Source organism: Saccopteryx bilineata, chromosome 1 (assembly GCF_036850765.1).
Source record: "Saccopteryx bilineata isolate mSacBil1 chromosome 1, mSacBil1_pri_phased_curated, whole genome shotgun sequence".
NCBI classification, from domain to species: domain Eukaryota; kingdom Metazoa; phylum Chordata; class Mammalia; order Chiroptera; family Emballonuridae; genus Saccopteryx; species Saccopteryx bilineata.
In genome coordinates, this window is record NC_089490.1 from 308,812,467 (window position 1) to 308,884,555 (window position 72,089).

General features: G+C 40.1%; 1 protein-coding gene across 1 annotated transcript; it reads right to left on the minus strand.

Annotated features, from left to right (window-relative positions):
• Positions 1–2,518: 2,518 nt before the first annotated feature.
• On the minus strand, positions 2,519–39,548 carry POU2AF2 (POU class 2 homeobox associating factor 2). Its single transcript, XM_066253650.1, has 5 exons — positions 39,415–39,548; positions 31,165–31,268; positions 7,384–7,426; positions 4,668–4,966; positions 2,519–3,228 (listed from the first exon to the last, which is right to left on the minus strand). Exons 1-5 carry the CDS (start codon positions 39,422–39,424, stop codon positions 2,827–2,829), a joined length of 858 nt encoding a protein of 285 aa, XP_066109747.1. The 5' UTR covers positions 39,425–39,548; the 3' UTR covers positions 2,519–2,826.
• Between the last annotated feature and the right edge of the window lie 32,541 nt (positions 39,549–72,089).

The window sequence follows — 72,089 nt, forward strand, 5'->3', positions numbered from 1 at the left end:
TTAACAAAGTGTTCTAAATTCTTAGAACGGTAAAATAGAACCAAATTGAAGAATATGTAATATCAAAACACACTGTCAAGCTAAATATAATTCTTGAAAATTATTTTTCATGTGGAGTCGGGATGGCCGAATGGTCTAAGGACAAGACTCAAGCTCTTGCTTCCCAAGTGGAATTATTAGAACCACTCCCCACCTCCATTCTCGTTACTTTATAAATTAAGTGGATTTTAGATAGAGTATGGACCTGTATATGTCTCCCTTTTTATAAATATTTTTTTCAAGCACTGTGAAAGGGCTTGAATTGTTTGGGGAGAATGTAGACACTGCTGGTTGCTAAGCTACTCATCTGAGAGCCAGTGTGACCTCCAGTTGTGAGAAGGTAAGTAAGCGTGATGTGAGGTGACAGTGAAGAAAGAAGTGAGCATACCTGCCACGTGGCATTATAATCAAACAAAAGTTAAAGTAATGTGGAATCATACTTATGATCGACACAGCCGTTATTGTGTGTGCTGCTTAGTAACAGATGGTTAACAAATGACTTATTATAAATTTAATACAACCAATCTAGAAAAATGACTTTGAGACCCTGTAAAGATCCCTAAATCTCTAGAGAGAGCCAGAGCTCTTCCTTCTTCTCCTTTTGTGTGTGTGTGTGTGTGTGTGTGTGTGTGTGTGTGATAGAGACAGAGAGACTGAGAGAGGGACTGATAGGGAGAGGCAGACAGGAAGGGAGAGAGATGAGAAGCATCAATTTTTCGTTGAGGCTCCTTAGTTGTTCACTGATTGCTTTCTCATATGTGCCTTGACCAGGGGGCTACAGCAGAGCGAGTGACCCCTTGCTCAAGCCAGCAACCTTTGGGCTCAAGCCAGCGACCATGGAGTCATGTCTATGATCCCACGCTCAAGCTGGTGAGCTCGTGCTCTAGCTGGTGAGCTCGTGCTCTAGCCGGCAACCTCGGGGTTTCAAACCTGGGTCCTGTACATCCCAGTCTGGTGTTCTATCCACTGTGCCACCACCTGATCAAGCCAGAGCTCCTCTTTCTGATGCAGGGACCTGCTGTCCTAGTACAAATGCCTCTGGATGACAGGTGGCTCTGCCAAGGAGACTGGGAACCAGGACTGAGGCCTCGTCGCAGTGGACTTCAAGAGCAGCTACCACTCCCACAGAAGTTGCCTCTATTGAAGAGCGAATATTGAGAAAAGTAAAGATGAGGGGTTGGGAAGGAGGGAAGGGTAGGGCAGGGGACCCAGGAGTGTGCAGCCCAGGAGCCGAGGACCAGCAATGTTCCTAGATCTGCTCCTCGGGGACGCTGTCCCTGGAGGCTGCTGAGGAGTATGAGGTAAAGAAAGTGGCTCTAGCCAAGCATTTCAGCAGTACTCCACACATTAGGAGTGTGTTTACTTAACCAAAAAACACTCTCAAAGGAGGAAGATCAATTAGTCACTTCTAAGTGTTAATTAATGTCTTACGTAGTTTTTGGACTCTTACCAAGCTGAGGTAGAGCATGGGTCACTGTCTCAGGGATGTGATGAAGACTCTCAAGGGGCTTTGGGCAACCAGATGGACAATGAGAGCACTGGACCCCAGGAGATGGAGGGAAAGGACACTGGGTCAGCAGGGGCCAGAGGGGTCAGAAAAATATGTGAAAGGAATAAAGGAAAGTAGTAAGAAGATAAGAGGGAGAGTGTGGGCGTAGCCTGTGGGTCTTGATTCCTGCATTGCAAAGTCACAGTGTGTGTGAGGCATTTAGATGGCCTTGGCCTGCAGTCAGGCATTCTGCTTGGCAGAGATTACTCTGGGAACTTAATCAGCAAAGGAATCCATACCAATCAAACTTATATGAGGTAGGTGACTGCTTCAGATGTCAGTTTCTTCATTTATGCACAGTAAGAGCCTTACAATCCTGCCCAAAGAGCCATCAATAAGACCTTTATTTAAAAGGGAGATGCTGTGTGTAATGCTATTGGCCCACACCTTACATTAAGTCCTTCTTCAAAGTCACTTTGCTTCTTGTTGATCTGTGGTCTGTTGTTGTTTTTTCTGATAGCTCAGTGCTGCTTTCTGTACTTTCTTTACAATGCATTTGTTCTAATTTGATCACAAAATGCCCATTTTACTAATCACTCTGATAACTGTAGGTTTATTTTGTTAGACAATATCTAGCTAAATGTGGTCACCATTGATCAAAATAAGTTTTGGTCTTTATTGCTTTTTGGATTAGCATAATATTTGGACATCCAAGGCTTTAGGAAAGAGTAAAAACTCTATTTATGAAGCCAGAGTCTCCTGATCTCATCCTATCTTAATGAAAATAAAGCATTCATATGTGGTGATATATTTGTTACTGGGCCTTTATAAGCCACTGAAAGGTGAGAATGCTTAAAGTCATGTGGTATAAAATGCAGTTTGTTTTAGTGCCCTAATCTACAATCCTATGCATTACCTTTACTAAAGAATACATATAGTTCATAACTAAGAAGAATCGAACAGGAAAATCAATGTTGAATGGATCTGCATAAACTTTTTAATGTAATTTAAGGATAAAAATATCAGTGCCAAAAGGGATACTTCAAAGATAACAGAAGATTCAGAAAGCAATAGGTTACTAAAGTTCCAAAAAGACCTCACTGCCAGGTTGTCTCATTAGAACATGGTCCCTGATAAGTTGAAAGGTCCATACGTTGAAATATCATGGTCCATTAAACAAAAGGTGGCCTGATGGCTTAACTGGGAAATCCAACTCTGAGAGAAATGCCACACTGAAAACAATCTGTGGAATACACAACCCAAGTTAAAGAAAAGCACAGAAGTTCTTTGTTCTCCCCTCAGTAAGCTCTGCGGCATTCGTATGACCCCCACACCATGCTCCCATCTTCTTTGGTCCATAGAGAAGGGTCCTGAAGGGCAGAGGCATCTGCCCCCTCATCTGGGGAGAGGGGCACCACCTTGGGTGCTAGGTCGTTGGACATTGCAGGGAAAGGGGTGAAGGGGTACGGGGGAGGGGTGGGGTACCCTGGTGTGTGGTAGAGATCCTCCAGTGCATGCAGCGAGTAGGACTGAGCCCCAGCCAGGGGTGCTCCCCAGCTCAAGCTCCTGTGCTGGCTGGTGCTCCCTGACTCCAGCTGGGAGTGGCAAGTCGTGCTGGGTGGCAAGGTCTGCAGGGCATCGGTGGGCACAGGGTCCAGCTGGCTGAGACTGTCTGGCACTGTCTGCTCCCACGAGTCTCTCTGAGGAGAATGGAAAGGTCACTGGGGTTAGTCATTAGCTGATCCTCTGACGGGAACAGGTTTCCTCCCCATATGAGGCGCTGCTGGATCGCGGCCCACCGGGAGGCCTGGGTGACCCCTCTGCTGTCTGAAGCCTCCTTAGCCGGTGGCTTTTCCCTCTGATCGCTGACACCAACAGTGGAAGTTCTAATTCCCTTCTTACTCTAGAACTTGATTCCCCGTATGTATTAAGATTGTTTCCCTCAGAAAACGACATGAAATGAGTGCAGTGTGAGAATGAGGAAAAAAGCTTTAGAATGGCATTTTGACATTTAAAGTGCACTGCCTTGTGCTCCTTCTGAGCTGCACAATACTTGACGTCTTAGAATGCCGCCTTTTCCACAGTGGGGAAGTCAGGCCAGTGGTTCCCGGGCGGGGTGGGCCAGGAGGGCCAGCTGCCCTGGTGAGCAGAGGTAGGAATCTCATTGGCTTAGGGGCTGGAAAGACTTTGGGTTCAATTCAAGGCTGTGACACTCACTAGTTTTCTGATTGAGCACTTCACTTTATTTATCTGTAAAATGGGGCTGTAATAACTATATCCTGTGATGTTGCAAGTAGTAAATGTTAATTCCCACTCCACTCCCTTTTGTCTAAAATCCTGTTTTCAGAAAGATAAAGTCCTTTGTGATTGAAGGCTTTACATTTTTTTTCTTTTTTTTAAGTGAGAAGAGATAGTGAGGCAGACTCCCACATGTGCCCGACGGGGATCCACCCAGCAACCCTGTCTGGGGCTGATGCTCAGCGCCCAGGACCACAGCGGAGCAAACTGAGAGGGAGAGAACTAGGCGAGGGAGGAGGAGAGAAGCAGATGGGCGCTTCCCTGTGTGCTCTGACCAGGAATCAAACCCCGGACATTCATAGCCAGGCCGACTTTCCATCCACTGAGCAGCCAGCCAGGGCCTACAGTTTTCTATAAGGAGGGTATTAGTGTTCTTCAGATCTTTGTGAACTCTTCTATGGAAGGATTTAGAGAGAACAAGGTTCTAAAGGGTAACAATGCTGTGAGGAGGGGAAGGGATCACAGCCTGGATGTGCCCGCCCTGAAAGATTACAGCCTAGTCTATCTGAATATAACCTCAGAGTGGAGGTTATGGAGGAATGATGGGGGAATATCTGGCCAAACCAGTCGAGTATGAACACAATTGATATAAATCCTACCTGGTTAGTCATCCCCGCCCAAGCCCCCCGGATAGATCCCCCTCCTATGGTCTGGGTGGCACAGATCTTTAAGGAAGGCTCCTTCAGAGAGTGTCCTGGCAGACCCAGCTGCCCGGCATTCTAGGGGCAGGTGCAGAGCAGCCTGAGGGGGCTCCAGGCGAGCCAGATCTGGCTGAGGACTGACTGCCACGCGCTGGGCCTTGGCTCTCCGCTCACTCACCGTGAAATATCTGCCTACTCACCAGCACAAAGTGTGTGGGGTCGCTGGGGAAGGGCGGCGGCAGGAGCGGTGGCAGGGATGAGGCTCCAAACAGAGGGGCTGTGTTGGGGGTCAGGGCTGGCGGGTGGTGGTCCCCATAGGTCTCTGGGAAGTAGGAATCGAGTAGAGCAGGGTGGCTCTGCCCCGCGGAGGACTCGCAGGGAAAGGGCTTCGCCACGGTGGGGGTGCAGACTTCGTTTGCAAATTGTTTGGTGTTGTGGAAGTCAGAGTCAGAGAGGAACGATCTTCTGACACCATAGTAACTTGACGTGGCCGGTGAACCTGTCGCCAAATGAAAAGCAATGAAAAGCAAACTTTTCCTCTTGGGAAAGTCAAAGCATCTCTGTTGCGACTGAATCTCCTCATCTGTGAAATGGTGTTACTAACACGTGCATCACATCAAAACCAACAGTTAATCAGGTAAGTGACTTGAGAGCTAAGTGCCGCTGCATTACATCTTTGATCTGGTCCAGCCCAAATCACATGTTTAAAGGAACCCTGTCTTTGGGGGATGAGTTCACTTTAGGTGGTGCAATAACTGTTCAATCACTGACTCACTCGAGATACATTTATTGTGCACCTTCTATGTGTCAGGCCTGTGCTAGGGAGGGGTCGGGCTCACAGAGATAAAACTAATCGCCTGGCATTTATGTTTTACCGGATGAAGCATCTTCGCCACAGCTTCTGTGCTCTATTCTCATCAGGGCATATTATCTGAGATTCAGTATTTCTAGATAAGGGATCCCCCACTCCAAATTTGAGGCAGATTGTATTCTTCTAATCCTTTGTACACTGACTGCCTTTTAACACCTGGCAGGCATGGTTTACCTGCTTTGGAATAATAGGGCTTCTATGCAGCCAAATTAGGGGAAGGACCACAAAAAACAAAACAAAACAAACAAAAAAATTTCCTGGCTTTGAGGAGTCTGGTGTTATTTGCTGCTCTCTAGTGGTTATAATTGGGCACTGCAAGTTTAGGAAGAGTGCCTGGCACAGAAAGTTTTCCTTGGGGAAAACAGGGGAATAAGTTGAAACTGAGAAGACCAATGTTTAAGGTAAGGTGAAATAAAGGGACTGAGAAAGGAAGAAATGTGTTTGCTAAAGACTTCGTAAACTATAGCTCAGTTGTAGCAGGAAACACATTATCATTTGAAACATTATCAGGAGGAGCATAGATTCAAGGTCATTACAACTAATTGTATCCAGCTGGTGTGTATCCAGTGGGCGTGGTCTCTTTAAGCTAAATAAAATCTGCACCTTGATAAGACAAAGGGACTGAAATGCGAGGAAGACCAGATACCTGACTTTCTTACTTTCCCCAACCACAGTGGACCACTTCTGAGCTTTGTTCCTGCCCACCTGCCCAATCATCTGTAGGGAGAGAGTCAGATGCTTCAAGATCCTGTCCTTTGTATCATTGCTCAGTCATACATGACACATGCAGCACTTTGGCCCTTATCACATGATGTGTCATTTCATATTATGCTCACTACTCTCACCTGAGTTTCAACCCTCTATTTACAAGCTCCATAGAAGCGGAACGTGTCTTCTACATTTTCTATAAACCCAGTATGTTATTACTGTTTTCAACAATTACATGAAAATGTATTCATTCATCCAGAAGAAGTCAAAAGGCCTTGTAGAAAATTATAGCACAGTTCTACTTACTCCACTTTCATCTTAAAATTTATAGCCCCAAACTTCTAATCTGCTCATGAATTTGAAAGCTGCACTTAGAGGTTTTAGCATAGGCATATTCCCCTGGAAAAAACTGGAGCAAATGAAAATGAATATCAATGCAGAAGGCTCTGCCACACAGCACGAGTTTTTATCCATAGGGATGGTTAAGGCTGAGAAAAGAATTAAGACCATGTACAGGGCTCCTAGGGTCTTATGCTTATATTTCCAATTTCCAAATAAAGACAACCACAAAGAAAAAACCCTCTGCTTCTCTTAAGGATATATACAAATTTCTCCTTAAAAGGAGAAAGAATAACTGTAGAAGGTAAAAGAAGCAATGGATATATATATTTTTTTCTATAAAAAGGAGCAGAACCCAGTGACAATGTGATTGGAAAACAATGTAGAGCCATTCAGACATATGAGTCTTCTGCTGCTCTTTCCTTTCCCTCACCATCTCAGAGGGTTACGAAAATCATCGCGAAAGGCTGTGCCACCTCTGAGCTTGGCATTTGGAAGTGTGTGTGTGTGTGTGTGTATGAGAGTGCCCACTGCTATTATAAAGAGTGCCCCCTTTTTAAACCCCTATAGGAGTATTTAATGAGACATATGTATTGAAGCAAAACAAGATGCTTAACTCATTGCCTGACATATATAGAGAACACTCAGTAAATGGTGGTTGTGCTTGTGTGCTGAAGCAGGTGCCTAAGCCATATGATCATGGTGTTGGGATGTTAGATATTTTAAAATTGTATCAAGGGCCTAATTACTATTGCTTTTGTGCAATAAGTTTCTGCTAGGCAAGTGATCAAAAGGCTGCCCTCAAGACAGAACAAATTCTAAATTCAAGGTTGACTGAATTAGGTTTGTCTTTACTGATTTTATATTTTAAAAACAACTATCTTAAAGAGAAACAGTTTGAATGTTATGTAAGATAGGTATAAAAGAATGGAGGCCCAAATGCCCTATTTAAACTCAGAAGGGAATGAACGAGTTGCTTGTTGAATTGAAGTACTCACCTGGCATCTGGACAAACGGAGATGGACAGGAGCTGACACTGCTCTGGAAGGCAAAGACAGTGAGAATTTTCTTCGTTACTTGTATGCTTTAATTTAAAACATGTATATATATATAACAAGCTTTATTTTGTGATACTAAGAAATGATATTGGGGGGGAGGTTAGAGTGGTGGGAGTCAGTCGAGAGTAAGATGCCAGTACTGGAGAAGGTTTGATAAGGGACAAAGAAAAACCAAAGCTTTAGATTCTGGTAAACATGCCAACAAACACTGGCTGGATGAGAGAGAATAATTTATCCTTTTTTTTTTTTTTTTACTGTTTAGATTAATACCTTTCATCAAACATGTATTAAGTATAGTATCTATCTATCTATCTATCTATCTATCTATCATCTATCATCTGCATTGCTTGTGTTTTGGATTCAACACTGAATAACCACTTTTTTGCTAAGTGCCTCCATGTAGAATCGAAATGCCACCAATGGTCCGGACCTTAACTGTGACTCATCTTCAGTGCCCAGATCAGAGTATGCTTCATAGTCAACATAATAAAAATATGTGGTATAAACATACAGTCCTCAAAGCCACCATCTAATGCAAGGATCCCCAAAGTATAGCCCACAGGCCACATGTGGCTCCCTGAGACCATTTATCCGGCCCCCGCCGCACTTCCGGAAGGGGCACCTCTTTCACTGGTGGTCAGTGAGAGGAGCACATTGACCATCTCATTAGCCAAAAGCAGGCCCATAGTTCCCATTGAAATATTGGTCAGTTTGCTGATTTAAATTTACTTGTTCTTTATTTTAAATATTGTATCATATTCCCGTTTTATTTGTTTTTTTACTTTAAAATAAGATATATGCAGTGTGCATAGGGATTTGTTCATAGTTTGGTTTTTTTATAGTCCGGCCCTCCAGCAGTCTGAGGGACAGTGAACTGGCCCCCTGTGTAAAAAGTTTGGGGACCCCTGGTCTAATGAGTATGGAAGATGGGGGAGATGTTGTCAATTAAGTTATATCCCCTCCAAAAGACATATTGAAGTCCTAATCCTCAGTACCTGTGAACATGCCCTGATTTGGAAATAGAAACTTTGAAGATATACTAGTTAAATTAAGATGAGTCATACTTGATTAGGGTGAGCCCTAAACCCAACATGAATGGCATCCTTATAATAAGAGCAGAGAGACACAGACACAGAGGGGAAAAGGCCATGTGAAGACAGAAACAGAAATCTGAGTGATTCAATCTCAAGTATAGGAACAGCAATGACCGGAAACTAGGAAGAGGTGAGGAGGGAGGCATCCTTAGAGCCTTCAGAGGGAGCCTGGCGCTGCTGACACCCGAGTTTTCTATCTCTAGTCTCCAGAACTGCATGACGAGAAATTTCGGTTGTTTTAAGCCACCCCATTTGTGGATTTGTTACTTCAGCCCTAGGAAACTAACGCAGGTTGTGATCGACACTGAAATACACAATTCACTACAGTGTGAGAAGAGGTACGGTCTGGGGAAGATGCAGGGAGGAGGACACTTAAGCTGGTACATGGGATGGGGGGAGGGGAACCTGGAGAAGCGATGCCTAAGCTGACCTCTGAAGGGAAGCATATCCAGGTAAGTAGAATTTTGAAATATCTAAATATAAGTCTGGTTTCAAGATGCTCAGAAACAAAGTTAAGTGGGAAAATATAGCTGTTTTAAAAGTTAAGAGTCCTCAGTTCTATGGTCTGCACTCTTAGCCCTGACCTTCACAGTCCTATAAACTCTCAAGTGTGGAAGAGATTTTCATAGAGAATCTCATCCAACCACTCACTCTATGCTGAAATCCTCTCCATATTAACACTGGGTGCACTTAGCTTCTAATGATAAAGAAATCAGCACCCCCTGAGAAAGTCCATTTCTTCTTTGGAGACCTTTGACAGTTGCAAAGTAAGCTGAAAAGAGTCATTTTCTTTAATCTATTCTCTTTGGTTCATACAAAATACGTTTAACTCTGTTTCCATCATGGCCCTTCAAATATTTGAAGATAACCCATTATTTCCCAATGGTTTTAATCACTATGGGCTGTCATAACAAATACCATGGACTGGGTGGTGTAACAACATTTCTCAACACCACCAACATTTCTCCCAGTTCTGGCGGCTAGAATTAGTGACTGTCAGTGAGAGGCCTAAGATAATGTTTGTAGTCTTTGTTAAATATACAAGGTAAAGTTTTTAAGGAACCATAAAGAATGGAAATAGAGGTTGCAAGTTTGAGGTCTGGGTGCCAGCACGGTTGGGTTGTTGGTGAGGGCTCTCTTCCCGATTTGCAGGTGGCTGGCTTGTCACAGTGTCTTCATATGTTGGAAAGAGAGATCATCTTTCTCTTGTGTCTCTTCTTATAAGCACACTAATCCCATCCATGAGGGCTCTATCTTCATGATCAAATTATTAATACTTTCCATCCAAAAGGCCCATCTCCAAACACGATCACATTGAGGATAAGAGCTTTAACATACGAATCCCAGGGAAACACAAATATTCAGTTCACAGCACCAACCTGGAGTTCCATCTTCTCCAGGCAAAATATCCCCCAACCCCTCAGAAATAGCATAATAATTAAGAGTGAAGACTCTGGAACCAAAGAGTCTGTGTTGGAATGCCAGCTCTGCCTCTTATTAGCTGTGTGACCTTGAGCACATGAAGGCTAAATGAGATCATATATATCAAGCGCTCAGAATAGTGCATGGCACAGTGTAAGCAGGACATAATTATGAGTTACTATTATTACTCAAATGCATTCCTACATTCCTTCAAAGCTCTGGGATATTCCTCTAAACAAGTTCTGATTTATGTGTTTTCCTATTTAATAAGTTAACACCTTTTAGTGGCAGAAGGGAACTCGAGGTCACATGAGGTCAGAGGTAGGTGTAGATCAGTGGCTTGTATGGGAAGGAGCGGAGGTAGTGATTGATTATAGAAGCACATTTCCCCGTTGCCGGTGCCCATGTTGTCAAGCATCGCCGTCCAATTTCCAGGTTTCTCCTGTACCAGCACCTGCACCCTCTGACTTCTTCTGCCCCAGCCTCCATCCATGTGTAAGTAGCGTAAGGCCGGGTGGTAGATGTCCTGGGGAGACATCCTGTAGCCCTTCTTTCATCTTCCCCTCCTGCCTTCTCTCCTAAAGTTGTTCTGGCTGAGGTTGTGGCCAAGAGGAAAGCTTCTGTGAGACACAGAACACATGTCCAATGTGATGAACGGAAGTGCCTATTGTCCCCTCAGCATCTGTCAGTCATTCTTTCATTGGCTGGCACGGTTCTGCCTCTGGCCTCTACCCAGGGCATGGATACAGCTCAGCCTATGCAGCCCGGCCCCTTCAGTGTTCACCATCTCTGCTGTCAGATTTTCCAGCTTTCTCTTCCCTCCCCCACAGTGCCCAGAGTCTTCTGACTCTCTTCCTTCCTCTGCCCAGGCTTAATTATTACTGTGGAAATCCCAGCACTGTACCCTCCCCCAAGCCAGTTTTAATACCTGAAGACTCAACAGAGTTTTCACAATTAGTAGTGTAGTCGATTTTATTTCTTTTTACAATGAGAAGAGGCCTCTTGTATTCATTTCTCCAAAGTGATGTTGCCCTCTACCCACTGTAAAAATTAAACTCTTTATTTCCATTCTTTATGGTGACCCATAAAATTTATCTTGTATACAGTGTGTCCGTAAAGTCATGGTGCACTTTTGACCGGTCACAGGAAAGCAACAAAAGACGATAGAAATGTGAAATCTGCACCAAATAAAAGGAAAACACTCCCAGTTTCCGTAGGGTGATGTGGCAGTATGTGCACATGCGCAGATGATGATGTAACATCGTGTATACAGTGGAGCAGCCCACGGCCATGCCAGTCAAGATGTGGATGGTACAGAGGAAAGTTCAGTGTGTTCTGTGGCTCACTAAATTCAAATCCGTGACCAAAGTGCAATGTGAATATTGGCACGTTTATAACGAAGCGCCACCACATAGGAATAACATTACTTGGTGGGATAAGCAGTTGAAGGAAACCGGCAGTTTGGTGGAGAAACCCTGTTCTGGTAGGCCATCAGTTAGTGACGAGTCTGTAGAGGCTATACGGGATAGCTACCTAAGGAGCCCTAAAAAATCTGTGCGTGAGCCCACATCGAACTGCACTGAATAGGTATGAAACTGGGAGGGTTTTCCTTTTATTTGGTGCAGATTTCACATTTCTATCGTCTTTTTTGCTTTCATGTGACCGGTCAAAAGTGCACCATGACTTTACGGACACACTGTATTTAACAGAAACTACAAACATCATCTTAAATCTCTCCACGACAACAACATCCTTAGAACATTAACTCTTACTACTGCTCTCCTAATTTATATGTACATTTTTGTTCATTTTAGTTGGTTTCTTTTTATTAAAGTTTCACATATTAGACATTATAAATATCATTATTTTATTCACCATTTTCTTTGCTTGCTCTTCTCCTAGACTTTTCCCCTAGATTAATTTTTCCTTTTTCTATAGTAGCAGCAGTTTTCAACCTTGTTCATCTCATGGTACACATAAAACTACTAAGATTCTGCAGTACATCAAAAAATATATTACATTTTTCACCAATCCCCCAAAAGTATAATTTTGATTCAGTCACACCAGATGACTATTGTTGTGTTGGCTGCTGTCATTTTTTTATTTGACAATCTAAGGGAAAAAAGGTCAGTGGTCCCTGACTAGACAGTCAGGTATTACATGTTTCAAAAAAAATTTTGTAGCACACCAGTTAAAAATCATTTTTCTAAAGTAAAACTTTAGAATATCCTTTTTGTGGAGGTGGTGTTGGTGGTCAAGTGTTTTAGTTTTGTTATCTGAAAAATTATTTGCTTTGGTCCCTGTATTTCAAACATGTGCTGGGTTCCCGATTGTAACTTTATAGTCATTCTTCCACAGGCACTTTCAAAACCTTCCACAATTGCTATGGAGAAGTTTGTTACCAACCTCACAGTTACTCTTTGTGACAATGTTTCTTTTCTTTCTGAGTGCTTTTTAACATTTAATTTATCCTGCTTGCTATAGGATGTGCTTCATGTGTCTTGAGGATTTCTTTTTTTAGATTCTGGAAAAGTTCCATCCATCCTCTCTAAAGATTGCCCTGTCTGTATTATTCCTATTCTCTCCATCCAGAACTCTGTGCAGATGAAAGTTAAACCTTTTCCTTTTAATCTCTATGTCCCTTCACCTTCCCTTACTTTCTTCTAAATCCATTATTCTCTTCTATATTTTGGTATAAATTAATATCGATTTCTTCAAATTTATATTCAATTCACTGATTCTTTCTATAACTGTAGTTAATTTGCTGTTTAACTCATATAATGAGGTTTAAAAAATTATTACTGATTATATTTTTCTTTTTTTTTAAATTTTATTTAGAAAATTGAATTTAACAGGGTGACATTGATCAATAAGAGTACACAGGTGTCAGGTAAATGTTTTTATAGCATTTGAACTGTTGATTACATTGTATATCCATCACCCAAAGTTACATCATTTTCTGTCACCATATATCTGCCTCTCTTTATTCCCTTCCCCTCCCCTCTCACCCACACCTCCCTCCCACTGGTAACCACTTCATTTTTTTTCATTACTATCAAGTTCATTTGATTTTTGAAAAATATGTTTGATAAGTTTTGAATCTTCTGTTGAATGTTTATTGTTTATTAAGTTATTGTATGTTTTGTATCTGGTAATTCTAATATCTGAAAGCTCTGGGAATTTTTTTTTTTTTTTTGTATTTTTCTGAAGCTGGAAACCGGGAGAGACAGACAGACTCCCGCATGCGCTCGACCGGGATCCACCCGGCACGCCCACCTGGGGCGACGCTCTGCCCACCAGGGGGCGATGCTCTGCCCCTCCGGGGCATCGCTCTGCGGCTACCAGAGCCACTCCAGTGCCTGGGGCAGAGGCCAAGGAGCCATCCCCAGCGCCCGGGCCATCTTTGCTCCAATGGAGCCTTGGCTGGGGGAGGGGAAGAGAGAGACAGAGAGGAAGGGGGGGGTGGAGAAGCAAATGGGCGCTTCTCCTATGTGCCCTGGCCGGGAATCGAACCCGGGTCCCCCGCATGCCAGACCGACGCTCTACCGCTGAGCCAACTCTGGGACTTTGAATTTATTGTTTTTTATTTATGCTGTTATTCTTAGTGGTATGTTTCCTTATGCAGTTGGTGATCTTTGATTGAAATTCATATCTGGTTAACCTTAATCTGTGAAAATCTGCGGTCCTACATTGAGGTTGCTTTTCTCCAAAAGCTTTATGTTGACATTGCTTGGGGGCCAGCTCCCTCTCAGGCTTCCCAAATTAATCGTGGGGTCCTAGGTTCAGCCCTTCAAACCTGGCAACAGCTTAAGGAGCAGTCTTTACACAGAAAGCTAATTTGGACATCTGTCCTCAAGGGAACCTGTCTTTTGGTGTGAAGACTTCCTCATTATTCAATGTCTTAATTTCTGCTCCCACGTCAACCGTCCCTATCCCAGACCCACTTTGGAGATTTTCCTACTTCCTGCCAGCTTGACAACTCAGCAAAATGCATTTCGTGAAGAATCAAGTTTTGTGTGGGTGAGATCTCCCCACCCATAGACCATCTAGTCTGCTGAAAACAGAATGAAATCCTTAAATATTGAAACTAGATGTAGGTACTTTCTTGATTTTTACCCAGCACAACAGCTTTTATTTTTTCCATAATTTCCAACATTTTCCACCAGAGATTTAAAGTATAATAGAACTAATTCATAAACGTATACTTGTAGTAATTTCATAAACACACTGTTAAGCATGTGGCCAAATGTGTTATATGCATTGTTTTATTTAATTATCACAATCACCCAGAGGAGAATAGCCCAAGCTCTCCTGGAGGCAGTGGTGGTAGGTGGGTGAAGTCAAGTAAAGACCCTTTGCCTTCCTGGCATTTTAATAACTCATAAGTCAAAATAGGAAACTATCAGTTATATTTCTTTTTTAGTATAAAGGACTTAGAGACATCTAAGAGGGTTCATATAATTTTTTTAAAATCTCACAAAAATGACCAGGTAGGACTTATACTTCCCTGTCTGGTATCTATCAATCATTTCCTTAGTCTTTCAATGAATATTCTATTTTTGGGGGGGGACATCTTTATGGAGGTATAATTTGCATATAATCAAATTCACAAATTTTAAGTATACAATTTGGTGAATGAGAAATCTCACAAACTCCGGACTCACCACCAAAATCATGGTATCAAACATTTCCATAGAATTATTTTATAGCTATGATTAATACTGCACTCTCTACTGATAACCTGGGAAATATTTAGAGGAGATGTATAGAGCGTGTTATATTCAGTGGGACACTTGAAACTATGTCAACATGATAAATTAAAAATAAAAATTTTAAATTAAAAAAAAACACAATGATAATGCATCACTTCAGTTCATCTCACAGAACACAGAAGAGACCTAAAGGGTTGCATTGGGATTAGGAAGAATTTCACTGGACAGATCTCAGAGCCGGCACTTACTCCCCCGTCCCATTCCTGGAGTTTATAGGTTGAGAGAGAAGAGCCTAAAACATGAGCCTTCAGCATGAGCCCTGGCTGTCATTGCTCGTGTGACGAGAAACTCACACTCTTTTTTTCCTTATTAAAGATATCATACACAGTTGCCTCTCACTAAGTCAATCATTCCTCCAGAAATAATATCAAAGAGCCCATAACTTTTGACCAAGTGAGATGATATATAAATTTTATTTTGCATACTGCAAACAACAGGATCCTGCAATGCCAGGTGCCCAAATTTAGAGGTTTCTATTTGAATGAAATTTGCCAGTCTGCAACTTCCTGTAGCTAACACAGCAGCCTCACAGCTGCCCCCAAAGCCCTTTCATGAAAATGAGTTAATTTGAACTAATAGGTCACCAAGGTAGTAAAGAGATAAGAGTTTCCCTTGAGAACATTTATAGTCATTTTTATGACCCTATCATATTTTTAGGTGCCAATCTAGATGAAGAAACATATTGAAATGTACCAAGGAAGAGATCTCTGACTAGCATAGGACTTTTCACACTGCTATATATTTTTAAAATTCTGATTATACAGTTTAGAAATTATCTCTTTAAACTTAAAAACACTGCTATTGATGCTTAAATAACAATAATCGTAGCCACTTGTGAATTGCTGGGATCCCTTATCAAGGAATTTACAGTATTTTATATATTTAATTTCTCATTGTCATTATATCTATTGAGAGAAAGAATGAACTGATATTATACTGAACATTCTAAAACTATATTTTTAATATCTGAATTTAAACCCATCATAGATCACATGATTCTTCTTCAACTTTGAAATGAGTAGAAAGTTAAGGCTGGATGTAAGACAGTTAACCTTTACATGAGTACCTATGTGAGGTTGAAAGACTGTCTTCCTCCAGAAGAAAAGGGAAGAGAGAATTAGATGCTTTAGTTATTGTGACAAGTATGTAGTAGAACCAGGGTCATTCTGATTGGTGTAATATCTTATGTAGTGACTACACAATACCAAACCTGTTCTAATAAATCTTACTGTTTTGCAAAGTGTGAAACAAGTTTTGACTTTTGGACCATTTACCTAAATTATATAGTAATTTAATCATAAATTTAAAAATTACTCCAGAATGAATAAAAACTACAGTTAAAAACAACTATTGTGTGCCAAGTGTTTTACATAATATTCTCTCATTACAAAGTAGTTATTATCATCTCAGGTTTACAAAAGAGGAAAGCACAGAGAAGTTAAGTAATTGTGTCTCAAATCATTCATCTAATAAATTACAAAAACTAGGATTGATCTAAACCCAACTTCTCTGACTGCTCCCTCTCAATGACATAACAAGCAGGTTCTCTGCCCTTCCATCAAGCCACAGATGTTTACTGGGCACCTCTGATGTACAAAGCATAGTGCTGAATGTTGCAGGTGCTAGAAAGAAAATGCAACCAAACAATTTAGATTAGGATCTACTCAGGGACACAGCCATGTGGTAGATTAAATATGGCCACAATTTCTTTGCAGCTCCTCCCATCAAGAAATGGAGTCTATCTCTCTACTCCTTTGAATCTGGGTTGGTTTTGTGGCTTGCTTTGACTAACAGACTATGACAGAAGTGATGTTGGGTGAGTTTTAGAGTCTAGGCGTCAAGAGGGTTTGCAGTTTTTACCTTTGCTTGCTTTAAATGCTGCCTTACAACTTCCTCTTAAGAAAGTCACATTAGCCTCCTGGATGATGAGAGTGTGAAAGTGAATCCAGGCGCTCCTGCTGACAGCTAGCCCCAAGTGCCAGGCATGTGGAGGAGCTATCTTGGACTTTAGCTAAATGCAACTGCATGAATAAGCCCTGGGGAGACCTGCAGAGAAATTTCTAGCCAACCCAAAGAATTGTGAGAAATCATAATCATTGCTATCCATTACTAAGGTAACAGTGGGTTTTAAGTAACTGATACTGACAAGCCCAGGAAAAAGTAGATCATGGTACAGAACAGCATGTACTTAGTTTCCAAATGCATGGTTCGTGCTCTACATACCTTAGAAATCAGAAAAAGGAGAAATCAATTTGCTGAGGATTTGGACACTGAAGGATGACAGGATGCAGAAAGGCGAAAGAAAGTTCCCAGGTGCAAGGAATTTTGTGAACCAAACACAGATGTGAAAAAGCACACCCACCTCTTTTCTTTATGGAATAATAAGCAAGTTGGTTTGTCAGGAGCAGATGTTTCACTTAATTTATTAAATATAAATGAATGGTATGCTTAATATGTGTCAGGATTGTGGTAATTTCCAAAAATACAAAGAGGAGTAAGGCATAGATTCTGTTCTTAGGGAGCACACAATTTCATAAGGAACACAGTTGCATAAATATGTATGTAATTTGTGCAATAATAAAAATAAGGGTGGAAGGAAAGGGGTTTGGGAGGAAATAGAAGAAGATATGAGATATAGGTGGTGATGGAGGAAGACTTGACTTGGGGGAGTGAACACACAATGCAGTATACAGGTGAGGTAGTATAGAATTGTATACCTGAAACCTGTATGCTTGTATTAACCAATGTCACCTCAATAAATTCAATAAAATTAAAAAAAAATAAAAATAAGCATAGGCCCTGGTTGGTAGGGTCAGTTGTAGAGCATTGGCCCAGCGTGTGGAAGTCCTGGGTTCGATTTCTAGCCAGGGCACACAGGAGAAGCACCCATTTGCTTCTCCACCCTTCCCACTCTCCTTTCTCTCTATCTCTCTCTTCCCCTCCTACAGCCAAGGCTCCATTGGAGCAAAGTTGGCCCGGGCGCTGAGGATGGCTCCATGGCCTCCACCTCAGGCATTAGAATGGATCCGGTTACAATGGAGCAATGCTCCGGATGGGCAGAGCATCGCTCCTAGTGGGCTTGCTGGGTGGATCCCAGTTGGGAGCATGCAAGAAGGAGTCTGTCTCTTTACCTCCCTGCTTCTCACTTCAGAAAAATACTTAAAAAAATAAAAGAATAAAAATAAAATAAAAAAATAAAAATAAAAAAGTGTAGAAAAGACTAGCATTTCATGAATACTTACTTCATGCCAGACTCTGTCAAGCACTTTACATATATCAGTGTGTATTTCATCATTTTTAATAACAACTAACATTTGTGTACTTCATGTATTTTGCATTATGCTAGATTATTTACATGCAATATCTCATTAAATTTTTTTACCATTAACCAATGAAATATATTGTTATGTTATCTCTAAATTATATTTTGGAAAACTAATAAGCAGTAAAGGTCATGTCTTAGGTCACAAAGCTAGTAAATGGCATAGGCTGGATTCCAATATACAGTCCATTACTACTCTGATTTAGTGTAGGTAGGAGGTGATGAGCTGGGATGGAGGTAAGAATGAGGGTAGGGAGGGAAGTGGGTTGTTGTCTTGGCAGAAGGTGGCTAAACACATAAAAATGTAGGTGATATTTAAGTCCAGTTTTGAAGGATGAGAGGAAATGAGTAAGCAGAGAGGATAAGGGGCATTATACTGGAGACCAAAGCAAGGCTCAAACATGTGGTTAGCATTCCACAGATATGGAATGTGTACGAGAAGTGTGCAGACAGAGAAGTGAAAAGAAGCCGGAGAAACCAGGTCATAAAGAACTTCCTTGATCCATGGTAAGGAGCTTGGTTTTTCTCCAGTAGCAGGTTATGGTCCTTTAGAAGTTTTTCAGCAATGGTGAGAGTAGCATTCTATGAAATTTAATCCCGTGCTGAAAACGATAGGTCCGGAATGGTTGGTGCTGTGTTAAGTGATTTGCTTAAAGCCTTCAAATGTAGAGGTAAAATGAAGACTAAAAAACATATTTAAAGTCTCTTGGGGAAAGGAATTTACTGCGAAAACATTAATTTATGCATTTTGTAGTAGTGCATGTAAATATCTAACATTTGATTGTGATATTCATTAACGTGGTACAGCAAGTTAATTTCTTTGTAATAAAATAACATCACACAATTTTGGAAGGTTGCATGTGAAACTTGATTTGGTGAACCTGGGAAGTAGAAGGGGTGGGTAGGAACGGGGGGATAAGTAGACTTCAATTTTTACCTTATAGTCTTTAGTTCTGTTTGAAATTTTTACTTTTATAATGAAAACAACTAGCTAATAAAAACTAAAAAAATACAATTTAGGTAATATCTTTACTATAAATCTCAAATTCTTAATAAAACTATGATTCCAGTTATCTTAAATTTCTGGCATATCAACTATTTTATATCCTTTGAAAAGGTAACACAGATACAGGATTCCAACCCTCTGACATTTTCATGAAATTTTACTGCTACAACACTCCTGCCTGGCATAAAATTATGTCCAAGCTAACTCTGTGAGAAAGTGATTTCTGTTGCCTAAGTTACAAAATGAAATATATATATATATTTTTTTCCTGGACATTTGTGTGCCTTTGGAATGCTATTTGTGTTTATGTAGCTTAGTTAGAACACAAGAGCCAGCCCTGGTTGGTTGGCTCAGTGGTAGAGTGTTGGCCCAATGTGTGGATGTTCTAGGTTTGATTACCGGTCAGGGCACACAGGAGAAGCTCCCATCTACTTCTCTACCCCACTCCCTCTCATTTCTCTTTCTCTCTCTATTCCTCCCTCTCCTGCAGCCATGGCTCAATTGGAGCGAGTTGGGCCTGGGGGCTGAAGATGGCTCTATGGCCTCCACCTCAGGTGCTAAAAAGAGCTTGGCTGCTGAGCAATGGAGCAATGCCCTGGATGGGCAGAACATCGCCCCCTAGTGGGCTTGCTGGGTGTAACCCAGTTGGGGCACATGCAGGAGTCTGTTTCTGCCTCCCTTCCTCTCACGGAATTAAAAAAAAAGAACACAAGAGCCATAGGGATGCACGTTGATATATGGCCCTGTACACTTGGACCAGAACAGAATCTGCAGAACCTCAGCCATGGATTTGCCACAGCGATTTTGCTGAGAAACCCAATTATTTCTGTAAACTCTGCAAAAGAATTCACCACTAGGACATATTTTTAATTTCATTTCATGACATGAAAAAAAAAACAACCCCCAAAACCAATAGAACCAATAGAATGGCTAAAAATAAAATAAGTTGCTTGTAAAAGGTTCGCTTTTATTATTATTATTTTTAAACATTTCTGCAATTGTTAGGAGCAGATGGTTGGTTGGAGAACACAGAAAGCACTGGAAATGTGGTTCAGTTCTCTAAACAGGGCAGGGCAGTGGGCTAATTAAAGTCAGACAATGGGCCATTTTGAAAGCCTTAGATAAAACATTCATTCAAATGAATGCCAAGAATATAATGTATACCTCTGTATTCAAACATGGGTGTTTCGAGTTTACAAGGCACTGCCTGCTCAGAAAATGTTTTTGGCTCTTTTTGTTTTAATAGATCTTTTTTAAGCTCATGAAGGGAGTTAGTTGGTCATGTTAACAAGCAACAGGCAAAGCGCTGTGCTATGCGAGTGAGCAACAATGTGGACCAGGGCAGACACTGACTCCTTCTATCAATAGCCTTGCGTACTCTACACACGCAGGGGTCCTTCTGCTGGCAGCTCAGAGAAAAGCAGAAAGAGCAGGTGAGATGTACTTGCAGTTTTCCTAAGAAAGAAAAGGTACTGCTAAAAAATAAGAAAAAAGAAAACTAGTAAACGAGACCTAACACAGCAGCAAAGCAGGACACCGGGCCGTCTGAGGACCATTGGCCGCCCCCAGGCAAGCGTGACAATTTTACTGCAGCTGGAACACATTGCAGGATGGGTTCAATTTATGAGTTGAGGATAAGAAAAATAATTTTTGTGTTTAATTTTAATAAATCAGAGGAGAGCATGAAGATTTTATGTGATAGTGGTGGTACAGACCTTTTTGCACTCACATGTCTTCAGAGCTTGGGATGCATGCTAACCATGACTTCCATGTAACATACATGTGATCTGCGCTTTGATTGGATCATATAATGATGTTTGCAATGGCTGTGATTTCTTCCTTGAATCTATGTACTGCCAACTCCCTAAATTTAAAGCATGGATAATCAGTTCTTTATTTACATCAGTTTGTTTACATTCTGCTTCTTTATTCCTTTGGGCTTTTTATTGTTGTTTAGCACCACCATTAAAATAACACAATATATAAGCTGTTCAAGTTTTAGCATGTTTGGAGGGTATGTCTTGATCAAAATTACATTTTGATATTAGTGAAGGCTTTCATATGTCTTTTACATGGAACACTAAAGATCAACTTCATACTAAAGAATTGAGTCCACTGGTGGTCTCCATCTCCCCACCTTTCCTCAGACTTTCATAGGAAGGAAAAGCATATGGGAATTCCCCTACCCTTTCCTTAGTGGCTATTGTACTTATTAAAAATATGCATGTAATCTTTAGTGTGTACAATTATGAGAGAATGCTGCACACCATGGGGTTGAGAGAGCATGTAAGAAGTGGGTCACCAGAGACAGCAGATAAAAGCTGGTGAGCTCTGTGCTTCCCTGGGTTCAGGGGTCTCCTCCAGCCATCAAAGGGAGCTGACATGGTTGCTGCCCTCTGAAGTGGGAGCAGTGGCATTGTACCTCCAGTCCCAGGAGTGAGCCGTGGGATATCAGCTTCTCAGGTCAGGCCAGCAACATTCAGGAAAGAAATCACACTTCATTAAAAGGCAAAGCAGGAGTGTAAACTTCACACAAGAGGGAGAGATCGGCACCAAACGGGTTGGGTGAGGTAGGCCCTAGAGATCGCTCAGGGGGCAGCAAAGAAGCTTCTACAAGGCCAGTGTTGCATGCTCTTATCTTACAGAGAAGGCCAGGTGCCACAGAGAACCTAAGAGAGCCGGTATCCGGGGGTGGGAGAATGACAGAGAGGAGCTATATTCTGGAAGCAGGCTCTTGGATGGAACTCAATGTAGGTTCTAGAAAGAAATTAAGAACTCCTTGCATCTAGATGTCTGAGTATCTCAGGAAAGAAAGCCTTTGGTTCTCGTTTGAGCTGAGTGTGGCATCATCTGGGCAGTCTGCAGAATGACCGCAGGGAGGGGCAGGGAGGCAGATGTGAGGGAGAGAGAGCAAGAGTCATGACTGGGGTCCAGCATGACATACAGAACATGAAGGCTGAGATGAGCACTGGGCAGAGGAGCTGAGCGAAACAGGTGTTCCAAAGCCCGTCCTTCCTGGGACCGGAGAAGTACATTTGAGAAGGCAGTGCAGTAGGTAAAATACAGACCCTAGGTCCAAAACACCTGGCTCCAAATATAAGCTTCACTGCTTTCTGTGCATCTTAGTTTCCACATTAGAAAAATAGACAAGTGCCACCTTTTTAAGACTGTTGTGCTTCTTGTTCATAAATTAGACATATTTAGAAGCGGATAAGTGAAAATATTTGTAAACTCCTTCTTTAGGAGCTGAGCAGTAAATGATAGCTATTAGAGTTCTTACTTATCCCAGAGAGAACTGACGTGATGGAAGGGGACCCGGGCCTAGAAGTCATTCAGCTGTGCCATCCATGCCAATCTTTGACCAGATGCTAAACTTAGTGTCACAGCATTTGTACGCCACATAATTGCTCTTGTGCTTTATGTGATTTTCCTGTCCTCTATTTTCCTTGCAAACTCAATCTGCAAAACTCTAGTTGGACTAGCAGAAAGGGGATTTATCTATCTCAGGGGAATGATGGGTTCTGCTTGGCCTTGGAGGTTGGTGGTAGAGATGCCAGTGGACGGAACATGGTCTGAGATTGGGAAAAGTTATCAAGTGAGGATGAGAAAGCTGTGCCCAGTGGGGAGAAAGGGCAACATTACAAATGCCGTGAGTAGCACTCTCCTCCCATCTGTACCACTCTTACGATTATGGAAATAAAAACACTGTAACCTGTCCAAGCCTAAAAAAATAAAATAAAAAAATAAAAAAGATTATATGACCCTTTTGAGGAAATGTAGGCTTAAAAAAGTAACATTACTTGTTAAGTCAGCAATCTCGTAGCAAATCCTGATCAAAATGTTCAGACTTTTATTTCTTTCTTCCTGCTATTTGAAGTTGGAGTTTTCATAAAACAGTATCCCATGATTGGAAAGTATAATACTTTGTTTTGTTGTCCAAGACTGGTTAAGTCTTTGGCTGTTTATGACTGCAGAATGAGAGCAGTTGAATTTATATTAATGAAATGCACCGAGTTGGAACTTCAACTCTAGTCATTTTGTCCTCCAGAATAGAGCAGAGTGACATTGTTGAGTCAGAATAAAAAATAAGGTGGCTAAGTGTGGCTTCTCCTGTTTTTATTGATTCGTTCCTCACAGTGAACCAATATTTCCAACCACAAAAGCCATCCAGTGGCCTTTTAATGGTTTAATTTATTTACATCATGTTAGAATCTATAGTAATGAAAACAGGAATATCTAACTGGCCAGGCTTCTATTCGGAGCTCGCCTCAATCCTGAGGGGATCTGCCCTTGTGCAGCATACTGTCGCGGTAATGTTATTAAGTGTTACCATGTTCCAGGTACTATAAACACGATACAAGCTGCCACTTACTGAGCACTTGCAACACACCATTAACCAGCTGTACCAGGGGCTTTATATACACTATTTAATTTCACTTCCATCACAACTTTATGGTGGTGTCACTATCCCCATTTACACAGGAGAAAACTGAGGCCCAGAGAAGTCCGACCACTTTCACACATTAGGGTCAGATCCTCCGTCTGTTTGACTCCTAAAGGCAAACTCATCATCATCCTATCACATTGCCATGCTCCCTGGGCTGGAGACTCCACAGGGAACAAATGGAAATAGAAGAACATTAGCTAGTTGGGGGAGAGATTTAGGAAAACATACATAATGTGATGTAGGAGGTATTTAGCAGATCAATAAGCAGGAGTCTCTGGGAGTAGAGAAGAGTGTCTGGAATACCTTACCAGACAAGACTAACAGTGAATTTTGAAGGTCAGGCCTTTCAACCCTCTCTTCCACTTCACCCTGCAGACCAGCTGGTCTACCCACTGCATTTCACAGGCCACTCTGTGTATTCTCTTTGAACTTCATCTCTCCTTGCTGCTCATTTGAGTTATCTTCTTCTCTCAAAACTTCACTCAAAGCTCATCTGCCTCCAGGAAGTCTTTTTTCACCTACCCTGTCCATGCTTTGCTCACTCTCCCCTTAACCTCCACAGTGCACACTTATTTTATGTACAATTCCTTCTCTCACAGATGGACTGTATATCGCCTTGCATTCTACCATTCCTTGTATGTAGCCAGAATTTAATAGCAGTAGCACAGATGGAACACATGCCATGTGCCAACCCCTTAACCAGTATTAAATCTAACTCTTATCATGACCTTGCAAAGTGGATATTATCATCTTCTTTTGACAGCAAGATGAAGTCATTGTACAATTAGCACATGGCAGAGCTGGGGTTGGAATTCAGGTTGTTTGGAACCGGAGCCCAAACTCTTCACCATGTTATGCTGTGTCGTATATGATGAACTTTAGGTAACCTAAGTGCTGTACGTCCCCAGATGACAGAGTGCTCTCAAACATCAGCTCAAGGATGCTTCAGCTTGACTATTAGCTAGTTCTCAGAGATTCAAATCTATTTAAAATCCCAAACAGTGAAATGGGAACATTTGAAACATGTATAACAATAACAAAGAAGATAAATAAATGGGATAAAGTATTAAAAGTTTGAGTTTTAAAACTGAATACTAAAATGGGAGGGACCCAACTCTCTACTTTTAGAGAGGTGCAGAGAGAAGGAAGGAATTGTTCGAGACCACTGATAGCCAGAAGAGGAGTTCAGACAGACCAAGGAAGGGGCATTTTCTCTCTTGGTGTGGAAGAGCTGTCTTGGATGCATTTTTCTAAAGCTTAAGGGAAATCAAGTAACTGTTGAGATTCTATAATATACAGTTCCCAACTGTGTATGTTTTCTTTTAATATTCACAAGAAATCCAAATGCAAATCACAGATATGAACATTGTAACCTTTATACTCGGTGGTAACTGAAACGTGCCTGTGATTGGTGCCACAAAAACAGCAGCTGGGGATATTAAACTAAACAAACCCCTACCCAGCAGTCCTGACAGAAGGACAGGCAGTCACTAGGCAGGGAGCTAGGCAATGCACATCTGCTCCACAGCCAGAGTTTGCCCGCTTCTCAACAAAGATCAAAGGCTCTCAATCACGCTATGCCATAAATGCAGATATGGCACTCATTTACCGTCTGTTCCTCCAAATTCCCCCATCAATATGTGTTATTGTTGTACTTCTTTCTGTGCATACAATGGCATCCTTCCAAAAATAGTTAGGAAACTTTTTCATCAAGACCCCCAACTGACAACATGATTTTATCTCTTGTGTCCTTGATGTGAAGATTTTAGCAGCTAATTTAAATGTAAGGATTTAAAAAAGTACAGAAGAAGAAAATAATTGTTAGTAATTGTTATTTGAAAAGCAAGCACTTGAGATTGATAGAAAAGAATAACGCCAAATGGGAACAGTTCAGTTTTGTTCTGTGTACCATCTGTATAATGCAGAGCCGATAGAATCCAAATATATTTTCAGCTTGGGATACACCTCTTCAATATTTCCCTCAGTTCAGACCTAGGAAGGCAACCTGAAATCCTCACTTATTTTTCCTCATGTTTATGTCAAATATTAACTTAAAAAACTTTCATAGCTATTTCCATATTGTTGTTCACTATAGTGTTTTGTGAATACACAGATCAGGATAGCTATTAGTGTGTTCATAACCTCCCCCCCCCCAAGAAAAAATATTGAACATCAGAGACTGATTCCCAAGCCCGTTTTAATCTCCTCCAAACTGCATTGTAGTCCCCTTTCCAAGACGCAATTCTAATTCCAAATTAATTTTTACTACCTACTCAGCAAGTTAAAGATTTTCTCCTTGATGCCAGCTGTTGTATATTCCATGATTTTAAATGAATCTTTATGATGGCTTAAGAAAAACTTGATTAGAAAGCTCAATAGCCTGCAAATTGTTTATTGAATCTCAAACCAAACATTTGAAAAATTGTGGCTCAGTCTTCGTGCTTCTTTTTCTTGTAAGTCTTTCCCCCTACTTTACTACACATATCAACAATAATTGTGTGAAACCACAGGATTACGCCTACAATGTACAGAAGTGGTTTTCAGTTCAGTGTTCCGTGAAAATCTTTTTTTGATGGGTGGGATTTTATTCTCCTTTGATTCCTACTGCAAAGATGTGAAAAATATAACATGGTATCAAAAACAGATGCTTTTAGGGAAATTGTGGTAAAGATGGATCAACACAATCTATGCAAACTTATCAAAGTGTGGCCAAGAGCAGAGCAGCAGGACGTGAAATAGGAACTTCCTAAAGAAGACTCACTTAGGGGCACGTGATTTCTAAAATGTATGTGCATTAGCTTCCTTGGGCTGCTGTGAAAAATTACCACAAACTTAGTGGTTTAAAAAGACCAAAATGAATTCCTTTACAGGTCTGGAGGCCAGAAGTCCAAATCAAGGTATAGACAGGGCTGTTTCCTATAGGACTCTAGGGAAGAAGTCATTCTTTGCCACTTTCAGCTTTTGATAGCTATCTGCATCCCTGGACTTGTGGCCATGACTCCGACCTCTGCCTCCATTGCCACATTGTCTCTTCCTCTTTTTAAAAAATTTTATTTAGACAATTAAGTTTAACGGGGTGACATTAGGCAACTAGAGTACACAGATTTAGAGAAAACATCTCCATATCATTTGGACAGTTGATTATGTTGTATACTCGTCTCTTTCTCTTCTGTGTGTCTCCCCTTCTTTCTGTGTGTCTCTCCAAAATTCATTCCTACTAGGATATGTGTGATTGCTTTTAGGGCCCACCTGATAATCCAGGGTCTTTCCTTTCAAGATCCTTAAAATAATTATTTTGCCACCTAAGGAGACATTCACAGGTTCCAGGGATTTGATACTGGATATTTTGTGTCCATTTTTTTGGCCTAGCACAATATGTATGAGGGAACTGCATGGTAGAATCTCCCATCTCCTCAAGTGATCCTTTGACTGCGTGTAATCTATCTTGTCAATGGCACATTTTGAACATGTGTAAAGATGGATATCCTATCTGAAATGATCTAAGATATCTGATTTATTTCACCTAATGCACCTGTATGAAAAATAGAAGATAATCTTACTCATGCAATTAGAGCCCCCAAATGCCTGCCAGCAATGTGATTCTTTTTAATTTTAATTTTATTTTTTTTAAAGTGAGAGGAAGGGAGATAGAGACAGACTCCTGCATGCATCCCAACCAGAATTAACCTGGCAACCCCTGTCTGGGGCTGATGCTCAGAACAACGGAGCTATCCTCAGTGTCTGAGGCCAACACTGAGACCAACCAAGCTATCCTCAATGCCTGGGGTGGATGCTCGAACCAATTGAGCAGCTGGTTGCGAGAGGGGGTAAGGCAGAGAAGGGGGAGAGGGAGAGAAGGGAAGATAAGCAGATGGTCGCTTCTCTTCTGTTCCTTGACTGGGAATTGAACCTGGGATGTCCTCATGCCAGGCTGATGCTCCATCCACTGAGCCAACTGGCCAGGGATGTTGTGATTCTATATGATCCCTGCTCTTAGGTTGCATTTGCAGCAGAGGCAGAAATAGGTCATTGAGAGTAGATGATTAATGGGTACAATATTCTTGGGATATACAGATAATCTAGACTAGTAGTTGAGAAATAAAGCATGAGCAGGTAGACAGTAAAGTCAGTTCATGGTGATACCTGATGTTCAAATAACTACATCTCAAGCTTATATGCATTTAATTACCCAAATTTAAAAGGTCATTTAAGTAGGGGTATGAGTAGGATATTAGCATTGTGACTTTGAGTAATGGATATAAGTCAGATTAAGGTTGAGTTCATAGAGCCTATGCACTTGATGCCTAAGAATAAGTGCCATAGCTAGAGCTAGTTTGCACTTTTCTTGTCCTAGAAATTCTTTCTACCTATTTTCTTATGTTTTGATTTTCTTTGTTTGCACGGTCTGAACGTTTGTGTCCAAATTCATATGTTGAAATCCTAATACCCAATGAGATAGTACTAGGATGGGGGCGATTGGGGGGTGATTAGGCTTTGAAGGCAGAACCCTCATGCATGGGAGGAGTACCCAGAGAGCTCACAGGCCCCATGTGAGAATATGAGAAGTCTGCAGCCCAGAAGAGGGACTCACCAAAATGAGACCATGCTGGAACCCTGACCTTAGACTCCAGCCTCCAAAGCTGTGAGAAGTGTTGACTGTTTATAAGTTAGCCAGTTTATGGAATATTGGTATAGCAGCTCAAATTGACAATGATAGCATGTATCAGAGATTTTTCTATCCTAGTTCACTCTGATCTTTCCTTTTTTTTTTTTCTTTCTGAAGCTGGAAACGGGGAGAGACAGTCAGAGAGACTCCCGCATGTGCCCGACCGGGATCCACCCGGCACGCCCACCAGGGGGTGATGCTCTGCCCATCCGGGGCTTCGCTCTGCCGCGACCAGAGCCACTCTAGCGCCTGGGGCAGAGGCCAAGGAGCCATCCCCAGCGCCCGGGCCATCTTTGCTCCAATGGAGCCTGGGCTGTGGGAGGGGAAGAGAGAGACAGAGAGGAAGGGGGGGGGGGTGGAGAAGCAAATGGGCGCTTCTCCTATGTGCCCTGGCCGGGAATCAAACCCGGGTCCCCCGCACGCCAGGCCGATGCTCTACCGCTGAGCCAACCGGCCAGGGCCTAATCTTTCTTTTTAAAAGGGATATGGAATTAGGAGTCAGAAAACCTGCCACTTGCTAACTGCAGCTTGAAAACACTCAATTCCCATCTCTTGCTCTCAATTTTTTAATGGGAAACCATGTAAATATCAATCTCACAGAATTAGTGTGTCTGTCAAATGAGATAACACATAAGGAAGTGCATTTTAAACTGTTCTTATGTAAATAGTGTTCCAGTCTTCGTATGACATGGCCACACTGCCTGTTCTTTTGTTTTTAGCATTCCATCTAGTGGTTGGTGGTATTGTCTCATAGTTGTTTAAATATAGAAGTATTTTTCCTTTCCATTAGGATATCTGGTGTTTAATGGCACAGCCTGTGTACTGTGCATTTCTTATAGCCACTTTCACTATAACAGTTTTGATGTCACTGGGCCAAAAGCAATAGCTCACCAAGTTCTTATCTGGGTAAAGATAAAAACTGTGACCACGTTGTGTGAGGCTTGGATGCTTGCTCTTTGCTTGATGATGAAGGTAAATTTCTCAAAGTACGATGTGCAAACAGTTACTGAAGGAGATCGTTAACAATGACCATTCTTTGGCTCCAGCCCAATAACTCTATTTTAGACATGAGAAAAGGACCATGAATCTGTATGTTAAATAAAATAATATGGCATATTTTTAATTATGTTTATATTGTTGTAATTTTTTAAAAAGTGAAAACATCAAAAAATAAACCTCATTATATGATAGTCATAGAGCTGGAACAAAAAAGTCATGTGAGATAATTATATATATATATTATATCCACCATTGGGATGTCTGCCTTCTAGTCTTTTTCTGTAACTCTGTTGGGTATAGAGCCTTATCATCTGTGTATACAGGTATTGACGACAACGCCAAGCAGTGTTATATCCTCACTCACATTGGGAAGATGCAAAATCTTCTCCTTGATCATGGTTTAATCCTCATTGTGGCTCTTGTTTTCCCGATGGACAGTTTGCCTGGAATTTTCATCAACTTGCACCATTTTACCTCTAGTTGTGGCCAAGCAATTCACATCACTTGCATGAAGTAGTGGTTGATTTAGAGTAGACTCTGAATTCTCTCTCTCTCTCTCTTTCCTTGACTAGATTTGTATGGAACATTATGACACACCCCCCGGATGATTCTAAGCAAGCTTATGAGAAACACTGCACTGAAAGCAGATAAGAAGCCAGTCATGTAGATTTTTCTTTATCAGCTGGGCTGGTTTGCTGAACTAGAAGAGAGGAGATGGTTTAAAGAAAAAGGAGGCAGAAAAGTGCAGCAGAAGGTATTCTTGGATGGGGGAAATTGAATCAAGAGTTGTTCACTTCAAACATGTGCTAGAAGTGTGAGTTTGGAACAGTGTTGGACACATGCTGACATCAGAGCACAGCCCTGTGTGAGGTGCTGCCCATCACTGCTCTAGTTATTCCCAGTCATCTGCTGTCCTTCCCAGCGCCCAGCAATGCCTGACAGATGCCCACGTTCATGTTGTTATATTTTACCTAATAGAATAATGATTATATAGCCATCTTGATAGCAAAATACTATTTCCATTCTAGAATCATTTTGGGGAGAATTGGATGCCACTACTTCAATATTTTAGGCACCTAAAGTATAGCTGTTTGTGAAGACATAAATGGCAGCTGAGGGTTTTAGGCTTAAGACATCATCTATTAGGATTATTTTGTTTGTTTTTGAATTTTTCATTAAATTTATTGGAGTGACATTGGTTAATAAAATTATATAGGTTTCAAATGTACGATTCTATAATACATCATCAGTGTATTGCAGTGTGTGTTACTATTCAATGTCAAGTCTCCTGTCACCACATATCTGACCCCTTCTACCCTTTACCCCCTTCCCTCCACCTTTCCTCTGTTAACCACCATACTGCTGTCTGTGCCTACGGGTTTGTGTTTTCGTTCATTTGTTACTTTCAGTTTTATATACCACATAGGATTTACATTATATGGTTCCTGACTTTTTCTGTCTGACTTATTTCACTTAACATGATATTCTCAGGAGCCACCCATGTTGTCACAAATGGCAGTATTTCGTCTTTTCTTAAGGCTACTGGGTTTTTAAAACCTGGCGTTGCATATTACAGAGAAGATTCACCTAAGTTGTCTCTATCAGGTTTAGAATAACATGTGTCAAAGGACAGCATTATTTTCACCAACTGAGCCTTTGTTAATTCATCACTAGGATAAAATGAAAAGTCAGGACACACTATTCTTTTTCATTGTCACTCGCTGCAGGAGTCAGCCAGTAAGTACGCAGAGCTCTTGTAACGCTTGCTTATGACCTGACAGGTGTGCCATGGTGTTAATACTAGTGGCTATATAATAAGTGCCAGTTGAAGGAGGGTTTTGTGATTGAGGATATCAGACTCCAGAGGTTAGAGATTGCTATATAAAAAAAGGGCGAGGGGAGACAGCTATCCTTAATAGAAAACATACCACACACACACACACACACACACACACACACACACACACAGACTTCAGAATGTGTTGAGACTTACATTAAATCTTGAGTTACTTGTCTGCTTGGATCGTTTTTCTGCCAGTAGATCTTTGACAGTGTGTTTCACTCTCACGCCTTGATACACTCGTTTGCTGTAGTCTCCTGGGATTTAAGCAAATGAAATAGTAACAATCAAATGTGGATGGAGTAATCAGGTTAACCATCTGGAGGGATATATTCAGAGCTGATAATTGTAATGCTATTTTTTGGTTAGAAAGATAGACTTGAATTTGAAGTGGCTTTAATAGAGGTAATTAAGTCCTATATTCTGGTCCTTAATGGAAACTCATCCAAGCTCTGATTAAGTGAAAGAAACATTATTCTATTTTCTACACAATTCTTCAAAGTGTCCTTTTTTTTCTCCACTGATTTGTCAAGATTTACTCAAAGAAGACTTAAAATTTATGCTTTAATCACAAGATCTGGCACTGAATGCAACTGAATATAATGCTTCTTACTGCATGATACAAAGTTACATTTGCATGAATCAGGTTACAAAGTGACAGTAGTCCTGCTGTGTCATAGTTCTACCTGATGTGGGTGAGCACTTCAACTGAAACGTTTTAGGAAGATTATGTTTTTAAGAACAAAGTCATTTGTTTCTGTTTACTGTACTAACTTATGCATCTTAACTTTTGAAAATACAGTGATTCAATATGAGTTGCTGCTTTGAAACTAGACCAAGGATAGAGGAGGAGTCACTCATCCACTTAACAAATACTTATTGAGCACTTAACACATGTATTTATTGGACACATTTTAGTGCTTGAAAATTTGTATGTATTACTTCATATGACTCATGTTATAGATGAAGAAACTAAGGTCTGGGCAAAGTTATTTGCCAAAGTATCTAGTAGTTATAAGCAGACTTAGTAGCTAGGATCCCAATATGCCAAACTGTAGCTCTAACAACCAGAAAACGAACTATTTTTTCTCTAATGAAATGACAGAGCAATAATAGACTTAGAGAAAGAATTCTCTTATGGTTCTGAAATCGGCAACATTGCTTTTGGGGAGAGTGAGTTCCTTGCATCTAAGGATGAGCAAATAAAGGCCGAAGAACCTTTTCTTTGGATTATTATAGAAAGTATTTAAGCACTGAATTAGTAGTTAATTAGAGAAACTGTGTTTTCTAATTCTGAAATTGTTGTTCTGTAGAAGGTTGGATGGTTTCTATTTATTGAGGTGTTGCTGGCTTACTGGCAATATCAGCTGGCACGGAAATCAGCATCAGTGTCTATGGCAGAACATACACACATGTATATATGTGCTTATTAGGTATATAACCACAAATACTCTCTAGTATGGTTGAATTTGTAGATAGCCTAGCATATATTTGAATTATGAGCCAAATCTCATTACAAAGAAGATGAAAGGAAGAAACCAAACCCAAATCAGAAGCAGAGTGATGTACTGATACAAATGACTGCTGGCTAGGAGTCAGTATACTACACAACCACGTTAGTCACTGACTTGGGAAAATCACGGTCTCTCGGCCCCATTTTCTTCATCTGTAAAGTGGGTATAATAATCACTCCATAGCTGATTTCAGAGTTTTATAAGACATGCATATGAAAATGCTTTGAGAAGTATAATATTTTATACAAAATGCCTGTATAAAATGAAGGAAAATAAAATTGAAGTTCTAAGACAATGCATTATTTAATATACATAAAATCAGATGAAACTTGATTTCTGAAAAAAAACAAAGTTATTTGAATAGTCCCTTGGGTCTAATTTTGACAGAATTTAGACTATCTTTTTTCAAAATATAAGAGATATTTATTTAAAGTCACAGAAGTATAAGAAATGGGCTTTAGGAAACAAGTTACAGAGGCAGGCAAAGAAGGGAAGCTTAGCAGACAGAGAGAACCGCTCCTGAGCAGGGGTTCGGGGGGTAGGGAAAAAAGTGGGCATGCTCCTGAGAGGGAGGGAGAGCCCCAGGCTGTATATCTTTGAGTTAAAGATGCCTGAAGTGCATCTTTCAAATCAGCCTCCAATTTGAAGCTTACTGATCTTATGTTTTTGTCCAAAGGAAACTACATGTTGCCTCTAGAATTATGTGTAATATCTTTTAGAAATGCCTAAAGCAGTATTTATTCAGCCATTATTTACTGAACGCTTTCTGTGTCAGCATTGTGTCAGAGATGAGGATACAAAAGAACATGCTGTCAAGTGGGAGGAGAGAAATTCTTAAAAATAATTACAGCGCAAATGTGCTACATACAGTATAAATGTGCAAGAGAAATATGCCGAGGATATTCAGAACGTGTCAGTCCCTATGAGTGTGGGAGGGAGTTAAGGAAAGCAAGGTGACAGCTGAGCTGAGGTCAGGGGTCGCGGTGATGGCGGAATGGGCAAGAGCATTCCGGCATAAAGAACAGCACAGACAGCCGCTTGGAGGCAAGGTCAGAAAGTGTGTGACAGAGGATGTGGCAGGAAGTGAGCCAGGGGAAGTAAAATATGTAGGCCTCAATCATACAGTTTCTTGTGTGTGATGGAGTTTGAACTTTATCCTGTCGACACTGAGCCATTGCAGGCTTTTTAACATGGAAGTCTTATGCTTAGATTTGCATTTTAGATAGACTTTTCTGGCAGTTGTGTGAAGAATGGATATAAGAACCACAAAACCACAAGGAGATCAGGCTGGAAGATTCCAGAATAATTCAGGCCAGAGGTAATGTGGTCTAAGTAGTGGTAGACAGAAGGGCAAGGGTACACAGATTTGGAAATGATATGTATGTGGGAGGGAAGATTCAAGGGTGATTCTCAAGTTTCCACCATGAGGTTGGTCTGAATAATCATGTCCAGAGCCGTCATAATGTGGAATGGTAATGAAACCAGGTAAAAAGACGAAATCTGTTGGGGAGTGTTAGAAAGGCAGAGACACGTGATGGCACACCCAGAAAAAATATGTGTCTGGCACATTTGAATAAACAGACCAGGGGCGGCTATTCCCAAGGGCTGAGAGGATCAATGTCCTGGGAACTTCTATAACAACAATTCCTGAAACACTGGTTGGCAAGCACAGGACTCAACGGTTAAAGATGGAAGCCTGGGGAACATTCTCTGTTGAAGGGTTGTTAGAGAAAGAAAACATTGTGAAGAAGAGATGGTTGGAGAAGAACTAGAAAAAACCAGGGGAATAAGATATCACAGATTTGGCCCTGGCCGGTTGGCTCAGCGGTAGAGCGTCGGCCTGGCGTGCGGGGGACCCGGGTTCGATTCCCGGCCAGGGCACATAGGAGAAGCGCCCATTTGCTTCTCCACCCCCACCCCCTCCTTCCTCTCTGTCTCTCTCGTCCCCTCCCGCAGTCAAGGCTCCATTGGAGCAAAGATGGCCCGGGCGCTGGGGATGGCTCCTTGGCCTCTGCCCCAGGCGCTAGAGTGGCTCTGGTCACGGCAGAGCAACACCCCGGAGGGGCAGAGCATCGCCCCCTGGTGGGCAGAGCGTGGCCCCTAGTGGGCGTGCCAGGTGGATCCCGGTCGGGTGCATGCGGGAGTCTGTCTGACTATCTCTCCCCGTTTCCAGCTTCAGAAAAAAAAAAAAGAAAAAAAAAAAAGATATCACAGATTTCAAGGGGCGAGATTTTGAAAAAGAAGGAAAAAGTATGAGATACAGCAGAATAATCCAGGAAGATAAAGACAGCAAAGTATCCATTGTTTTCCATTCAGTGGTTGGTGTTAGACTTTATCAGTGGCAATTTGGGAATTGTAAAGTAGCTAGAACCTTGTTCCGTGATACTGTTGATTTCATTTTCTAATACTCTCCCCCTTAACGATAATAATGTCAAGGGAAGTGGTGGAGACCGGTAGGGAAATGACTCCTTGAAGTTTAAATGAGAAAGGCAAGCAAGATATTGGATATACTTAGAGAGAACTACAGAGTCAAGGAGACATTTGCTTTTCTTTTTATATCCATTTATATACTTATGGGTGGCAGAGATTTGAGGACTTTTAAACAAGACAGAAGGAGGGACTAAAGATTCAGGGAAAAGGGAGAAAATGATGGAAAAACATTCTGAAAGGAAATGGGGGTCAAAGGTACAAGTTGGTTCTCAGCCTTTGAGATCGGAATAAAGAAGGAGGTGGCGGTGGTTGGGTGTTATGCTCAGTGACCAAGACAACTCCTTGCTACTAGAAGCAGCCTGGGGTAGGAGAATGACTAAAATATTCTATGTCAGAACAAGGCAGGAGTCAAAGCCAGACAGACAAACCCGAGTGAGAATGCACACAGAGATCCTCACAGTGTGACCTCCAGCAACAACATCAGCTAGAAACAGACATGCAGAGTCTCAGGCTCTCCTCCAGAATTCAGTCAACTTTTCAGATTACTGAATCAGAAACTTTAGGGCTGGGGGGTTGAGAAATCCATGTTTTAATAAATCTTTCTGGTGATTATAATGAGAATCACAAGTATACATAAGAGTAAGGACTTTATATAAGGTTCCAGTGGAGGTGGGGGCCAACTTTAAAGGAAGCGTCCCTGGCTGAGCACAAAGAGGAATGTCTGACTTGTTGACGGCAGGTGTTGACTGGGGTCTGAGAGGCAGGAGGAGGTGGAAGTCAAAGAGGTCCTGGCTGGATCCTTTGTGTGTTTGCAGAGAGTCTTGGCTTCACTTTTTTCCAAAGGTCTTTTTAATTGATGATTTCAATCTGCATTATCTATTTATACTTTATGTATATGCTGATAAGCCAGAGGAAAAACACCTATGCTAAAGAAGTTTAACAAAAAACCGTATGTTCATGAATAGAGAGATAAAGTTCACGAGATGGCAAATAACCACATCAACACCTCTAAATTTTTACATAAAACAATCAGTCTTACATATCAGTTGGCACCAATTGGGTACAAAGTGCAAAGTCTATATGCCACAGGGGATGCACAATAAGTTTGGGACATATAACAGATGTCCTCAAAGAGATCCTTTGTTAAAAAGTGAGAGAAATAAGGCATTCACGTGTATAAGAATAGGGGAGTGAAAAAGGACATTTTGGATTGTTGATGAACATTTTGTGGAAAATGATGGGACTTCTATTGGATTTAGAAGGATATGTATGGCTTAGGAGGAGGGAGAAAGGTATTTTAGATATCAAATACGGCATGAGCAAAAGCAAAAGCAGAAAGGAGCAAGGAAGATGTAGAAAGGGTAAAGAACTAATGTAACTGTGGTGGCTTAATCAAATAAAATGCCTTATATATAGGAGAGAAACCTTGGCCAGGATTAGAACTGTACATCTAAGAAACACCATTAAAACTGTAGTAATAATTAAAGCTAGAAAATGAAGTTCGCCTAGGAAGACTTTGTATCAAAAGAACAGAAAGCCACACACTGAGTATTGGGAAAAGGTTACAGTTCTGGCTCTCAGGGGAAGGCAGGGGGCAGGAAAGTGGGGTGGAGGTAAGGAGGGGGACAGGTCAGAAATGGAAGTAGGTAATGTACTATCAGGATAGCATCAGAGAAATGAAAGAAGGAAGGAGCATGTAGAGAAAGAGAGATAACCAGTGTCTCCCGGCTGAGGAAAATGAAGGCCCAGGAAGACCGCAGGGCTTGGAAAGGCACAGACCTTTGGAGAATGCGGGAGAGTGGTTTGAAAAGAGGAGGCAACGATAGTCTTTCTCTAGTTCTGAGAAAACAGGGCAGTGGGTGTATACCGTGTTCTGAAGAGTGGTACCAAAAAGCAAACACCAACATTGTAGACAGCACCTAAGGTGAATTAAAATGTTTTAACTAAGGGATGGAACCTAGAACAAATTCTTTAAACTATCATTTGGAATTTTCTTTCTGTTTTTGAGAATTGTCAAAGTGCCTTAACCTACGCTACTCTTCTGTTTTGTCCTACAGTGATTATTTAGAGTTGACAATGTTACCAGATCCCTACTCCCAAACATTATTTTCCTTGTGCATTGTGTCTGTTTAAAGACTCCACACCTGCATAAACCAGGACACTTGAATTTTTATTCAAATACTCTACATACAGACTTGCATTCAGATCAGTTGTTGAGAAAACAAGGACATATGTTTCCGGAGAGAAAGCACAAGCAAATTTACTAATAAGAATCAATTTATTCTTTAGAATTTGGAAAAAAAAAATTGTACTGTAGCATTGTGGTTATGTATATGCAGCAAATGATCTTAGTCACGTCCTCTCTTTATTCGCTGTTTACTGTGCTGAAGAATTTACCTCATAGTAAATTCAATGATGCTGTTCCTTTAATGTTGTTTTTGGAAATTAAACATTTTCTGCATCAGTTCAAGTTCATATATTTTGAAGTTGAATATTTAAAATGTAGGCAATCTCTAAACTTTTTATTTGTTAAATATCAACTACATTTATGGTATTTAAAAAAAGTTAATTTTAAATTGAATACACTTGGATGTTACTGGTTAACAAAACAATACAGGTTTCAGGTGCACAGTTGTACGATGCATCTTCTGTACACCGTCCTGTGTGTTAACTCTCCCAGGTCAAGTCTCCCTCTATCAGCATTTATTACCACCTCACAGCAGTTACCACACTGCTGTTTGTGTCCATGAGTTTTCTTTCTCTCTCTCTCTCTTTTTTTGGTCGTATGAAGCACATTCTTATTTTACTATTTTTTTTTATGACATTCTCTGGAATACATTTTCTTGTTTTTAAAATTTTAGAGTCTCTAAGCAGTTTCTTGTTACATAAGGAAGGCAACAAAGAGATAGTGTAAAGCAAAAAAAGAACAAAGAAAGAAAAAGAAAAGAATAAAACAAAAAGTTTATCTCATAAATATAGAAAAGAACAATTTATATTTTGAGTTGCATCATTTGACAATTTCAGAATTAAGATACTAGATGATGTCTCCCTGCATTGTAGACCCTCAAGGTATGGAATATAGCCATGTTCTCTGTCAAGACAGAGAGAATAAAACTCCTAAGTGATGAGTTATTGGTGGTCAGCATTTATGGGGCCTTTATTTGACTGCCTGCCAGAGAAGTACCAAGAATGAGGTCTGGACAGGCCAGTGGCATTGCAGTGTGTTGGTGCACCATCTGACTCAGGTGTCAGTCCTGGAACTGGGGGTGTCCCCTTCCTGCCTTGCTGAGGAACAGAGCCCCCTCATGGGGTGCGGGGTGAAGCAGATACCCACTTAGAAATAGTGTTATGTCTGCACCAACTGAGGCTCAGCATTTGTGGTTCTACTTCTGATCTGGAAATTATATCATATTAGTTTTATTACGGGAAACCTCCAGGAGAATATAAAAAAGGCACATTTAGCAACTTACCTTCAAAACATTATTAATTAATAAGCAGAGAATAATGTATACTGTTTATGAAATCTTAAACTGGAAATAAATATGGAAACTTTTAAAGAACTGAAGCCAAATTAGTTAACCTATAAGGATTGTGTCGAAGTTTGGCTTGCCCATAGAGCAGGCAGGTGTCCAACTACTGGCCCTCCCAATAGCCACTGCTCTCTCCCACCTGTTAAGCCTTATAGTTGGACCCCCAAAACTCAGCATTTCTGTCAATAACCAATTCGAATGGCTTTTGCTATCTTCATATTTTTTGAGATCAGATTTTGAAGAGCTGGGACATTTTTAAAAAGTATAGTTTTTCTTTCAAGGTACTTTACAAGGCACATTTGAAATAGTTCTTGTCATTATTTATTGACATTTAAAATGCTAACTTTTTAGACTCCGATTTGGGTTTTATTCTATGCTGATACTAATGTCTGTATCTTCAGAGTGCACAAATTGAGAAAGATCTTTGTATAGTTTGAACTCATGAAATGATGGCTCAGGTTCTTTCTTATCTTGTGTTTGTGGCCAATCCTTCATTTTTAGCTTAAGAGCCTGAACCAAGAAGTCTGAATAAAATATATTTCCAGTTCTCTATATACAGAAGGCTTACTTGGAGTCATTACATTTAACATAAAATCTCACTAGACTGAAAAAGAATGCACAAATCCCAAACCCTCATTTTAAATATTGTTCAATAGACTAGATCTTCTCAAATAAATTCCAACCTAAGCTCTATGCAGCAAAAGTAAATCTAACAACTAGTAAGTAAATGTGACTAGAATGATGAAAATGTTACCAAGAGTTCTAAATTGTTGATACCTGGTGTATATTTTCATATTTTTATGTGTTACCCAGAGTTAAGGACATCTCTTCTTATCCTTTGCTTCATTTATGACTTTGTGATGTCAAAAATAAACATTAAGAATATTAAAATTTTTTTTTTTAAATTTTAATAATTGACACGGACTCACCATTTTCCATTCTTGGTGGTTCTGGTGATTTTCCTCGTTAACAGCGACGTAGGGTTTCTGGTGAGTGGCGTACTCCCCTCGAGGAAGGCCCTGCTCTCCGGGATAGTCCAGCCTGACCCTGTGGGCAAAGCTGCTGTGCCTGGCAGTGAGGCTTCTAAAATGACGTGCTTGACATTTTATTAAATGCAAATTCTTTAGCGTCTGTTGCTCTATAATTTGCATCCCCAATGTAGGTTGTAGATGAAGGTACCTTTTTTCCTCTCAAGAAGATTTTTATTCAGTAATAATAAGTTTCCATTAAAAACAAACTTTCTAAAAAGTTTATTATAGAAACAAGGAATTCATTATTTGTCTTATGAATGACAGTGACATTTGCTTTCTTTTTTTGTGTGTGTATGTGTGACAGAGACAGAGAGAGTCAGAGAGAGGGACAGATAGGGACAGACAGACAGGAACGGAGAGAGATGAGAAGCATCAATTCTTTGTTGCAGTCCCTTAGTTGTTCACCGATTGCTTTCTCACATGTGCCTTGATGGGGGTGGGGGCTACAGCAGACTGAGTGACCCCTTGCTCAAGCCAGTGACTCTGAGCTCAAGCTGGTGAGCCTTGCTCAAACCAGATGAGCCGTGACCAAGCTGGAGACCTCGGGGTTTCAAACCCGGATCCTCTGCATCCCAGTCCAATGCTCTATCCACTGTGCCACCGCCTGGTCAGGTGGCAGTGGCATTTTCTATTCCTTTAATTTAGAGATAGGTTTTTAAAAAATAACTACATATGGAAAAACCCACATTTCCCTGTAGGAAATATAGATACTATGCCTATAACATTTGGACTATGGGTACATGAATTTTAAAAGCTAGGTATCTTTTAGATATAGACAGAATCCTAGGAAAATATTTTTATTTAGTAATAAAAATAAATGTCATGTTAATAAAATGGATTAGCCTTTTCATTATATATAAAACATAAATACACAATCTATTCCAGAGGCTCCTAAGCCTGGCGGTCCATCAGAATAACCAGGGGAGCCAGTTGGAAACACCTGTGCTGAGCTTCTTCCCATTCTAATTCAGGAGCTTGTGAAGGGAGGCCAAGATAGCCGCATTTTAAACCAAATTTTTTGGTGTTTTAAAGAAGAGTCTTTTTTGATCAAAAATATAAAGAATAAAATGGCGATAAATATGTATCTATCAACAATTTAATCTGAAAAACAAAATAAATGAACAGGCAGAGCTGAAATAGACTCATAGATACAGAAGACATTTTGATGGTTGCCAGAGGGGAGGGGTGGGGTAATGGGTGAAAAAGGTGAAGGAATTAAGAAATATAAACTGGTTGTCACAAAATAGTCATGAGGATGTCAAGCACAGCATAGGGAATGTAGTCAATGATACTCTAATAACTAAGAATGGTGTCAGGTGGGTACGAGATTTATCAGGGTGATCACTTAGTAAGTTGTATAATGTCTAATCACTGGGGTGTATTCCTGAAACTAATATAATACTGTATACCAACTGTAATTGAAAAATCAAAATGACTTGAAAATGGAGAAAGGGGCCTTTTTTTGATGTATAAGTAGTATCATGATCTTCTCTAGATCAAAATGTAAAGAATTCAAATTTTAGATATTTTATGATAGTTCTCTTATTCATCTTTAGCCACAATGGCTGCTTAACCCAATTTTGGTTCTGTGTTTTAGTCCTAAACAGAGTTAGTTCTTAGACACCCTTCTAGTCTGTCTGGACGTGCATTGTACTTCATATTTTAGGACTTCAAATGGGTGTAAGCTAGTGGTTCTCCAACCTGGTTCTGAATCACATGTTCTAACCTCCTTTCCGACCAGCGGAGTCTATGGAACAGTGGTTCTCAAAGTGTGTCTGGGAGAACCCCAGAGGCCTCAGAGACTGGTTTAGGAGCTTTGCAAAGTCCAAATTAATTTCATAACAAATTCGTTTGCCTTCTACTCTTTCATTCTCTCAAGAATGTACAGAGGCGCCCTGGCCGGTTGGCTCAGTGGTGGAGCGTCGGCCTGGCGTGCGGAAGTCCTGGGTTCGATTCCCAGCCAGGGCACACAGGAGAAGTGCCCATCTGCTTCTCCACCCCTCCCCCTCTCCTTCCTCTCTGTCTCTCTCTTCTCCTCCCGCAGCTGAGGCTCCATTGGAGCAAAAGATGGCCCAGGCGCTGGGGATGGCTCCTTGGTCTCTGCCCCAGGCGCTAGAGTGGCTCTGGTTGCGACAGAGTGATGCCCCGGAGGGGCAGAGTGTTGCCCCCTGGTGGGCGTGCTGGGTGGATCCCCGTCGGGCACATGTGGGAGTCTGTCTGACTGTCTCTCCCCGTTTCTAGCTTCAGAAAAATACAAAAATAAATAAATAAATAAAATAAAAGAATGTACAGAGGCGTTTTCTAGAAGCTATCTGACTTGTGATATAGTAATAGATTGATTGAAGAATGAGATATGAGAATCCAGTTGTTTTCCATAAAGCCAGACATTCAAGAGATTTGCGAAATTATAAAACAGTGCCACACTTTTCAGTAATTTCTTTCAGTTTAGAAAACATTGTTATTTCTTTATTATAAGATTACATATGTCAATATGTAATGGTTCATTACTGTTATTTTAATGAAATAAACAACATTTTAAAAATTCTTAGTCTTAATTTCTACTATAAAAATACATTTAAGTTAATTAATAATTTTAATTTATTTATATTTCAGTCATATTAAAAAAAGCTTGAGTCGAATTATTGGAGTTCTTAATAATTTATAAGAGAGTAAAGGGGTTCTGGGACAAAAATGCTTTAGACCCACTCATCTGGATGGGCATCTGTAAGTTAATAAGTTTCTAGGGTGTTCTCATGCACAAACTTGAGAACCCTGTGTCTGTGCTTCTCTTATTGGTAGAACACATCTCTTCCAGTGCTATTTTTCTACAGGAAATTCCTGCCCTTCCCACTCATGTGCTTGTTTTTGTTTTTTAATTGAATTTCTTAGGATGACTTTGTTTAATAAATTTATATAGATTTTAGGTGTACAATTCTAGAATACATCATCTGTATGTTGTATTGTGTGCTCACCACCCCAAGTCAAGTCTCCTTCCATCACTATTTATCCTCCTTATACACTCTTCTACCTCCCCTGCTCCGCTTTTCTTCTGGTAATCAGCATACTATTGTCTGTGTTTATGAGGTTTTTGTCTTTGTTTTATCCCTTCACTTCTTGCGTCCAGCCCCCCAAACTCCTTCCACTCTGACAGCTGTCAGTCTGCTTTATGTATCTGTAAGTCTGCTTCTATTTTTTTGTTAGTTTATTTTGTTCAATAGATTCCACATATAAGTGAAATCATATGGTACTTGTCTTTCTCTGACGGGCTTATTTCACTTAGCATACTGCTCTCCAGGTCCATCCATGCTGTCACTATCCAGGCCTCCTTTTTATGGCTGAGTAGTAGCCATTGTGCAAAGATACTGCAGCTTTTTCATCCACTCATCTACTGATGGGCACCGAGACTGCTTATAGATCTTGGCTATTATAAATAACACTGCAATAAACACAGGACTGCATTATGTCTTTTGAATTAGCATTTTGGGTTTCTTCAAATGTAGCGGCATCCCCAGAAGCAGAATCACTGCCACCTGTGTGATTTTGCTTTTGTTTTTTGTTTGTTTGTTTTAAGAGAGAAACACAAAGGAAAAGAGAGGGTGAGAAACATCAGCTTGTAGTTGCTTTCACTTTAGTTGTATGTTGATTGTTTCTCTTATGTGCTTTGACCAGGGCAGACCAGTGTCCCCTTGCTCAAGCCGGCGTCCTTGGGCTCTTCCTGCTGGCTGGCAAGCTTCGAGATTGTGTGGAAGTTTTCCCTGCTCAATCCAGTGACCTCAGCTATCAGGGTTGGCATTTTATCTACTGCGCCACTACTGATCAGGCTCTTTAAAAATTTTTTTCTTTCTGTCTTTTCCATGTGATTCTCATATCATAAAAGATAAAGAAGAGCAGAAGAGAGTCCATCATTATTTATGATAAGGAAACATTATTATAACCTCCTTCTCTCTCCACAAATGGAAGACAAGGCTGAAGAGTTTGTAACCGCTGTCCTGTAGGCTGGTCGTTTACCCCACACTTAAACACATGGTAATTTTCTAGAGAAAGTTTGATGAAGAAATGTCTGGTACCCTGTAAAAGCATTGCAGATGTGAAATGTCATTGAAGAGCCAAAATGCATTGAAACTAAGATATTGATTTGCCAAAGACACGTGCTTGTACTTTAAAGCGCCCTCTAGTACACTTGCTTCATTTGCATAGAGCTTCAGAATTGTTTACATAGAATTAAACATTTTTTTTTAAATTATTTTTTCATTTTGCAGAGACAGAGAGTGAGTCAGAGAGAGGGATAGACAGGGACAGACAGACAGGAATGGAGAGAGATGAGAAGCATCAATCATTAGTTTTTCATTGTGCGTGCAACACCTTAGTTGTTCATTGATTGATCTCTCATATGTGCCTTGACCGTGGGCCTTTAGCAGACTGAGTAACCCCTTGCTGGAGCCAGCTTGGATTCAAGCTGGTGGGCTTTTTGCTCAAACCAGATGAGCCCGTGCTCAAGCTGGTGACCTCGGAGTCTTGAACCTGGGTCCTCTGCATCCCAGTCTGACGCTCTATCCACTGCGCCACTGCATGGTCAGGCAGAATTAAACATTTTTTTAAATCCCAGAAAATGTTGTTTTTATATACCAGGGAAACAAGTTTTCTGCAGATCTGAGTGGATGGTTGTTGCTCGAAGGATATGGGTTGGCAGTGGGAGCTGTCTGTTTCAGAGACATGGCACCTGTGCAATCAGGAGGGTTGTTGGGTCATGGCGAGGTACAGTGATGGTCTGGGGCAGCCTTTTGAGGGGAAAACAAAGGCAGGTTTGGGTAGAGTAAACACAAATCCACAGAACACAGGCATAATTAATATTTGTCTCCTTTCTGTTGTATGGGGAACACCCGTCAGATATTCCCAACCACAAGGCTTCTGTATCAGCTCCCTTATTCATTCTATGGCTGGGCACCTGCTGTGTGGGTTGGGCAGCTTCTGACAACTTGGCAGACACGATGGAGGTGAGGGTATAAAGGCAGGTGTGAGGGACCCCAGAACAGGCACCCTCTGTGTTCCCCACCCTGCCTTTGTTCCAAGACTTTCTATTTCTAGGCCACTCTATGAGGGAGAGTTGAAGGATCAACAGTTCAGGCTACCCAGTGGTTTGGGCAATGTCAGGCTCCATTCACTGTAAACAGTTCTAGCAAATTGTTGCATCTGAGGAGGGTGTCATGGGAACTTTTAAATTATAGTTGGTGGTTTGAAGGACATGAGACAGCTTGCAATTTGTAATTGTGTCTAAAGTATGGAGGACGTCTTATGGGACTGATCCTTTGCCCTGTGGGGTCTGCACTAACTTTGGGTAATTAGTGTCAGAAATGAGTTTAGTTGTGGGACAGCCAGTCAGGTTCTGCCAAGAACTGGAGAATATTTGGTATGTGAAAACCCACATATTCAGGTCAGCATTGTGAGTAGAGAATTTTCTCACTTTTTTTTTTCTTTCAGGCATGAACAAGCACATGCCCAGTGAGCCCAGGGAAATTCTCACATGCAGACAGAAGTTCTGTCCTCCCTACCTTCAAATAGGTGTGAAGACTGGTGTGGCTCAGGCATCCCAGAGGGGGTAGCTAGTTTCTAGGTCAGCTCCCTCAGCTTCATGTTGCATTGGGAGGAGGTGAGACATAGTCTTCCTGATGAAGACTGAGCAGAGAAGAAAGGCTGGACCACCAGAGCTTGCCATGTAAGGATGAAGACGGCTTGAGAATAGAACCAGTGGCTGGCCTGGGACAGTCAAGGGCAGGGAAGATGGCAGATGTGGTCCCTCTAAACCAGTCGCATTGTTGTTTAGAGGGGTCCCTCTGGCATTTGTTGTAGGGTGTCCTGGCCACTAACCATGATTTTTCTGCATGCGGCCTGTTTCATGGCCACGAGCATTCCCTTCAACCCGAAGACAGTTGTTTTGCAGATGCTGTGGTATTTGGGCATGTGGGCACTGAGCTGAAGAATAACATGTGGATAATAGAGTTTCCACTGGGAAGAACATGGGACATTAGGCAGCCTATATTCTTTAATTTTCAAGGAAAAATCACTGTCCTATATTACCACCACTGGAAAAATGATTAAATCCACACAGGAATATTGAACTTACAGATGAGAAGGGTCTGGAGGTCTGCCCCGGGGGCTGCTTTAGCAGGGTATGCTTGGGGGGGGTAGGCAGACCCCTAGCTCTGGTAGAGCCTCCATTTGGAAAGATAGTCTTATGACACCTTGATTTCAGCCTAATGAGACCCATACTGGACTCTAAGTAATGAAACTGTAAGATAATTAATTTGTGTTGTTTAAGCATTTAAATTTTTGGTAATTTGACATAGCAGCATATAGAGCTAATACACTGTTAGCAAATTTACAGACAATTGCCAATCTAAGGCAGTAAATGTTCTCAGTGCAGTTTGAATTTACATTCTCTTTATTAGAAGTGAAATTGAGTGTATTTTTATAGATTTATGTCCTTCTTTGTGACCTGTGTACTTTTATATTGGGTAAATTGTTTTTCATTTTATCAAACTCTAGGGGTATTTTATAAACTGAGATAAACTCTTTCTGAGATAAGACTTACCATGTCCTCAAGTTTGTCATTATCTTTTGATTTTGCTATGGCTTTAATTTTTGTAAATTTTTTTTTTTTTTGCAGTTTTTGTTTTTATTTAGCAGGACTATCAGCTTTTTCTCTAAGGCTTTTAGGTTTTGTGATAGATTGAGAAAGGTTTATCAAGGAATTCTCCTATGTTTTACTCTAGTACTTTTATTATTTCTTTATTTTTAAATATTTAACCCCTTGATCCAATCGGAATCCAGATGGCAAAACTATTTCTTGAAAAGTTCATCATTCCTGCACTAATTTGAGGTGACTCTCTCATTATAATCTAATTTCTTGTACACAGGCAGTCCCTGGGTTACAAACCAGATAGGTTCTGTAGTTTTATTCTTAAGTTGAATGTGTATGTAAGTTCAAACAGATACATTTACATTTAACTATTAAATGCAACTTAGACAGATTTTTTTTTAGTATGGCATTTATTTTCACCTTTCCATGCATATAAATACTTAAGCATTTCAAACCTACAGAACTTATTTGTAATCAGGGACTACCTATATCTTCTGGCGAATTTGTTGACTTTGTGTTTTGTTTCACTAGTATATTTATGTACCAAAGCACCTTTTAAATTATGAAAGTTTATGTTTTAATATTTGATAGGGATAGTCACTCCTCTTAGTTCCTTTATTCTTCAGGGTTTTTCTAGTTATTTTAATTATTTTGTTTTTTTTCTATATGAACTTTAGAATTAGACTCTCTAGTCAAAAAAAGAAAGAAAAAGAGAAAAAGGGAAAGGATAAAAGAAAAAAGAAAAAGAGAACTTTCTGGCATATTTATTTATTGGGTTCATGTTACATTTACAAATTAATGCTTTTTTATTTATTCAATAAAAATGTCTGTTTTGGTATCTTTCTTTAGTGTTTATATTTTATTTGTATGTTTTGCACATTTCTTATTAATGTTATTCTAGTTACTTTATCTATTTTGTTGATATAGAAAATGAGTCTGTTGTTCCATTATACTCCAACTCGTAACTGTTTGTATCTATGAAAACTGTTGATTCCAATGGATTAATTTGGCACCTCTCTATGTTATCAAATTTATTATTGTTTCTAGCAATTCTGAAGTTATCTACATTGCGATTTTCAAATCTACATTCATATCATCTAGAGATATTATGACAAATTACGTACCCATAGAAAATTATTCTTTTAATTTGGATTTTTTATTAAGATTCTTGCAATTTCTTCTATTTATTTATTTATTTATATTAATTTTACTAGGGTGACATCAATAAATCAGAGTACATATGTTCAAAGAAAACATGTCCAGGTTATCTTGTCAATCAATTATGTTGCAAACCCATCACCCAAATTCAGATTGTCCTCCTTCACCTTCTCTCTAGTTTTCTTTGTGTCCGTTTCCCTCCCCCTTTTCCTTTCACTCCTCCCCCCCTGCAACCACCACACTCTTATCAATGTCTCTTAGTCTCATTTTTATGTCCCACCTACGTATAGAATAATGCAGTTCTTGTTTTTTTTTCTGATTTACTTATTTCACTTCGTATAATGTTATCAAGATCCCACCATTTTGTTGTAAATGATCCGATGTCATCATTTCTTATGGCTGAGTAGTATTCCATAGTGTATATGTGCCACATCTTCTTTATCCAGTCTTCTATTGAAGGGCTTTTTGGTTGTTTCCATGTCTTGGCCACTGTGAACAATGCTGCAATGAACATGGGGCTGCATGTGTCTTTACGTATCAGTGTTTCTGAGTTTTGGGGGTATATATCCAGTAGAGGGATTGCTGGGTCATAAGGTAGTTCTATTTGTAGTTTTTTGAGGAACCACCATACTTTCCTCCATAATGGTTGTACTACTTTACATTCCCACCAACAGTGAATGAGGGTTCCTTTTTCTCCGCAGCCTCTCCAACATTTGCTATTACCTGTCTTGTTAATAATAGCTAATCTAACAGGTGTGAGATGATATCTCATTGCAGTTTTGATTTGCATTTCTCTAATAACTAATGAAGATGATCATCTTTTCATATATCTGTTGGCCATTTGTATTTCTTCCTGAGAGAAGTGCTGTCTGTTCATGTCCTCTTCCCATTTTTTATTGGATTGTTTGTTTGTTTGTTGTTGAGTTTTATGAGTTCTTTATATATTTTGGATATTAGGCCCTTATCTGAGCTGTTGTTTGAAAATATCATTTCCCATTTAGTTGGCTGTCTGTTTATTTTGTTGTCAGTTTCTCTTGCTGAGCAAAAACTTCTTAGTCTGATGTAGTCCCATTCATTTATTTTTGCCTTCACTTCCCTTGCCTTTGGAGTCAAATTTATAAAATGCTATTTAAAACCAAGGTCCAGCCCTGGCTGGTTGGCTCAGTGGTAGAGCGTCGGCCTGGCGTGCAGGAGTCCCGCGTTCAATTCCCGGCCAGGGCACACAGGAGAAGCACCCATCTGTTTCTCCATCCCTCCCCCTCTTCTTCCTCTCTGTCTCTCTCTTCCCCTCCTGCAGCCAAGGCTCCACTGGAGCAAAGTTTGCCCGGGCGCTGAGGATGACTCTGTGGCCTCTGCCTCAGGCACTAGAATGGTTCTGATTGCGGCATAGTGACGCCCCAAGATGGGCAGAGCATCGCCTTTGGTGGGCATGCCAGGTGGAGCCCTGTCAGACGCATGCGGAAGTCTGTCTGACTGCCTCCCCGTTTCCAGCTTTGGAAAAATACAAAAAATAAAAATAAAATAAAATAAAAAGAAAACCAAGGTCCATGAGTTTAGAACCTATGTCTTCTTCTATGTACTTTATTGTTTCAGGTCTTATATTTAGGTCATTGATCCATTTTGAATTAATTTTACAAGGGGACAAATTGTAGTCGAGTTTCATTCTTTTGCATGTGGCCTTCCAGTTTTCTCAGCACCATTTGTTGAAGAGGTTTTCTTTTCTCCATTGTGTCTTGTTGGCCCCTTCATCAAAAATTAATTGACCATATATATGTGGTTTTATTTCTGGACTTTCTATTCTGTTCCATTGGTCTGAATGTCTATTTTTCTGCCAATACCATGCTGTTTTGATTGTCGTGGCTCTATAATATAGTTTGAAGTCAGGTATTGTAATGCCCCTAGCTTCGTTCTTTTTCTTTAGGATTGCTTTGGCTATTCGGGATTTTTTATAGTTCCATATAAATCTGATGATTTTTTGCTCCATTTCTTTAAAAAATGTCATTGGAATTTTGATGGGAATTGCATTAAATTTGTATATTGCTTTGGGTAATATGGCCATCTTGATTATATTTATTCTTCCTATCCAAGAGCAAGGAATATTCTTCCATATCATTGTATCTTTTTGATTTCCCTTAACAATGGTTTATAGTTTTCATTATATAAGTCTTTTATATTCTTTGTTATGTTTATTCCTAGGTATTTTATTTTTTTTGTTGCAACCGTGAAGGGGATTATTCTTTTGAGTTCATTCTCAAATGTTTCATTGTTGGCATATAGAAAGGCTATGGACTTTTGTATGTTAATTTTGTATCCTGCGACCTTACTGTATTAGCTTATTGTTTCTAGTAGTCTTTTTGTAGATTCTTTGGGGTTTTCGATGTATAGGATCATATCATCTGCAAAAAGTGATACCTTTACTTCTTCTTTTCTGATATGGATGCCTTTTATTTCTTTGTCTTGTCTGATTGCTCTGGCTAGAACCTCTAGCACCACATTAAATAAGAGTGGAGAGAATAGACAACCCTGTCTTGTTCCTGATTTAAGGGGGGAAGCATTCAGTTTTGTGCCATTTAATATGATGTTAGCTGATGGTTTATCATATATGGCCTTTATTATGTTGAGATATTTTCCTTCTATACCCATTTTGTTGAGAGTCTTAAACATAAAATTGTGTTGTATTTTATTGAATGCCTTTTCTGCATCTATTGATAAGATCATGTGGTTTTTGTTCTTTGTTTTGTTGATATGGTGTATTACGTTATCTGTTTTTACGTATGTTGAACCATCCTTGAGATTCTGGGATGAATCCCACTTGATAGTGATGTATTATTTTTAAATATATTGTTGTATTCTATTTGCTAGTATTTTGTTTAGTATTTTAGCATCTGTATTCATTAGAGATATTGGTCTGTAGTTTTCTTTTTTATGCTGTTCTTGCCTGGTTTCGGTATGGGGGTTATGTTGGCCTCATAAAATGTGTTTGGAAGTATTGCTTCTTCTTCAATTTTTTGGAATACTTTGAGTAGAGTAGGAACCAAGTCTTCTTTGAATGTTTGATAGAATTTGCAAGTATAAGTGTCTGGGCCTGGACTTTTATTTTTGGGGAGGTTTTTAATAGTTTTTTTTTCATTTCTTCCCTACTAATTGGTCTGTTTAGGCTTTCTGCTTCTTCTTGACTCAGTCTAGGAAGCTTGCATTGTTCTAGGAATTTATCCATTTCTTCTAGATTGTTGAATTTAGTGGCATAAAGTTTTTTATAGTATTCTACAATAATTCTTTGTATATCTTTGATGTCCGTGGTGATTTCTCCTCTTTCATTTTGGATTTTGTTTATATGAGTTCTTTCTCTTTTTTCCTTGGTAAGTCTTGCCAAGGGTTTGTCAATTTTGTTGATCTTTTCAAAGAAGCAGCTTCTTGTTTTATTAATTTTTTCTATAGTTTTTCTGTTCTCTATTTCATTTATTTCTGCTCTGATTTTTATTATCTCCTTTCTTTGGCTGGTTTTGGGTTGTCTTTGTTCTTCTTTTTCTAGTTCCTTAAGGTGTGAAGTTAAGTGGTTCACTTGGGCTCTCTCTTGTTTGTTCATATAGGCCTGAAGTGATATGAACTTCCCTCTTATCACTGCTTTTGCTGCATCCCATAGATTCTGATATGTCATATTGTCATTTTCATTTGTCTGTATATATCTTTTGATCTCTGTGCTTATTTCTTCTTTGACCCATTAATTTTTTAAAAGTATGTTGTTTAGTTTCCACATTTTTGTGGGTTTTTTCCCTCTTTTTTGCAGTTGAATTCTAGTTTCAAGGCTTTGTGATCAGAAAATATATTTGATACAACTTCGATTTTTCTGAATTTGCTGATGTTATTTTTGTGGCCCAACATATGGTCAATTCTTGAGAATGATCCATGTACACTGGAGAAAAATGTGTACTCTGTCACTTTGGGGTGAAATGTCCTGTAGATGTCTTTCATATCCAGCTGCTCTAGTGTTTTGTTTAAGGCCAATATATCTTTATTGATTCTCTGTTTGGATGACTGATCTAGAGCTGTCAGCAGTGTATTGAGGTCTCCAAGTATGATTGTGTTTTTGTCAGTTTTTGTTTTAAGGTTAATAAGTAGCTGTCTTATATATTTTGGTGCTCCTTGGTTTGGTGAATATATATTAAGAATTGTTATGTTATTCTTGATTCAGTGTCCCCTTAATCATTATGAAATGACCATTTTTGTCTTTGAGTACTTTTACTGTCTTGTAGTCAGCATTATCTGATATGAGTATTGCTACGCCTGCTTTTTTTTTGGATGTTATTTGCTTGGAGTATTGTTTTCCAGCCTTTCACTTTGAATTTGTTTTTATTCTTGTTGCTTAGATGAGTTTCTTGTAGGCAGCATACAGTTGGATTTTCTTTTTTAATCCATTCTGCTACTCTGTGCCTTTTTATTGGTGAGTTTAATCCATTTACATTTAGTGTAATTATTGACACTTGTGAGTTCTCTATTGCCATTTTATATATTGCTTTCTGTTAGTTTTGTGTCTTGTTTGATTCTTCTCTTTCGTTTTTCAATCTTTTGTTTTTGTTTGGTTATATTCCATACATCTTTCCTCTGTTGCTATCTTTTTTAAATCATGTGCTTCTCTGGTAGTTTTTTCAATGGTGGTTACCATTAAGTAATGAAAAGGGTTCCTACCCTGTTTATTGTAGTGCACTATCTTGTGAGTACTTTTGCACTCCATCATCCTTTGCTACTATTAATTTCCATCCTCTCCTCCTTTTTTTTTTGTTGTTGTCACAGTTTAAATTTGGTTTTATTGTGTTCTTGGTGGAGCTTTTACTTGTGGTTTTGTTTTGTTTTGTTCTTTGTATCTGGTTGGAAAACCCCCTTTAGTAATTCCTGGAGTGGGGGTTTTCTGATGATAAATTCCCTCATCTTTTCTGTATCTGTGAATGTTTTTATTTCTCCTTCGTATTTGAAGGATAGCCTTGATGGGTATAGTATTCGTGGCTGAAAGTTCCTCTCTTTCAGGACTTTAAATATTCAGATCCACTCTCTTCTGGCTTGTAGAGTTTTTGTTGAGAAATCTGATGATAATCTAATGGGCCTTCCTTTATATGTTGTATTCTTCTTTTCTGTCTGCCTTGAGAATTTTTTCTTTGTCATTGGTAGTGCCAATTTCATTATGATGTGCCTTGGAGTAGGTTTGTTGGGGTTAAGAAAACTCGGAGTTCTGTTTGCTTCTTGAATTTGAGGCTTTAGTTCTTTCCACAGGCTTGGGAAGTTCTCATCTATTATTTGTTTGAATATGTTTTCCATTCCATTTTCTCTCTCTTCTCCCTCTGATATACCTATTATTCTTATATTATTCTTTTTGATGGAGTCAGACAATTCCTGTAGGTCTTTCTCAGTTTTTTTTTTAATTTTTGAGTCTCTTTCTTCTTCTCTCTGTTGTGCCTCAAGTTGCCTGTCTTCTATTTCACTAATCCTACCTTCTATATGGCCTGTTCTATTAGCTAAGCTTGTTACCTCATTTTTTAGCTCGTGAATAGAGTTTTTTTTATCTCTGTTTGATTTGTTTTTATAGTTTCAATTTCCTTGGTAATATATTCTTTGTGTTCATTGAGTTGTTTTCTGAGCTCCCTAAATTTCCTTTCTGTATTTTCTTGTATATCTCTGAGTATTTTTAGGATTTCTATTTTAAATTCTCTGTCATTTAGCTCCAAGGTTTCCAATATATTAAATTGTTTCTCCATAGATTTTTTCCCTCATCTATCTGTGCTACCTCTCTGTCTTTTGTATCCATGATAATAGATTTTCTTTTCCTTAATGGCATCTGAGGGTGGTTTTGTTGATAGTGTTAATGAGAATTAATAAAGAATAAAAAGTTCAAAAAATAAAAATTAAAAATAAAAAAGAATAAAAAAAATATTCCTCCCCCCTTTTTTCCCCTCTCCTCTCCTCTCCCCTTCTTCTTGAGTAAATCTTGTGGTGAACTGTGAATTATATTGTGCTAAATAGAACAAAAACTACCTATAATGGAGGGCCTGAGTTGGGGAGAAGTGATAAAGTGGCAAAAAAGGGGGTATGGACCCACAAAATGCAAAAAAGGAAGAAATTTGGGTCAAGAATAAAATGATTTGCTTTTAGGTGATGGCTGACTAAGAGATATGATGAGAGGAATAAGAGGGAAACAGGAAAAAAGGGGGAAAAATTAAAAAAATTACTATTGTATTTAGTGGAGCAAGAACTAGATAAAATGGAGAGCCAGGGTTGGGATCACTGCTAGTGAGTTAAAAAAACAAAGTAAAAAACCCCCAAAGTGCCACAAAGAAAAATACGAGTCCCAGATAAAATAGTTTGTTCATGATTGAGGACTGAATGAGAGGAAAAGTAAAGGAGAAAAGAAGAAACTAATATAGAGGGAGAAAAAAAAGAAAGAGGAAAACACAAAAAGAAGAAAAAAGAATAAAAGGAGTGAGATAGAGAGAGAGAGAGAGTTAAGAGTTTTGGAGTGCAACCCTCATGGAGAGAAAGGAAGAAGAAAGAAAAGATAATGGGAGATGTAACACTTATGGGTAGTGTAGTTCAAGGAGAGGAGAGAGTAAGACTGGCAGAGAATTAAACGACCAAATTGGAAGAGGAAGAAAATAATCAAGACAGGAAGATAAGAGTAACAAACAAACAAATATACTAAAATGGGATAGGTTATAAAGTCTGTGGATTATTCTTGATTTTGAGAGGTTATCTTCTTGCTTTTCTTTTCTCTCCCTCTTCTGGTCGGTGACTCTGTACCTTGGGTTCTGCCCCTGTGGCACACTTAGGTAGAGGTTTGCAGTTGATAAGTCTCTATGGTGATGTCACATGTTGGGCTTCAGTCTCGTTGGCAGTTGAGGCTCATTAGCATTTGCAGGCTCCGCCAATGAGAGAGTCCGTGTTCCTGGAGCCTCTCTCCTAGTCTTTCCTCCTGAATTAGTAGCCTGATGCTCCAGCTATGGGGTTGCTGCTGCCTCTGCCTGAAGAGTAAGAGGCTCAAAGAGCTGGCAAATCCCCACTCTATTCCCACTCAGCACAGGGCTCTGGGTAAGGCTCAATCAGTCAGAGCCCCTAGCATAATCAGGCGGGGCTTCAGCCCACACAAAGACCTCTGACACTGCCCCTCTGTCTGGGAATACGGGCGCCCACTCCCGGGGGAATCTCTCACCCAGTATCTGCATGAGCCGACCAGGATATCTGGCCAGCCACCTCTCACTCCTGGTGAGGCCCCCACCTGCACAGAAATGTTTGAGCATAGGGAATATCGCTCCCACTCGCTCCTCACATGCTGCTTTTCAGGGCACAGGGTCGACCTCAAGACTCCGGTTTTGGCCCACAGAAAGGCCTCTGACTCTGCTCTGTCTGGGAACACGGGCGCCCACTCCTGGGGAATCTCTCGCCCAGTATCTGTGCTTGCCAACCAGGAGATCAGGCCGACCAGGAGATCAGGCCGGCTGCCTCTCACTCCGAGTGAGGTGCCACACCCACACGGAAAAGTATGAGCATAGGGAATTTCACTCCCGCTCCCTCCCCACGTGCTGCTTTTTGGGGCGTAGGGGCCACCTCAAGATTCCGGTTTTGGCCCACACAAAGGCCTCTGACTCTGCCCCTCTGTCCGGTAATATGGGCGCCCACTCCTGGGGTTCTAGGAGGAATCTCTCGCCCACTATCAGCGCGCAACGACCAGGAGATCGGGGCGGATGGCTGTCCCAAGTGCCTTTCTTTATCTGGGTTTGGTGCGAGCACTAGCTTGTGTTGACTGGGTTGCCACAAGCACAGTTTTTCCTTGGCTTGGATGTCCATACCACAGCCTGGTTTGGACATTTGTACCATAGTCTGGTTCTATTCACACCCTATGCCCGCCTTGGTTCCTGTACTCTCAGGTCCCAGTGAAAGCAGCCCTTATTTAGGTTAGTGAGGAAGGCAGAGTGTTTCTTCCTCCTATTTCCTTTGGGGTTGATTATATATTTAGTCAATTTTTCACTCGATCATACCTTCGCATTTAGTATGAAACTTCTGGAGGCTCCAAGAATAGATTTTTCTGTCTCTGGTTGAAGATCTTGTTGAATTTTGGGGGAGATTTATCGGTATCACTCTTTACGGTGCCATTTCTCTGACGTCACTCCCGCAATTTCTTCTTTAGCTGAGTTGGTTTCTCATTTATTTTTATATACATTGTTGCTTTATAATTTTGTTAATTAGGTTGGCTAGTATTTAATTTTTTAAAAGACACCTCTTTTCATTCATTTATTAGTTCTTTTTTCCAATTCATTAATTTCTTTAGTTTACTTTTTTTTTAGGGGAGAGAAGGGGAGACAGTGAGACAGACTCCCACATACACCTTGACCAGGATCCACATGGCAACCCACGTCTGAGACCCATGCTCGAATTATCAGAGCTATTCTCAGAGCCCAGGGCAGACACTTGGACCAACCTAGCTATGCTTAGTGCCAGGGTGGCTCTGGAACCAGCCAAGCCACTGGTTGCAAAATGGGAAAGAAGGAAAGGAAAGAAGGAGGGGAAGAGAAGCAGATGGTCCCTTCTCTTGTGTGCCCTAACTGGGAATTGAACCTAGAATGTCTGTATGCCAAGCCGAAGCTATATCCATTGAGTTGAGTCAATTGACCAGGTCTCTTTAGTTCTTGATGACTAATTATTTACTTTTACTTGCCTTTGGTTTATTTTGTTGTTGCTTTCCTGACTTTCTGTGTTCTTTTCTTAACTTCCTGCCAGCCTCCTTGTTTTAAATCCTCTTCCTCTGCAACCTGTATTCTCTATCCTTTCAGATATCTTTCCCTACAGCCAACTTTTAAGTTATATCTTACACTTAGAAATAACTTTATCTTCTCAGCTTCAGACTTACACTTTGCATTGCTTTTAGAAGTTCCTACCTGAGTCAGCTAGGAATTTGAACTTAACATTTGAAACTGAAAGCTTCACCCTTCCATCCTTACCCAGTCTCGCTCACCCTGATTTTCATAGCTCAGCAGCGTCACCATTTTCTGAGTAACTAAACCTTGACCTCACTGAGTTATTCCTCCTTTTCACTCCCCACATTCCGCCCATTGTCAGATCTCATCTGTCCTGTCTCTATTGTGAGTTTCCCTTCAGTCTCCTTTCTCTGACTGTTGTGGTGGTTTCCCATTAGTTTCTTTATCGCCAACCTTCCCCTTTATTTCATCTACCTCAATCAAATTCAGAGCTCTGTCTATTCACTCTTCAGCTTAAAATCCCAGATGACCTCCCCAGCCCCCGCCTGGAGGAGTGGTTCCTCACCTGCCCTCACAGAGATGCTCTCATGCCCCCTTCCAGCCGTGCTCTGCTGATGCACTGTATGCTCATGCTCATTGCTTCTCAGAGTCTCTACATTTTATTGTCTTTAGGCTTTGGTTCATACCGTTTTCTCCACTAGTAACATTTTATCTTCCTCTTCTTTATCACGGAAATTTTATTTATCCTTCATTTACTCATTTTGTCTTTCCATTAGATCAGGAGTTCTAAACAGGCTAAGACTGTATCTCCTGTGAAATAGAACCCATGACCTTTTAAATAGTAAGTGCTCAAATATTTACTGAACATAGGAGAATGTGCAAAAACACGGCGAAGAAATAAAATAGATGAGACCTGAATGATTGTGCCAAGTAAACAGCTTGTAACTTTTCTGAACTATAACATGAGAGAGAAAGAAAATTTATTTTTAAGTCACTGTAACTCAAGGTCTGTCTGTTACAGCAGTTTGGCCTTTGAAACAAATACTACAGGGAAAACACATACCTGAACATCTCCAGAGGAAGGCTCATGCATTTATTGATCTGAGGGGATGCTAATCAGCTCTGTGTGACAAGGAGATGTGGACCTAGGAGTGACCCCTCCACCTGGATGAATGTAGGGAGCTGCTCCTCAGTGGCCTGAGCCTTTGCAATGGGGGGGGGCGGGACAGTGGTCTGGCAGCTGTGACGAGGACCTGACATGGAGTGGAGAGGCTCCTGACATGGAGACCCTGACCAGTAAGGCATATGATCACTGGTGAAACTAAGTCGGATCCCAGCTTAGAACAATAGGTGAAGAAGCCACACCTATTGGTTCAGAGATAGAACCAACCTGGAAACATGAAAATAAAGGTGAGCTAAAATAGAGAAGAGAGAACAGGGTCCGGAGAGGCTGGAGCTTTAGGGACTTGAGTGGAGAGACTTGTTATGAAGGGGAAAGAATGGGTGGCAATGCCAGTCCAGATATATCTAAGGGCCAGAATTCCTGAGGCTAAAATAAGAGAAATACCATTCTCTGCCTTGGTCTGAATGCTGGGATTTTGCAGGGGCTAGAGTGTCTGCAGAGGAGAAGTAATAAAGCCTAAGGACAGAAAGGAACACATGGAAGCTCATGCTTAGAAAATGTACCAGAATCCTTGTTCCTTTAGGGTCAAGGGTCTTTCACTACATTTGACCGCTTCTTAAATTTACTTTTGTCTGTTTAGACCTCTCCTATCTGATCCTTTAAGTGCCTGGAATTTCTCCATCTCCCCAGTTTTCTAGAGGTGCGATGAGGGGAGCCCAAGCATCTGCCTGGTTTTCAGTGGCTGGGTCTTATCACAAACCCTTCTCAACAACACCCTGAGTTGCCTTTTCCAGTTAACAGCCTCACGTGCACCTGACACCAGAATATGAGACATTGTTTAGAATTCTAGCTGTACTGACATCCTGTTCCTTCAGGTTGCCCCCCCTTGCTGTGCTCCTTTCACATACCGATCCACTGTCACATTCTGAAATAGTCCAGAGTTCTGTTAGCGGAGTCACCGACTGCCTATGTCTCCCCCATAGAATCGCGTGACACTTCAGTCTCAGGTGAACAGCCTTGCTCCTGCTTCTTACTTAACGTGTGTCTCTGGCTGCCCCTTAACATGTGTCAAGTAAGGGACCGAGGTTAACCATCCACTAATAACCCTGAAAGCACAGGAAGGAGGGGCACACCCTGTATCAGTACATTCTATAGCTTTCCCCTTTGTTACGCTGAGGTTTTTGCACATGCTCCTTGGAAACTGTTTTTTGAGAAGGAAAAATCCTCTCCTATTTCTCCTTTGTTTCCCTACTCCTTCATTGCACTAACATCTCTGCTGAGTCCCCCCCCCCCCAGATGTTGAGTAGATAACAATCCTGGGTTTGTTTTCGGTTCTGGAAAAGGATTTAGGAGATACAATTTTTCAGTCTATTGGAGAGGAAGTGACTGAGGTCTGGAGTTAAGGTCTCCTGGATTCTAACCCTTGCTTTGTTCCTGATACACTGGGTAAACCCTTGAACAAGCTGGCATAAATAAATATATATTTTAACTATGTGTGGCTAGAGGCTAAAAGGCAGTAAAGAAAGGCTCAGAGGGTGGGTAGTTTCAGCTTTCAGCTTGCTTTTCCTGCCTTGGACAGATGGCTTGTTGCCCTCCTTGCCTCTGGTTCTCCGGGGAAGTCCTGTGGGAGAATTTTCAGTTTAAGCCACTAGGTGGCGCCTCAAGCTTATCAGTCGCTCACCAAAGGGCTCGCTCTGACAGCTGGGTTAACAGCAAGGATTTTGGAGGGAACTGCAGTGACATGAAAGGAATGTACTCTTTTCTTCCTGAAAATCCTAGAAGTCAGTCAACCTAATGTTCTTTCCATGGCTGCTTGCAGAGAAGGAGATCATTTCCTCAACTTCTATGCCGATTCCTCTGACTCTTCCTTTTGCCCTTTGCTGTTAATTGGTGTAGTTAATAGCACATAGAGAAGGGCCTTTTTTTGGGGGGGATTCTGGTATGGGAACTCCATTCTAGTTTATGCAAGGCAGTAAAGCTAAGTGGTTAAGAGCACAGGCTCTGAATCTATTGGGTCATATTTGAACTCAGCTCCATTTATAAACTGTGTAAACATGGGCAAGGCACATGACTCAGTCTCCTCATCTATAAAATGAGGATAAAGAAAGTGACCAGCTTCAGGATTGTTCATCTGTGATAGCATAGTTTTATCACTTATTAGGCCTGTCTAGGTTAGATAGCAGATCAAACCAAGAAAAATTTAGTCCTGGGTAGGATCAATCTGCCATCTCACTGGCCATAGTAAGAGAATAACAGTTTGTCTTCTCTAGTTGTTTTCTTGGTATGTCTCCTGCTCCCAGGACAACAAAATTGAGACAGGACTGTCATCCTGCTCTTCTGGTCTTGAAGTTTTTTCTACTGACAGTATCCTTGGAAGTAGAGCCTCCAAACCATACACCAGTGTTTATTTTTTATTTAGAAATTAAATTTAGTGGGGTGGTATTGGTCAATCAGAACACATAGGTTGCAGGTAAATATGGTATCTCTATAGCATTTGAACTGTTGGTTGCCTTGTATGCCCGTCACCCAAAGGAAAGTCATTTTCCATCATGGCATATTTGTCCCTCTTCACTCCCTTCTCCATTCCCCTCACCTCCTCCCCCTAGTATCTGCTTCACTTTTATGTGTGACCATGAGTCTCAGTTTTATATATACCTATGTTGAAATCATATAGTCCTTAGCTTTTTCTGATTTACTTACTTCACTTAGCATAATGTTGTCAAGGTCTATCTATGTTGTTGTAACTGGCAACAGGTCATCACTTCTTATGCCTGAGTAGTATTCGATGTCATGGCCACTGTGAATAATGTTGTGATGAACATGGGGATGCGTGTGTATTTGCATAACAATGTTTTTGACTTTTTTGGGTAGCTATCCAGGAAAGGGATTGCTGGGTCATATGCTAGTTTTATTCTTAATTTTTTGAGGAACCACCATACTTTCTTCCATAATGGCTATACCAGTTTACATTTCACCAACAGTGAATGGATGTTTTTCCCCCTAAAACCTCTCCAACATTTGTTATTACCTGTCTTATTGATAAAAACCAATCTAGCAGGTATGAATGGAGTTTTGATTTTCATTTCTCTAAAAGCTAGCAAAGATGACCATCTTCTCATATATCTATTTGTTGTTTGTATGTCTTCATGAGAGATGTGTCTGTTCAGGTCCTTTCTCCATTATTGTTTTTTTTTGTGACAGAGACAGAGAGAGAGAGGTAGAGAGAGGGATAGATAGGGACAGACAGGAAGAGGTAGAGATGAGAACCATCAATTCTTTGTTGAGGCACCTTAGTTATTCATTGATTGCTTTCTCATAATGTGCCTTAACTGGTAATCTACAGCAGATTGAGTGACCCCTTTTTCAAACCAGTGACCTTGGGCTTCAAGCCAGCAACCTTTGGGCTCAAGCCAGTGACCATGGGGTCATGTCTATGATGAGCCCACGCTTAAGCCAGATGAGCTGGTGCTCAAGTTGCGCAAACTCAGGGCTTCAAACTTGGGTCCTCTGCATCCCAGTTTGATGCTCTGTGTATTGTGCCACCACCTGATCTGGTCCTGCCCCCCTTTTTTGTACTTTTCTGAAGTTAGAAGCGAGGAGGCAGTCAGACAGACTCCTGCATGCGCCCGACCAGGATCTACCCGGCATGCCCACCAGGAGGTGATGTTCTGCCCATCTGGGGCATTGCTTCATTGCAGCTGGAGCCATTCTTATGCCTGAGGCAGAGGTCACAGAGCTGTCCTCAGCACCTGGGCCAGCTTTGTTTCACTGGAGTCTTGGCTGCGGGAGGGGAAGAGAGAGATAGAGAGAAAGTAGATGGGGAGGGGTGGAGAAGCAGATGGGTGACTCTCCTGTGTGCCCTGGCTGGGAATAGAACCTGGGACTTCCACACACTGGCTGATGCTCTACTGTTGAGCCAATCAGCCAGGGCTGGCCCCCATTTTTTAATTGTATTGTTTGCTTGTTTGTTGTTGAGCTTTATGAATTCTTTATATATTTTAAATTATTAACCCCTTGTCAGAGCTGTCATTCGGGAATATCAACTCCCGTTTGGTTGGCTATATTTTTATTTTTTGTCAGTTTCTTTTGCTGTGCAGAATTTTTTTTACTTTAATATAGTCTCACTTATTTATTTTTGCTTTTACTTCCCTTGCCTTTGTAGTCAAATTCATAAAATGTTCTCAGTGGCCAAAGTCTTTAAGTTTAGAACCTATGTTTTCTTCTATGTAATTTATTGTGTCAGATCTTATGTTTATGGATTGTATTTGATCCATTTTGAATTAATTTTTGTGCAGGGAGACAAACTGTAGTCAAGTTTCATTCTTTTGCACATGGTTGCAATTTTCCAGGAACCATTTATTGAAGATTTCTTTTCTCCATTGTGTGTTTTTGACTTTTTGGCAAAGATTATTTGTCCATATATATGTGATTTTATTTTTGGGCTCTCAATTCTGTTTCACTGGTCTGTATGTTTGTTTTTCTGCCAATACCATGCTGTTTTGATTATCATGGCTCTGTAGTATAATTTGAAATCAGTTCGTATTATACCTCCAATTTGACTCTTTTTTTCCCCTCAAGATTGCTTTGGCTATTCAATGACTCCTATGGTTCCATACAAATCTAGTGATTTCTTGTTCTATTTCTTTAAAAAAATGACATTGGGATTTTAATGTGTATTGTATTAAATTTATATATTGGTTTAAGTAATATGGCTATTTTAACTATATTGATTCTTCTGATTCATGAACATGGAAAATTTTTCCATTTCATTGTGTCTTTTTCAATTTCTTTTAGTAATCCTTTGTAGTTTTCAGTATATAGGTCCTTCACATCCTTCATTTATTCTTAGATATTTTATTTTTGTTGTTGCAGTTGTAAAAGGAATTGTTTTTTCAATTTATTTTTTGAAGTTTTATTGTTGGTGTATAGGAAAGTAGTAGACTTTTTGTATATAGATTTTGTGTCCTGAGAATTTTCTGTATTTGTTTATTGTTTCAAACAGTTTTTTGGTAGAGTCTCTGGGTTTCCTATATACAGAATGATATCATCTGCAAAAAATGAAACCTTTATTTCTTCTTTCTCAATATGGATGCTTGTTATTTCTTTTTCTTTCTTGATTGCTCTGGCTAAGACTTTCAGTACTATGTTGAATAACAATGAAGAGAGTGGGCATCCTTGTCTTATTCTTGATTTTAGAAGAAACAATTTCATTTTTTCACCTTTGAGTATGATATTGGTTTATGGTTTATCATATGTGGCCTTTATTATGTTGAGATAATTTCCTTCTATACCCATTTGATTGAGTGTTTTAAACATAAATTGATGTTGTATCTTATCAAATGCTTTTTTGTATCTATTGATAGGATCACATGATTTTTGTCCATTGTTTTGTTGATGTGATGTATCACATTGATTGATTTGTGTATGTTGAATCATCTTTGTGCTCCTGGAATGAATCCCACTTGATTGTGGTGTATTTTTTTTAAATAAATATATTGCTGAGAAAAGAAGAGCAAAATAGAAAAAAATGTATTGCTGTATTTGATTTGCTAGTATTTTGTTCAGGATTTTTGCTTCTGTATTCATTAGAGATATTGGTCTGTGATTTTCTTTTTTGTGTTGTCCTTGCCAGATTTTGGTATGAGGATTATGTTGGCTTCATAATATGTGTTAGAGTATTGCCTCATCAACTTTTCAGATGACTTTGAGAAGAATAGGTGCCAAATCTTCTTTGAATGTTTGGTAGGATTCAATGGTTTGGTAGTCATCTGGTCCTAGATTTTTATTTTTGAGAAGGTTTTTGATAGTTGTTTCTATTTCCTCCTTGCTTATGGGTCTATTTAGGTTTTTTTCTTCTTTGTGACTCAGTCTAGGAAGCTTGAATAGTTCTAGGAATTTATTCATTTCCTCTATACTTATTGAATTTGGTGGCATTTAATCGTTCGTAATATTCTAGTATGATTATTTATATATCTATGATGTCTGTGGTAATTTCTCCTCTTTCATTTTGGATTTTGTTTATGAGTCTTTTTGCTTTTTTCCTTAGTGAATCTAGTCAGGGGCTTGTCAGTTTTATTGATCTTTTCATTGTTCTCCATTTCATTTCGTTCTGCTCTGATTTTTATTACTTCCTTTATTCTGTTGACTTTAGGTTGTTTTTGTTTTTATTTTTCTAGTTCCTTAAGATATAATATTAGGTTGTTTACTTGGAATATTGCTTGTTTCTTGATATAAGCTTGTAATGATATAAACTTTCTTATTACTGCCTTTGCTGCATCCCAGAAGTTTTGATATGTCTTGTCATTCTTGTTTTTTTTATTTTTTATTTATTTATTCATTTTAGAGAGGAGAAGGAGAGACAGAGAGAGAGAAGGGGGGAGGAGCTGGAAGCATCAACTCCCATATGTGCCTTGACCAGGCAAGCCCAGGGTTTCGAACCGGCGACCTCAGCATTTCCAGGTCAACGCTTTATCCACTGTGCCACCACAGGTCAGGTGTCATTCTTGTTTATCTGTATATATTTTTTGGTTTTTGCTTTTATTTATTCTTAGACCCAATAATTTTTAGAAGTATGTTGTTTATTTTCCACATTTTTATAAATTTCTGATTGTCTTTTGAAGTTGAATTTTAATTTCACAGCATTATAGTCAGAGTCTATGGTTGGTATGATTTCAATCTTCTTGAATTTGTTAAGGTTAGATTTGTGGCCTGAAATATGGTATATCCTCAACAATGTTCCATGTACACTGAAAAAAAATGTATAATCTGATGTTCTGGGTTGAATTGTTCTGTAAATGTTTATTATCTCCATTTGGTTTAATGTGTCATTTATAGCTGATATTTCTTTATTGATTTTCTGTTTGGGTGATCTGTCTAAACTGTCAATGATGTGAGTCTCCAACTATGACTGTGTCTTTGTCTGTTTCTTGATTTAGTTCTGTTAGCAGATATCTTATATATTTTGGTGTTCCTTGATTTAGTGCATATATATTAAGATGTGTTATGAATTCTTGATACAGTGTCCCCTTTATCAAAATAAAATGTCCATCTTTGTTTCTTGTTATCTCTGTTATTTTGAAATCTTGATTTTCAGATATAAGTATGGTTACAACCACTTTTCTTTGGATATGATTTTCTTGGAGAATTGTTTTCCAACCTTTCACTTTGATTATACTTTTGTCTTTGCAGCTTAGATGTATCTTCTGAAGGCAGAATATGGTTGTTGTTGTTTTTTTTGACAGAGGGAGAGAGAGTCAGAGGGAGAGACAGATAGGGACAGATAGATAAGAAGGGAGAGAGATTAGATGCATTAATTCTTCATTGCAGCACCTTAGGTGTTCATTAATTGCTTTCTCATATGTGCCTTAACTGGGGGGCTATAGCAGATCAAGTGACCCCTGAAGCCAGTCATATTGGGCTCAAGCCAGCAACCTTGGGCTTCAAGTCAGGGACCTTCAGGCTCAAGCCAGTGATCATGGAGTCATGACTATGATCCCATGCTAGAGCCAGCCACCCCATGCCTAAGCTGGTGAACCTGTGCTCAAGCCAGTGACCTCGAGGTTTCAAACCTGGGTCCTCCACATCCCAGTCTGACACTCTATCCACTGTGCCACTGTGTGGTCAGGTGGGTTTTATTCTTTGATATAATCTGCCACTCTGTGCCTCATTATTGGTAAGTTCAATTCATTTACATTTAGGGTAATTGTTGATGTTTGATGATTTCCTATAGCCACTTTATGTTCTATTTTCTGGTACCACTGTGTTTCCTTTGATTCTTTTCCCTTGTGTTTCTGTAAGTTGTTTTTGTGTGTAATATTTCATGCTTTTTCCCTCTATTTCCTCTTTTTTTTAAGCTATGTATTTTAGCTTTTTGTGTATGGGTGATTACCATTAGGTTATAGAGAAAAAAGTTTTATATATACAAGTGTCTTTTGTCTTATGAGTACTTCTGTCCTCCATCCTCCTTTGCTACTTCAGACCTTTATCATCTCCTCTTTAATGTTTTTGTTGTCACAGATTATCTTTGTTTATATTGTAACTTTGTTGGAGCTTTCATTTGTTATTTTGTGGGGTATTTTTTTCTTTATATTAGGTAGAATAACTCCCTTGAGTATTTCCTGCAGTGGGAGTTTTCTGATGTTAAATTCCCTTAGTTTTTGTATGTCTGGAAAACTTTTCATTTCTCCTTCATATTTGAAGGATATCTTTGATGTATGTAGTATTTTTGGTTGGTAATTCCTCTTCTACAGTACTTCAAATGTTTAGGTTCACTCACTTCTGGCTTGGAGAGTTTCTATTGAGAAGGCTGATAATAACCCAATGGGCCTTGTTTTATATGTGATGTTTTTCTTTTACTTAGTTGCCTTGAGGATCATTTCTTTGTTGTTGATTTTGGAGTTTTATAACAAAATGCCTTGGAGAAGATCTGTTTGGGTTGAGGTAACTAGGTGCTCTGTTTGCTTCTTGGATTCAAGGATCTAACTCTTTGTATAGTCTTGGGAAGTTTCCATCAATTATTTGTTTGAATAGGCCCTCCAATCTCCTCTTTTTCTGATATTGCTATTATTCTTACATTGTTCTTTCTGATGGAGTTGGATAATTCTTGTAAAGCTCTATCATTTTAAAAAATTCTTGAGTTTCTCTCTTCTCCCTTTTGCATCATTTCTGGTTGCCTGTCTTTAATATCACTGATTCTATCTTCTATCTCAGTGGTCAGCATACTGTGGCCAGTGAGCCACATGTGGTTCTTTGGCCCCTTGAGTGTGGCTCTTCCACAAAATACCACTTGTGGGCACTACCTCAATAAGGAATGTATCTACCTATATAGTTTTAGTTTAAAAAATTTGACTCTCAAAAGAAATTTTAATTGTTGTACAATACTGTTGATATTTGACTCTGTTGACCAACGAGTTTGCCAACCACTGCCCTATCTGTTCTGTTCTATTAGCTAAATTGCTAACTTATTTTTTGATTCATGTATTGAGTTTTTCATCTCTGTTTTTAAAGTTTCAATTTCTTCACTGAAATACTCATTTTCTTTATTCATTTGTTTTCTGAGAGCATTGAATTACATATTAGTGTTTCTTATATCACTTTGAGTATTTTTAGAACTTTAATTTTTAATTTTCTGACTAAACGTCTAGGTTTCTATGTGAGTTTGCTCTCTGGAGATTTTCCATTTTCTTTTTGAACTTTGTCTCTTCCTTGAGAAACCATAATATTACTTTTTTTCTGCCCAAATGGCATTTGAAAATAGTATTGTTAAGAAATCAAACAAAAAAATACAACAGAAAAGGTAAAAAATAAAAAAGATAAAATAAAAACAATAATATAAAATAAATAATAAAAAGGGAAAAACAAAATGCAAAGAACAAAAACACCACAAAGACAAAAACAAAGCAAAAAAAAGCATGTGATATTGTACATGGAAGAGATTTTTCTATTATTTTCTAGTAGGTGGTGCTGGATTACAAATTTTAGCTCTTTAAAGTCTCCTGGCTGACCTCAACTAAGACACTGCAGTTGCCATAATGGAGATGGGGCTGTAGTCGATGATGGGATGGTGGGGAGTGTTGTCAGGGCTTTAAGGCTTTCTCTATAATGCCAATCTCAGGCTTCCCTGTGCTCCTTCCTGCATTCTAACAGAGCAGGGACTAGGTAGAGTACACCCCTGTTCTTTGAGGAGAACTATGGTTCTTCAGAGCTTGTTCTGGGGTTTCCACTATTACTTTCTATACCCCACAAGGGGAAGGTAGTGAGATCTGGGAGGCTAGGGATCCTCACTTTGTATTTCTCTTTTTCTGTCCTGAGTGCGGGCTGCAGGTAGACCTCAGCCACAATGGCAGAGTCCCTGCTCTCAGACTCTGCTTTGGTTTAGTGCTTAAGTGCCTCCAAATCTCTCTGCTCCTTCCAGGAGAAAAAGACCCAGACTTCTGGGTACCTCCCCTCTCTGGAGACCCACCCAAGTGCTTCTGATCTTTTGCCCCCTGCCTCCATTCTTCCCACCTTTAGCTAATCTGATGTGCAGATCTTTTGGGCAAACCTGTGAGTCAGGCAGGAGTTCCTTCACTGAGTTATAGCTTTCAATTTCTTGAAATTTTAAGGAGGAGAAATCAAGGGTATCTCTCATGCTACCATTACTCTGACATCATCTCTCTATTTTACCTGTATTTCAACTAAAGGCTGGCTGCCTCCCTTTGTTCCCTGACTCTATTAACCCATTCTTTGCATTTCTTCACTTTGTAACCATCATGTGTTTAACTTGGCTTTTTTTTTTTTGATATCAGACTTTTTTGTTCGTTTGTTTTTAAAGATTTAATCAGTGGCTCTTATGGCCAAATATTGTATTAGCATGTTTAGCATGTTTTGTATCTGCTGGGGTATTGTTATTAGGATGAACATCTTCACTTAACAGCAGCCCAGGGGTAGGAACCAGCTCTTATCTCATAGAAAACAGTAAGGACTGCAAAGTTATTACTTCATTGATTAACTATGGGGGATACAGAACTGTGAAGGGAGAGAACAGCTCTCCTGGATACAATAGTCCTCTTTATCAAGTTGTAAAATAAAATTCACTTCTTCTTAGGCATCTACTCTAAAAATCACAGAGGGAATAACCTATACTCTATTGCTAACAACTCTTTTTACTTCTTAGCTGTCTCTTGTCTGTGTTTTATGTACTTCAATTTCATCCTCCAGTTAGTAGCTTTTTGACTGACTTTGGGGTTTAGTGGGCACTTGAGAATGAGAGGAAATTGAATCCTACTGGGGTCATGTATCTGAGGCACCGGAGGGTCCAAAACCTTTAGGACCTGTTCTCCATTATAAAACAGTTGTTTGGTTTTCTTAGCTGGAGAATAGTCTTTCCTTCTTGATTGGCTCACAGAGAGTTGAAATTCTGGGGTAAGAGAGGATTTCTGTGTCTACACAAAAGACACACAGTCTCACTCATCCTTGGCAGAATTGTGCCTTGAATTCTGTGGTGGAAATATATATATATATATTTAAAAAGCTTGGGCATTTTTCTATTGAAATTTTAAAAGATGTTGGGTGATCTTTCTCTTGAGCAAAACAGGCCCTAAAGCAACAGAAAACAACAGACAATAACTACCTGTCATTGGGTCAAGAGCTACCAACTCATGGAGACCCTTGGAAGGCACCTTGTTCAAGCTTATTACAAGGTATTAAATAAATAGTCTCTTCTACCATCAGGCACTTGAAACCTCTCCACAAGTCTAAAAAAGAAAACTAAAGAAGGAGTGAAGGAGGAATGGGAGAAAAAAAGTATTGGATGTAAAACAATATTTGTGTTGAGAAGTCGTTTTTCTCCATCTCCTGGGAGAGAAGTGAGTTATATGTGATGCTTTCCTCACCCCAAAGCCAATATGAGGGAGGCTTCAAGAAAATTACTTGTGGAACTTGGAGATGGAGAGATGGAAATTTTGGTCTCTAATTGAATGACTTGCTGATCTTCCCTGAGAAGATTCCATCCAATAGTATTTAAGCAGGGGAAGAAGGACTGGGTGATGGTGAGGCTGAGAGAGGGTGGCCATAGTGAAGATAGGGTGTCTACATGGGCCCAGAGGATTCAGTGGAAAGTACCTGGGCATGCATCATTTAAGAGAACTTCCCACAGAGAGGACACAGAAATGAGTTGCCACAGTGCTGTGGTACGATCCTCTGAAGATGGAAGTTGTGGCAAAGGCCACGTCTGTCTTGACTGACAGAGCTCAAATACTCAGCCTCCAGGAGTTTTAATTCATTCATTTAGGACTAATGGAAAAATCCACTTTACTGGTATGGCTAACCACTTTTGCCTGTATACCATAGATGACTTCTCTATCAGTCTATGGTTACTTCCTCTGGCTGGTCACTGGCCACGAATTTTGACCTAAACTCTGCCTAACATTCCCTTCTTATTGCCCCTGACCATGACCTCAACTTAGATTAACTGATTTAAATTCTCTTGTTGGGCCATGACCTTTGCTCTGCCTATTAAGCTCCACTGTCTGTCTTGGTTAATTGTTTTTAAATTCTGTCACTTTTGGATTTCAAACAATTTTGCTTTTAAAGAACATCACACAGAAGGTGAATAAGGATTAGCAGGGTTTTTTTTTTTTTGTTTTTTTGTTTTTGTATTTTCCTGAAGCTGGAAACGGGGAGAGGCAGTCAGACAGACTCCCGCATGCGCCCGACCGGGATCCACCCGGCATGCCCACCAGGGGGTGACGCTCTGCCCACCAGGGGCGTCGCTCTGTTGTGACCAGAGCCACCCCAGAGCTTGGGGCAGAGGCCAAGGAGCCATCCCCAGCGCCCGGGCCATCTTTGCTCCAATGGAGCCTCGCTGCGGGAGGGGAAGAGAGAGACAGAGAGAAAGGAGAGGGGGAGGGGTGGAGAAGCAGATGGGTGCTTCTCCTGTGTGCCGTGGCCAGGAATCAAACCCGGGACTTCTGCACACCAGGCCGACGCTCTACCACTGAGCCAACCGGCCAGGGCTGGATAAGCAGTTTTTGCAAAGGAGAAAGTGTAGTGGTTGGAAAACATTTAAGGCAGAGCCCTATCTCATACATTAAATCTGTGTGTTTTCTGACAGTTGTTCAGTACATACTTTCCCCCTCTGCTCTCTCACCAGTGCTCTAGGAGCTCTTCTCCCTCCCTAGGCCATGCAGAAGCAGAAGCAAAGATAAAGGAGGCCTTTAGGCCCTGGCTTACCTCAGAAGAGAATATTCTGGTGCATGCTTATATTTAGCTAGAGTTTCCCACCCCCCAAAGTGAGGTAAGCCTGGAAGGAGGGAAAATGAAGAGAAAATGAGTGGACAGAGCAGACTGGAGTGTTTGAAGCGGGGAAGAAACCCAGGTTTGGTGGGGATTATGGAGTGACTGATAAGCCCTGGGACCCACCAGTTCATCCACTGCTGCACGTACCTGTTGTCTAACGTCCTGGATCCCAGAAAGCCCCCACAGAGGGATTTGGAGCACCCTCTGTGAGGAAGGAGTTATAAATGGAAAACCTCATCCCTGACACTATTCAGAACCAGTTGAATTTCCCTTTCGCCCAAGAAAACCATGGTCCCACTGTTGCATACTTTAGTGTGAACTGAGCTGGTTTGTTAGCTTGTCAGTAAAAAAGCATTTCACCTGACTTTTAAGTTCTGTGCCTCCTGATTCTAGAGGGGCCAGACTTCCAATTGAAAAGTGTTAATTTTACAGATTCAAATGAATTACCTGGTACAAAATATTATTTTCCCTGAGGGATGTATTTGTGTGTGTTTGTGTGTGTGTGTGTGTGTGTGTGTGTGACAAAGATGGAAAGAGAGACAGAGAAAGGGACAGGTGGGGACAGACAGACAGGAAGGGAGAGAGATGAGAAACATCAATTCTTCATTGTGGCTCTTTTGTCTCCCAGTTGTTCATTGATTGCTTTCTCATATGTGCCTTGACAGGGGGGCTGCAGCAGAGTGAGTGACCCCTTGCTCAAGCCAGCGTCCTTGGGCTCAAGCCAGCGACCATCAGGTCATGTGTACATTCCCATGCTCAAGCCAGCAACCCCGAGCTCAAGCTGGTGGGTCCTCTGCATCCCAGTCCAACGCTCTATTTGCTGCGCCACCGCTTGGTCAGGCCTGAGGGACGTATTTTGATAGTGATTTGGATTTCAGTTTGCTCTGGATGCAATTGGTCATTCCTTTGATCTCTGGGGTTGACTGTCTAATCTGGATCTTTAGCTGACGGTAGTTTCACTAACCAATGCTATCTTTGCAAATAGTCAACCACTGATTTAGCTGTAAACTCAGCGGTCCAAAATCTGGCTCCAAATTATGTGTTTCAACCTCAGATTTATGTTTGATTGCTTTTGTAGGATAAAGCACACACAGATAAATTATGAACAAATCAGCTACCAGAATTGAGCGAGTCAGTTTTGGAATAGAATTTGGTTTCTGTGTACATGTGCGTGTGTTACAAAGAAGTAAAAGATTACAGCAGCACTTAAGGAACTTATAATTGAGTTAGATAATAATATATACAATTAGTAAGTTTATATTTAGAATTATGTCTTGTGGTTAAATATTTCTTTGCCCCTGAATATGTACTTATATACATTTGAAATAGGTCATTAAAGTGAAAGCCGTAAGTGAGGCATTAAGACACAAAGGATGCTATTTACCAAAATAAGATGATAGGAAAAAATATCTTTGGAACCATACAGTATGCATAACCTTTTCAGACTGACTTCTTTCACTTAGCAATATTCATTTAAGGTTCATCCATGTCTTTTTGTGTCTTGATAGGTCAATTATTTTTATCATTGAATAATACTCTATTGTATAATTTTTTCCAAAAGTTGTTTATCCATTCACATCTTGGTTGGTTCCAGTTTTGGGCAATATAAATAAGGGTGCCATAAACATTCGTGTGATTTGTGAAGACGTAAGTTTTCAAATCAGTTAGGTAAACACCTAAAACTGTATGGTGAAACTATTTTTAGCTTTCTAAGAAACTACCAACTGTCCTCCAATGTGGTTGTATGCTTTTGCATTCCCATTAACAATGAATAAAAGTTCTTACTGTTCCGCGTACTTGTCAGCAATTGGTATTGTCAGTTTTATTTGTTTATTTATTTATTTTAGCTGTTTCTAATAGGTGTATGGTGGTAACTTATTGTTTTAATTTGAAATTTTCTAATTGCAAGTGATGCTGAGCATCTTTTCATATGCTTATTTGTTATCAATATATCTTCTTTGGTGAAGTATTTGTTCAGATATTTTTCTATTTTTAAAAAATTTGAATCGTTTCTTTTCCTATTGTTGAATTTTATAAGGGTTCTCCACCTACTCAGTTTGGATAAAATTTCTTTATTATGTCTGGCAAAGATTTTTTTCCCAGCCTGTGGCTTATGTTTTCATTCTTTTCACAATGTCTT

What these genes read in the sequence shown, in the direction of transcription:
- POU2AF2 (XM_066253650.1), bottom strand. An exon ending in CAAGTAACTCAAGATTTAAT is followed by an intron (nt 7,427 to 31,164) that starts GTAAGTCTCAAC and finishes TTTGCCTTCCAG; the next exon opens with AGCAGTGTCAGCTCCTGTCC. An exon ending in ACCCCACACACTTTGTGCTG is followed by an intron (nt 3,229 to 4,667) that starts GTGAGTAGGCAG and finishes CATTCTCCTCAG; the next exon opens with AGAGACTCGTGGGAGCAGAC.